The following is a 69099-nucleotide window of genomic DNA, read 5'->3' on the forward strand; positions in this document are numbered from 1 at the left end:
ATCGAATGACTTATGTACTCATTTGATTAATAAATAATTTAACAATAAAACGGCAAATGAAGTACTCAAAATACATGTAGTTCAATACACATGGTACTGGTTTATTTATTTTTGAATAATTAGGTAAAACAATAAAAACAATTACAAAATGATTTTTAACTGAATCATGATATAAATATTAATGTTTGATCAATATCAAACAGTTATTTCATGATTTTTTTCATCTTGTATTGACTTTACAGGAGAATTTTTAAAACAGAAAATATCTGATTGAATATGTTTACTATTTTGTAAATATTTGTAAAATCTGCTTGAGAATATGCAATTACAACGTCAGTATAATTGTCTATACCCGATAAAGTGAATTTTTGGTAAAGTTTATCATTGGTCGTCATATCGGGATGAAAACACGGTTCGAGCCTGTTCTTTAACGTTTCACCTGCGTCCCGTTACGACCGGATAAAAGAAAGCGCATATGGTTTGTTTCTTATTCGCTCAATGTGGACAGAAACGAACGCGCCTAGAAACTCTTTGCTGTGAAAAACAAAATAGTGCTATAACCTTTGACCTACGGTTAGTGACGTCTGCATGTACTAAATCTACACAATTATATACAATACAATCATAACATTAATTGCACAAATTGTACTGCCAGATGATGAAATGATATTACTCTGAACGTTGGATTTAATTGGATATATACATACACCGTAAAGTGTTTTTACACTGAAATATTCAGTACTCATTACTCGAACAATGTGTTTTCATTGAACACATGTGCAACCCTTATTCATTCCCTCTTCTACCAGTAAGTTCAGTCCACCACCTGTCGTATTAAGTATTTACATATTAACTTGTACCTATGCTCTTTGCCTTTGACACACCAAACGTTCAAACAGCTGTCATCAAAATGTCCAGTTCCTAGCGTTCAGCCGGACGAAAGTCGGGCTACTTGACATAACTGTATTTGAACAACTGTATCAACCAAATCACATATTTTAATGCATTTTAAAAATTTGTTCTTATTCATATGATGCAGTTTTTTTATCCTGTTCGAGAGATAAGCAATTGTGAGAATGGATAACAAAGATTTTTATCATCGCCTCCCGAAAGTGGTAAGATTAGTAACAAAATTGTTGGAAAGCTATGAGACATGCAAAAACAATTAGAGACTTTGAAATGCTCGAGACTGGTTATTGTTATTATTATTTTGTAAATGGTTCATTAATATGTTTCTTTTATCAATCCTTGTTTCATACTTGATGTGGACAAGGAAAATGTAACTGCAATATCATGGTTACATGCTGTATGTATATAATTGTGTTAAAATCAGTTTCATGGTTTCTTTATCTGAATGTAGGAACCTGTGACTATTGTTGTTTATTTCCAGTACCAAATTTTACAGTGTTTCTGCTGTGGTTAATGTGTTGATATTAATCTGGTTCTTTTGTGTTTGATGTCTGCTATATTTAGAAACTGTATGATCATAAAAAATATTTATAATCATGTAAGGAATTAACTTGTTTTGAAAACAGGAACTGCATGCTCATATTAATGGCTCAATCAGTGAGGAGACAATAAAAAAATTATTGAAGAGAAAAGGGCGAGAGGAAGAGATATCAAATGTACGATTTGACAAGAAACAGACAGAACCTCTGGAAGAGTAAGTCAGTACTCACCAATATTAAACTTTTTCATTTTATTGATAAATGAACATTTTGAGAAGTAGATGTACATGTAACAGAGGTCATCATATATTTCAATGCCTCCCCTAGGAATCGAACTCGAGACCCCTGGATTACTTGTCTGATGCTCAACCAATCTAGCTAAAGAGAAGTTTTCTCTTGCCGAGTGGTATATTGAGACTAGTTTTTACCAGGGTTACATACTCTCCCTCCAGGAAATAACTTGTCGAGTTTCCAGGGGTTACCGCCATGCTGGTGGGGCATAGCGAAGTTCTATTCCTGGGTCCAATGTAACAGAGGTCATTCTTTATTTAAATGCCGCCACTAGGATTTGAACCCAGGATCTCTGGCTTACTAGTCGGAGGCTCAACCAATCAAGCTGAAGAGTTCTCTCTAGTGATATTTTGTGGTTAGTATTTTACCAGAAGTTCACTCTAGCAGAGTGGTAGATTGTGGCTAGTATTTACCAGGGTTACATACATCTGCATATTTTCAATTCAAATCATTTATGTTCATTTAAAAATTTTATGATAATTGAAAACAATCTGATTCAATATCAAAATGTATTTCTCAATGATATATTTTGTTGAACTTCTGCAATTATTTTCCTATCTTTTCTGGTTATCTGGGTTTTTTATTGTTTTTTTTTCAGTTCTTTCAAAAGATTGAAGTTGATGCAAACATTATCTGATTGTGCAGAAGACATATATATTGTAAGTTTCACAATAAACCAGAGATACATTTGTATATCAGTATCTACTAATTATGTCACTTATGTTTACTGTTCAAATTTTGCTATTTATAGAATAATATAATTAGATACTAAAAGATAAATTTATGATTTAATAATACATGTTAGCTATTGAAATTGCAATGAAGATTGAGTCATAGCAAAATACCTATGAGAAAAAATAGATGTCTTAAATGAAAAGAAAAGACATTCTAGATGATGCATTAGTGAGTGAAGATTGTTCATAGTCTGATTAATGTCTTATAATAAAGGACACAGAAAGGAAACTCTCAGTGAGTATGGAGCCACATTAGATACTTTATGCTTCATAAAGTCATATGGACTGATTGTTACCTGTTTTTGAATCTATATCTTCATACAAAAAAGAATGTCTCAATCTCCCTTACTTCTCCATTCCTCCCTTTCAAGGAAAATAATTACCAGTAAAGAACTAAAAACAATAAGAAACCAGCACTGCTGCAGATCACAATCTTTCATGAAATCAATGCTTTGTTGCAAGTTAGCTGTTTCATAAAAAAGACAACATTTGAATTGGCAGGATAAATGTCAGAGCACTTGATTTTGTGTTTATTTCTGTAGCTGTTGGTTATCTTGTTGAAATGATTGGATGATATAATCTGTTTAGTATCTGGAAACAGTGCATAACAGAAGTTTAAAACAAATTGAATCGCAGCCAAAACAGATGAGTCAGAGACTCTTAAATTTGTTTTCTTTTAATAAATCACTGAAAGCACTTTTAAAAAGTCATTTATTGTAACTGAATGTTAGTCGAGATATAAGTTTTGTGATGGTTTCGATGACATGAATTTGAAAGCCAATTTGCATAATTGACATGTTTAGCCCACCATCTCATGATTGAAAGGAACTGGTTAAATCAGCATTTATTTATTTCTGTCATTAATCCGTCCTTGTTATTTATATTTCATGAGAAATATTGGAAGCACTGGGTTATTTCACGATCTTCAATTGTCAGTACTCCTCTCTCCCTAGTTGTATCCATTTAATTTAGATCAGTGAAAAAAAAGGGTTGACAGGTGGCCATCTTGGATTTTGACTGTTGAAGTTTGTTATCACTAGTTCTTGAGACGAAATGTAAAGATATTTCTCAATCCCTAAGTTCCTAGTTGTGCTTCTTTCATTTTTCGACTGATCAGTGAAACAAAATAAATGACAGGCAGCCATCTTTGATTTCGACAGTTGAAGTTTTTTTTATTGTTATTTATCAGAAAGTTCCTGTTAGATCTTTCTTAGATGTCATGTGTAGGATTCTCTTGTAATCAAATGATTCAGAGGAAAAGGGATAGAAGAGAATCAATCAGTCATGCATACAATCAATATGATCATTCAATGTTGGGTGCCACGATCCCTCTGGTATCATTTGTTACAGATAACATGTGATGTGATTCAAGAATTTGCTGCAGACAATGTAAAATATCTTGAATTGAGGAGTACTCCAAGGGAGATCACTGCTACAGGCCTGTCTCGTGAGCTGTATGTGGAGGCAGTGTTGAAAGCCATTAAGGACACATCTTATCTTGATATTATTGTCCGTTTCCTCCTCTCAATTGACCGGCGACTGGGAGTGGATATTGCACTAACAACTATGAAGCTAGCAGAACGTTATCGAGACATCAGTAATGGAGTGGTGATAGGAATAGATTTCAGTGGAGATCCAAAGGTAAGTTTCCTTATGTCATAAAGTATTCCTTACAATTGAATAGTCAGGAGGATAAGACTCTATTTCAGATCTTGACTTGTAGGATAATGGTGACGTGATAGAGATCACTCAGTGTTGTTAACAGATTTCTGATAAAAGTTATAACTGCTGATAATAGCAGTGATCACAACACTGTAGGGAAAGACTGCTTCATGATCTTACCATATTGTGCAAAAATTCATTCAAATTCCACAGTAATTAACAAGTATATAGGCTGAAAATTTCAGTGTATATGTCTTGTCCTTGTAATTTGTCTACATTTAGAAGACAAAATATTTGCTAGTTATCACAATGATCTACTTGATTTCACTGTTTAATAGAGTATTCTATATATTTAACTCACACATTTGTCTGACAAGGTGTGAGGTGGAAAGATAGGAAGAACACGCTTAATATAGTTTAGGAAAGTAAGAGTTATTTCCCTTATAGTGGATTTCCAACTAGCAGTCGTAAATGTAGCATATGATTGAACACCTTGACTCATATACCTCTCTATATGCTGTGTAACTAAACCATGTAGTAGATGTATGTAACCATTTTATACCTCTGTCTTTTATGTAACTAAACCATAGGATAGATGTATTTAACCTTGTATATATCTCCGTCTCCCATGTAACTTAACCATGTGATACGTGTATATAATTATTTCTTGTTCTCTGTTTTCTGTGTCACTAAACCATATGATAAATGTATATAACCTTGTATATTTCTCTGTCTCCCATGTAACAGAACCCTATGATAAATATATATAACCTTGTTTATTTATCTGTCTCCCATGTAACTAAACCGTATGATAAATGTATATAACCTTGTATATTTCTCTGTCTCCCATGTAACAGAACCCTATGATAAATATATATAACCTTGTTTATCTGTCTCCCATGTAACTAAACCGTATGATAAATGTATATAACCTTGTATATTTCTCTGTCTCCCGTGTAACTAAACCGTATGATAAATGTATGTAACCTTGTATATTTCTCTGTCTCCCATGTAACTAAACCATATGATAAATGTATATAATCACAGCATACCTTTGTCTCCTGTGTAACTAATCCTGGCTCTGATAGATATGTATATTAAAAAAGGGAGATCTCAGCCGAAAGGGAAAATTATTAAGTTGTTGAACATGAGACTTACCAGTAGAAGTATAAAACCATGGTTGATAAGACTAGCAAGTTTCTCTAAAATAGATTAAACAATAGGTGTGATACATAGGTACAAACTTTAATAAACATTATAATGATTGTTTTTGATGATCAGAATATAAATAGGAAATTGCTCATAATTTATAAAAGAAAATGTTATTTTGTTGTTATTGAATAGAAATGTGCCGATGAAATATTTCAACCAGTTAGTTATTATCATACTTATTAAACATAGCTGCATCTGATCATGTATGTGTCTATCACTAATGTTGCTATTGTTGTTGATAGGTTGGTGATGCAAGGGACTATTTGCCTGTATTCAATGAGGCCCACAATAGGGGACTGAAGCTTTCCTTACATTTGGCAGAGGTATAATTCACCTTACTTAACCCTAACGATTCTAGTTCTGATGTTGTGTTTGATTACATGCATGACATTTACTCTCTATGAAGTAGCCACAACTGGGACAAATACAAAAAATAAGTCTTGCAAAAACTAACAGCAAAAAAAAAATTACAGATTAGCAAAAGAACATAACAAGGTACAAAGAAACAGGTTTGAATATTGTTCAGCTCAAGGGCAATGAGAAATATGTATGCAGAATTCTGTGAGAAACATTAGTTAGTACATTGTAATGGGACATCTGATTTTTGTACGTCCTAAGAAATCATACCAGGAAATTAATAGACTGTCTTATGAATAAACTCTTGCATTTTGAGATAATTGTCCTTCCATAATAAATTCAGGTGCCTGCTCCTGAGGAAACAAAACACATACTGCAGGATTTGGGTGCAAGGACAGGACGGATTGGTCACGGTACATGTCTACAACCAGAATGTGGTGGGAATGAGACACTTGTTAATATGGTGCTACAGTACAGAATACCACTAGGTCAGTAACTCAGAATACCAATATTTTAGTTAAACAGGATACCTAGTAACACAGGGTACCACTAGGTCAATAACAGAGGTTACCTCTAGTTTGATAATACAGCATATCACTTTGTGAGTAACTTAGATACCACTACATCAGTAACACAAGATACCACTACGTCAGTAACACAAGATACCACTATGTCAGTAACACAAGATACCACTGTGTCAGTAACACAAGATACCACTACATCAGTAACACAAGATACCACTATGTTAGTAACATAAGATACCACTCTGTCAGTAACACAAGATACCACTATATCAGTAACACAAGATACCACTATGTCAGTAACACAAGATACCACTATGTCAGTAACACAAGATACCACTATGTTAGTAACACAAGATACCACTATGTTAGTAACACAAGATACCACTCTGTCAGTAACACAAGATACCACTATATCAGTAACACAAGATACCACTATGTCAGTAACACAAGATACCACTATGTCAGTAACACAAGATACCACTATGTCAGTAACACAAGATACCACTATGTTAGTAACACAAGATACCACTATGTCAGTAACACAAGATACCACTACATCAGTAACACAAGATACCACTATGTCAGTAACACAAGATACCACTATGTTAGTAACACAAGATACCACTATGTTAGTAACACAAGATATCACTATGTTAGTAACACAAGATACCACTATGTTAGTAACACAAGATACCACTATGTTAGTAACACAAGATACCACTATGTCAGTAACACAAGATACCACTATGTCAGTAACACAAGATACCACTATGTCAGTAACACAAGATACCACTATGTCAGTAATACAAGATACCACTGTGTTAGTAACACAAGATACCACTATGTCAGTAACACAAGATGCCACTATGTTAGTAACACAAGATGCCACTATGTCAGTAACACAAGATACCACTACATCAGTAACACAAGATACCACTATGTCAGTAACACAAGATACCACTATGTTAGTAACACAAGATACCACTATGTTAGTAACACAAGATACCACTATGTCAGTAACACAAGATACCACTATGTTAGTAACACAAGATACCACTATGTTAGTAACACAAGATACCACTGTGTTAGTAACACAAGATACCACTTTGTCAGTAACACAAGATACCACTATGTCAGTAACACAAGATACCACTATGTCAGTAACACAAGATACCACTATGTCAGTAACACAAGATACCACTATGTTAGTAACACAAGATACCACTGTGTTAGTAACACAAGATACCACTTTGTCAGTAACACAAGATACCACTATGTCAGTAACACAAGATACCACTATGTCAGTAACACAAGATACCACTACATCAGTAACACAAGATACCACTATGTCAGTAACACAAGATACCACTATGTCAGTAACACAAGATACCACTATGTCAGTAACACAAGATACCACTACATCAGTAACACAAGATACCACTATGTCAGTAACACAAGATACCACTATGTCAGTAACACAAGATGCCACTATGTTAGTAACACAAGATACACAAGATGCCACTATGTCAGTAACACAAGATACCACTATGTCAGTAACACAAGATACCACTGTGTTAGTAACACAAGATACCACTATGTCAGTAACACAAGATGCCACTATGTCAGTAACACAAGATACCACTATGTCAGTAACACAAGATACCACTATGTCAGTAACACAAGATACCACTATGTTAGTTACACAAGATACCACTATGTTAGTAACACAAGATACCACTATATCAGTAACACAAGATACCACTATGTCAGTAACACAAGATACCACTATGTCAGTAACACAAGATACCACTATGTCAGTAACACAAGATACCACTACATCAGTAACACAAGATACCACTACATCAGTAACACAAGATACCACTACATCAGTAACACAAGATACCACTAGGTAGATAATATTGAATACATTGAGTCCTACTCCTAAATCAAAAAGATAATATTTGATCCATTTGAATATGAAAAAGTTTTGTATGAAAATTGCTTGTACATGCAACATCTATTGTAATAATTAAGATCTGTCACCTGCTTAGCTATTCTGGATGAAAGGTAGAATTAAAATGTCAGAGGTCACACTTGATGCATTTGTAAAGAAGTGAGATAGATTAGTGAAAAGTTATTTTGATCTTATTTAAACAGAACACAGACTTTTTACTTTATTTTTTCCTTTCGTGAGAAATTCTTTCATTTTCTAATGGTCAATCAAAAATTTTATGTCATGATACAAAAACCAAAAATAGCTTGGTGTATTTCATGATTCAGGCAACACAATGTACTTAAAATTATGTTTGTTGACTTCATCAACTGGGAACAGCAAAGATAATTTTGAGTTGTGGTATACTTGAAGCAGCTGGGGTTCATAAAACATTTTATTTTGCAATGAAAAGCTTGGATTCATGAGTGCTGTTTTTTGCCTTTTCTTTTAGAACTGTGTTTAACCTCCAATGTAAAAGGTCAGACAGTTCCAAACTATGATCAACATCAGTTCCAGTTCTGGTACAACAAAAACCATCCTTGCATTATTGGTGTAAGTACTTACAAATTTCAGAAAGCGTTGATTTCATTCATTATTCAGCACTATTGTGTCTATTTAAAAAGATAATGGATAGCAGTAATGAATGGTCAGTTTACTGACATCCACAACCGTCTTACCAAGCTACAATAGATAGCAGTAACGAATGTCAGCTCACTGACATCCACAACCGAGCTACAGTGGATAGCAGTAACAAATGTCAGTTCACTTTCATCCACAAACGAGTTGCAATGGATAGCAGTAACGAATGTCAGTTTACTGACATCCACAATCGAGTTACAGTGGATAGCAGTAACATATGTCAGTTTATTTAGATCCACAACCGAGTTACAATGGATAGCAGTAACGAATGTCAGTTCACTGACATCCACTACCGAGCTACAATGGATAGCAGTAACGAATGTCAGTTCACTGACATCCACAACCGAGATACAAAGGATAGCAGTAACGAATGTCAGTTCACTGACATCCACTACCGAGCTACAATGGATAGCAGTAACGAATGTCAGTTTACTGACATCCACAACCGTCTTACAGAGTCACAATGGATAGCAGTAACTAGTGTAAGTTTACTGACATCCACAACCGAGCTACAGTAGATAGCAGTAACAAATGTCGGCTATTGAGATACACGAGTTACAGTGTACAGAGGTAAGTAATGTTGATTTGCTGAGGTTCACAACCGACTTAGATTGTATAACAGTAACAAATGTCGGCTATTGAGATACACGAGTTACAGTGTACAGATGTAAGTAATGTTGATTTGCTGAGGTTCACAACCGACTTAGATTGTATAACAGTAACAAATGTCGGCTATTGAGATACACGAGTTACAGTGTATAGATGTAAGTAATGTTGATTTGCTGAGGTTCACAACCGAGTTACATTGTATAACAGTAACAAATGTCGGCTATTGAGATAAACGAGTTACTGTGTACAAATGTAAGTAATGTTGATTTGCTGAGGTTCACAACCGAGTTAGATTGTATGATATTGATGATTGTTGTGTAATCTACAACAGGTTAACAATGTATAGCAGTTACGATACAAGTTGTAGATATAGCTGCGACTGAAGAAGATCCACAAGAGAGTTGATAATATCAGAATTTGTATTGGTGTAACAATGGACAATAGATATATGTTCATTGTTCATATCCTAAAGGTATTCCCTAACTAGATAATGTTTAGTTAAGTGCTTACTTACATAGCTTAATGATATATAGAGTGTTTCATGACAATTGCTTTTAAAGCTTGTGCAATGTTTTAGCATCCTGTCAACACTACTGTGAGAAGTGTTTACCACCTCCTTTAAGATCATTGCTCAGAATATGACTTGTTGGCAGCCGCCTTTCATCTCCATCTTAATTCCCTGAATGCCAGTCATTTTTATTGATATACTAAATGAGTTCTTTCCGAGACGATGGCAGCATATCCAGGTTTCAATAATATTGAATCATGTTTTGCTATAAAACACACCTCGGTGTGGGAAATGGACATTCTCTTAGCACATATGTTGCACCGCAGATACCACGTTCATTGCCAATTTCGTCAACTTTATTAGGCACTTCTCTAAATTAAATTTGATAGAAGCTAGCTTAGATTTATCAACATGAAAGACATGATTTATGATGGCAATCAATGTGTGTTGTGTCAGATAGCCTGTTTCCTTGATACAAGATCAACCCAGGCCTTGTCTGTGGTGTCTACGCCTCGTTGTTATGATTATTGCCATCACCAGATAGTCGCTGATGGAGGCGTGATTTGAAGTCTTCCGTCAGCTGATTGTCAGCTTATGCAAATGTCCTTAAAACTACATAAATATTACTCGATAAAGTAAGCATTGAACTGGGTACAAGAAGTAGATGATTTTAATGTCATCATCACGACGAGGTACCGTAAATGTTTGATGTCATTAATATTACAAGGTACCGTAAGTGTTTGATGTCATTAATTTTACAAGGTACCGTTAGTGTTTGATATCATTAATATTACAAGATACCGGAAGTGATTGATATCATTAATAGGGATAAAGCAGAAATCATTTATCGTTGTTTTTTTAAATGCAATTATTAGCCGGCGTCAATATTCATAATTGTACATGTCTTCTGTAAACATATACAAAACTTTAACATAGATTTTCTACAAACATTATCGTATCTATATTAACCTACCTAACGGGGTTATCAACACACTAGGATGTTTGTATAACCATCACAAGGTTTAACATTACCTTTACAGTTATAGAATATTAGTCGTACATGGGACTTTGTAAGATGTGACTTTGACAAATATTTTTAATTGAATCAAAAGGCATTAATGGAAGATGGGATGAATTTTCACACTTAACATTGAATAAATTTACTATTTAGAAACTTCTTTCCTGCAAGTAATATATACCCATAGCGACAATCAATTTGTACAAAGTGCATTCTTGCTCCACGCTTGTATACACAAACCAATGTTCCGCCTCATTGTGCCGACTCGTCAGGAGAATTAATTACGGGTCCGGAATGTCATATAAATTCATAAGTTGCTTTGGTGCGATTTGACCTTAATGGTCTCGCTGTCAGCCATCTCCAATAACCGAGGTCGATGATGGGTTCCATCATCACTCACTACCAGTATTACTGGGGCTCACCAACTCTTGGTGGTATGATAAGGCTATTCATACATAACTCTGCTGATTGTTTCTTGTGTATATCTACCAGCGTAAACCATGTTCTTAGGTTTGCCTCTTTTCTCCAGATGGTGTATTGTTGGTGATGTATTGGTCATTTGCATTGCCGATGGAACTTGTTGAAGCACATTAATTCCCTGAATCGATATGTTCGGTGAAAATCATAACAGTTCGAGGCTTTTCTCTCCTTAGTTTTCAGTGATTTGCTATCGTTTATCATCACATTATTCGCTGACTGTGAATGTAATAAATGCTTTTTCTATCAATAGATGTAGTGTACTAGTATCTCCTTTGACAAACACTTTTGACACACACTTTTAACATACACTTTTAAACGCCCATCATTTTTTGTACGGAATGCATTATGGTATTGTTCCTCCGTCGGTATTTGATTCACACTGACCCGAGTTCACATTGTCTTGAATTCACGTACCGTATGAACTGTCCATATGCAACACACTTCACCCAGATTGCTGTAGATACCATGCGACGGGCTTCCCGCATGATGATCAGTGAGGCAGCCCAGTTTTACAGTGACTCTGGCTGTTCGCGGGGCGATAAACCCAGTACCTCAACAAACATTTGTATTTAATTTATAACACCAAGTAAAACTGATAACTGTATGAATTTGCAAATAAGGGTATCGCCTGACTTTTTTTTAGATAAGATAACTTAGATAACATACTAATTACAGGATGTTATTACTGCTGTACCATATTGCAAAATGTTCATTATCAGATAGATCGGATATGTAAATGATGCCGTGATGTCATTACTGTATTGATTTTGTTTTTGCCTTATATATTTCAGTGTTTTTTTTTTTTTTTTTTGCGAAATTCGGTATTTCTGAATTCCTTCGTGGTGACTCATATCAACATATGGTAAAAATTTTATACAGAATATGTACTGTTTGTTGATGTTTGTTCAAACACTACTAAAAGTATGAATCTTACCTGCATTGTTCCGGTTCTTGCCCACATTGTCCCGGATCTTGCCTCCGTTGTCCCAGATCTTGCCCACGTTGTCCCACACCTTGCCTACGTTGTCCCAGATCTTGCCTACGTGGTCCAGAATCTTGCCTACGTTGTCCCAGATCTTGCCCACGTTATCCTGGATCTTGCCTACATTGTACCGGATCTTGTCTACGTTGTTCCGGATCTTGCCCACGTTATTCCTGATCTTGCCTCCGTTGTCCTGGATCTTGCCTACGTTGTCCCGGATCTTGCCTCCGTTGTCCTGGATCTTGCCTACGTTGTCCACAATCTTGCCTCCGTTGTCCTAGATCATGCTTACATTGTCCTGGATCTTGCCTACGTTGTCCCAGATCTTTCCCAAGTTGTCCCGGATCTTGTCTACGTTGTCCCAAATCTTGCCTCCGTTGTTCAGGATCTTGCCTACATTGTCCCGGATCTTGTCTACGTTGTCCCGGATCTTTCCCACGTTATTCCTGATCTTGCCTCCGTTGTCCTGGATCTTGCCTGCGTTGTCCCGGATCTTGTCTCCATTGCCCCGGATCTTGTCTCCGTTGTCCCGGATATTGCCTCCGTTGTCCTGGATCTTGCCTCCGTTGTCCCGGATCTTTCCCACGTTATTTCTGATCTTGCCTCCGTTGTCCCGGATCTTGTTTCCATTGCCCCGGATCTTGCCTCCGTTGTCCCGGATATTGCCTCCATTGCCCCGAATCTTGCCTCCGTTGTCCCGGATATTGCCTCCGTTGTCCTGGATCTTGCTTCCGGTGTCCCGGATCTTGCCTACGTTTTCCCGGATCTTGCCTCCGTTGTCCTAGATCATGCTTACATTGTCCCGGATCTTGCCTCCGTTGTCCTAGATCATGCTTACATTGTCCCGGATCTTGCCTACGTTATTCCTTATCTTGCCTCCGTTGTCCCGGATCTTGCCTATGTTTTCCCGGATCTTGCCTCCGTTGTCCTAGATCATGCTTACATTGTCCCGGATCTTGCCTACGTTATTCCTGATCTTGCCTTTGTTGTCCTGGATCTTGCCTACGTTGTCCAGGATCTTGGCCCCTGGATCTTGCCTACGTTGTCCCGGATCTTGCCTACGTTGTCCCGGATCTTGCCTACGATATCCCGGATCTTGCCTACGTTGTCCCGGATCTTGTCTCCATTGCCCCAGATCTTGCCTCCGTTGTCCCGGATGTTGCCTCCGTTGTCCTGGATCTTGCCTACGTTGTCCCGGACCTTGTCTCCATTACCCCGGATCTTGTCTCCGTTGTCCCGGATATTGCCTCCATTGCCCCGAATCTTGCCTCCGTTGTCCCGGATATTGCCTCCGTTGTCCTGGTTCTTGCCTCCGTTGTCCCGGATCTTGCCTACGTTGTCCCGGATCTTGCCTCCGTTGTCCTAGATCATGCTTACATTGTCCCGGATCTTGCCTACGTTATTCCTGATCTTGCCTCCGTTGTCCCGGATCTTGCCTATGTTTTCCCGGATCTTGCCTCCGTTGTCCTAGATCATGCTTACATTGTCCCGGATCTTGCCTACGTTATTCCTGATCTTGCCTTTGTTGTCCTGGATCTTGGCCCCTGGATCTTGCCTACGTTGTCCCGGATCTTGCCTACGTTTTCCCGGATCTTGCCTACGATGTCCTGGATCTTGTCAATTTATTACCTAGTTGTTTACTTACAATTGTGATCTTTGAAATCAAATAGAATTTACAATTTAATCAAATGTCTCTAACAAAAATAAATACATGGACATTTGTAAATTTCTGTTTTTAAATTCTTTGATGATACAGTCTATATTTCTATTGGTAATGTATTTTGTCCGATGTTCGTTTTCTAATTATTTTGATATATGTTACAGACAGACGACAAAGGCATGTTTGATACCACGTTTTCTAATGATTTTGATATATGTTACAGACAGACGACAAAGGCATGTTTGATACCACGTTTTCTAATTATTTTGATATATGTTACAGACAGACGACAAAGGCATGTTTGATACCACGTTTTCTAATTATTTTGATATATGTTACAGACAGACGACAAAGGCATGTTTGATACCACGTTTTCTAATTATTTTGATATATGTTACAGACAGACGACAAAGGCATGTTTGATACCACGTTTTCTAATTATTTTGATATATGTTACAGACAGACGACAAAGGCATGTTTGATACCACGTTTTCTAATTATTTTGATATATGTTACAGACAGACGACAAAGGCATGTTTGATACCACGTTTTCTAATTATTTTGATGTATGTTACAGACAGACGACAAAGGCATGTTTGATACCACGTTTTCTAATTATTTTGATATATGTTACAGACAGACGACAAAGGCATGTTTGATACCACGTTTTCTAATTATTTTGATGTATGTTACAGACAGACGACAAAGGCATGTTTGATACCACGTTTTCTAATTATTTTGATATATGTTACAGACAGACGACAAAGGCATGTTTGATACCACGTTTTCTAATTATTTTGATATATGTTACAGACAGACGACAAAGGCATGTTTGATACCACGTTTTCTAATTATTTTGATATATGTTACAGACAGACGACAAAGGCATGTTTGATACCACGTTTTCTAATTATTTTGATATATGTTACAGACAGACGACAAAGGCATGTTTGATACCACGTTTTCTAATTATTTTGATATATGTTACAGACAGACGACAAAGGCATGTTTGATACCACGTTTTCTAATTATTTTGATATATGTTACAGACAGACGACAAAGGCATGTTTGATACCACGTTTTCTAATTATTTTGATATATGTTACAGACAGACGACAAAGGCATGTTTGATACCACGTTTTCTAATTATTTTGATATATGTTACAGACAGACGACAAAGGCATGTTTGATACCACGTTTTCTAATGATTTTGATATATGTTACAGACAGACGACAAAGGCATGTTTGATACCACGTTTTCTAATAATTTTGATATATGTTACAGACAGACGACAAAGGCATGTTTGATACCACGTTGTCAGAGGAGTATGCTATAGCGGCCCGTACATTTAAACTGGACAGACAGTCGGTATGGACGCTGTCTCTTGCTAGCATAGACGCCATTTTTGCTGATGACGTCGTGAAACAAACGCTTAGAAATAAGTGGCATGAACTGAAACCAACATTAAATATAACTTAGATTACAGTACCTGTGGTTTTTGTACTAATGCGATGATTTTAGGTGTTTCTGGGTGTAGAAAGGCACCCTTCTCAGAGACTGACAACAGAAGACGTGTTTTTCCCAGAGACACTGACAACAAACAAGGCTGTCACACAACAAACATGACAGCACTTTCCTTACCATTGAAAACAATTGAGCATCGATGTCGCAGTGTTGGACATCAATAAACCTATTGTACAACGACCAGGAGTGGATAAAAGGGGGACACGGATGCGATGAACACTTATTGTTATAATTGGCCAATAACAGTTTTAAAATAAGACGTTGATATTCATTAATGAATGTTTTTGTGTTTGGTATTTTACAATTATTGGTAATGAACAAAAATGATGTGATTACTAATCCATATATTTACATTTTACATTCAGGTAGTTTTTCCCAATCTTATTTCTTAAAATAAAATGAAAAAAATATATAGCGCGTATACTGTACACCCGTATTAGGATAGCGGTCAGTTGATGGAACATCTACTTTTCACGAGAACACCCGACTGTTATGGGCAACTGAAATACGAAAAGTAAACAAATCATATGTACTTTCACAGGTGGACATGTCTTTTGATTTATACATAATTTCTTAACAGGAGAAATACTGATGTGATACTTGTTAATTACATGTAGTGCAATGGTTGGTTGGATATTAAGTCTCTTGACTGATACGAAGCTATGTTCGATCTATGGAAAAGTAACATAAAAGTTTAACTTGATGAAAAAACGTATAGCAGATGAAATTAATGATAATACCTCCCTTGCATTTGTTATTTTTCAGTCCTAATTACATGTGTTCTACTTCTAGCCACTTCAATGTTTGGAGAGAATTTACATGGGCTTTGCCTGTTATTCAATCCAATTTGACGTTTACATCTTGTCAATAAAATTTGTTGAAATGAAATAATAAAAAATACACACATGGCCACGACGAGACTCGAACTCGCAACTTTCTGATTCGAAGTCGGACGCCTTATCAATGTAGAAATATTTTCAGAATATATTGAAAACGGAGAAAACCTCGACGCGTGGTATTATTCAGTACTTTTTAAAACCTTCATTTCAGTTTTCTATTAGTCTATTTATGTTATGTTTCTGATAAGTTACACTAAGTTGGGCCTGTTGTGATTTTTACATTTGCTGTACATTTTCACTCTCTAAGGATAAACATTTCGAAATATACGGCCGATTACTGAATTGAATATGAACGAAAACTACTGTAACCAAACCGTATTGATGCTCATCAAGATATCGATTGGACGGTGATTGCTTATATTCAAATTATGAAACAGTTTAACTGTTTAGTCGATTTTCTCTCTCATATATATAAAACTAAGGAAATACTGTTGGTGTCCTCATGCAAGATCCATCCATCACTTATCAATCATACAACATAGTATGTGACATGAGTTGTATATATTGAAAGGTTTAGATATAATGTTACAAACTGACAGATATGTATATCATATTGTTTTCATTTTAATATACATTTGATTGTAACAAAAGTCGTATGTCACAGAGATGGTAATGTGGACGCCAACACCCTGCAGCTTGTCCTCTGGACTAGGGTGACATGCCTCATCATTCAATATATGACCTTAGTCATAACGTTCTCCCCTTAAGTCGGATTCAGTGACGGGAAGATTGTTATTTTTATCTAAAAGCCATCATTTTGAGAATATGTTATCTAGTCTGTTGCCATTTCGACAAGCAACATTTTAAATTGTGGGCGTACAGTTCAATAGAGAATCTCGATAACGCCATCGGAGTACAATGTTGTGGTCGATGAGAAGACAGTGTTGCGGCTTATCAAGTTTAACCCGCAACTGGCGCTACCATTGCCTGAATACACCTGCCTTATATATATTTTGGTGTATTCGACAGTAATGGAAAGCAGCTGTACACATTTAAAACCACATTTGAAAAAAATAACTGTTTCAACAAGTGATTTTGGCGTGCGCATGGTAAAAAAAGATTGACAACAATCTGCTGGAAGTTTCGACTCTGAATTTTCAGTAAATGTTGAAATGCCTGACGACTTTTGTTTTTCATCACCCTCACAGCTTAGATTTGAAGGCACTGATAATATACTCTTTGTATACATCAATTAACCAACGTATTGTACATGATGTAACTGTCTTGGTCAACGGCGAAATGATCTTATATAGCTGTAGGTATGTTCGAGTGACGTTCTTCTTTACCCTTTAAGAGGAGATAATTCTATTTAGTATACGAGATACATATGAATCTTATATCGATATATTGAAATCTGAGAGTAAGATCTAACTGAAACGAAGTCGGATGACTTTTTCATTATTAGACAGTACCTAATTATGTTTTATCTGTCACGTGAACATTTAGAGTTTAAGAGAGTTATTTTGCTATCTTCGAAATATTGGTCAGTTTGAATTGATAGACATAAAACCAAACATGTTACTATAAATAACTGATATTACTGACCAGCTGACCAATCCGTCTACTCTTCTAAACCAGTCCAAGGACGGTAATCGGATGGTTCAGTTCCAGTGTTCCGTGTCTAGAAGGCGTATATTATAAAGAAGATAAAACCAACCTATGGACATGTGCAACATTTAACCGATTTGATGAAGTGCGCTGGAACAGTCCGACCATGTAATGTTTTAACAGGATTTTATTTGCTTGCCATCAACTTCTGTGTAAATTTGTAAAAGTACAAACATGCAATATACATACCAACAACATAAGCACTAATTAACCATGGAATTCTACGATCTGGTATTGAGGAATTTTACATTAAAATGGAATTTTGATTAGAAAATGTCTTGGCAAGATAACAACCACAGGATGAGGTTAGAGATTTGTTTGTGCATGTTAGTGATGTCGGAAAACAGCTAATTAAACAAAGCTCATGTTTACGTACTCAATGTCCTCCAATCTTTGTGGCGACATAAAACTATATAACATCAATACACCGGTACAGTTGGTCATGATTACTGTAGATATAACATCAATACACCGGTACAGTTGGCCATGATTACTGTAGATATAACATCAATACACCGGTACAGTTGGTCATGATTACTGTAGATATAACATCAATACACCGGTACAGTTGGCCATGATTACTGTAGATATAACTATATAACATCAATACACCGGTACAGTTGGTCATGATTACTGTAGATATAACATCAATACACCGGTACAGTTGGTCATGATTACTGTAGATATAACATCAATACACCGGTACAGTTGGCCATGATTACTGTAGATATAACATCAATACACCGGTACAGTTGGCCATGATTACTGTAGATATAACATCAATACACCGGTACAGTTGGTCATGATTACTGTAGATATAACATCAATACACCGGTACAGTTGGCCATGATTACTGTAGATATAACTATATAACATCAATACACCGGTACAGTTGGTCATGATTACTGTAGATATAACATCAATACACCGGTACAGTTGGCCATGATTACTGTAGATATAACATCAATACACCGGTACAGTTGGTCATGATTACTGTAGATATAACATCAATACACCGGTACAGTTGGTCATGATTACTGTAGATATAACATCAATACACCGGTACAGTTGGTCATGATTACTGTAGATATAACTATATAACATCAATACACCGGTACAGTTGGCCATGATTACTGTAGATATAACTATATAACATCAATACACCGGTACAGTTGGTCATGATTACTGTAGATATAACATCAATACACCGGTACAGTTGGCCATGATTACTGTAGATATAACATCAATACACCGGTACAGTTGGTCATGATTACTGTAGATATAACATCAATACACCGGTACAGTTGGTCAATACATGGTCATGATTACTGTAGTACACCGGTACAGTTGACCATGATTACTGTAGATATAACATCAATACACCGGTACAGTTGGTCATGATTACTGTAGATATAACATCAATACACCGGTACAGTTGGTCATGATTACTGTAGATATAACTATATAACATCAATACACCGGTACAGTTGGTCATGATTACTGTAGATATAACATCAATACACCGGTACAGTTGGTCATGATTACTGTAGATATAACATCAATACACCGGTACAGTTGGCCATGATTACTGTAGATATAACATCAATACACCGGTACAGTTGGCCATGATTACTGTAGATATAACTATATAACATCAATACACCGGTACAGTTGGCCATGATTACTGTAGATATAACTATATAACATCAATACACCGGTACAGTTGGCCATGATTACTGTAGATATAACTATATAACATCAATACACCGGTACAGTTGGCCATGATTACTGTAGATATAACTATATAACATCAATACACCGGTACAGTTGGTCATGATTACTGTAGATATAACATCAATACACCGGTACAGTTGGCCATGATTACTGTAGATATAACTATATAACATCAATACACCGGTACAGTTGGTCATGATTACTGTAGATATAACATCAATACACCGGTACAGTTGCCATGATTACTGTAGATATAACATCAATACACCGGTACATGATTACTGTAGATATAACATCAATACACCGGTACAGTTGGTCATGATTACTGTAGATATAACATCAATACACCGGTACAGTTGACCATGATTACTGTAGATATAACTATATAACATCAATACACCGGTACAGTTGGTCATGATTACTGTAGATATAACTATATAACATCAATACACCGGTACAGTTGGTCATGATTACTGTAGATATAACATCAATACACCGGTACAGTTGACCATGATTACTGTAGATATAACATCAATACACCGGTACAGTTGACCATGATTACTGTAGATATAACATCAATACACCGGTACAGTTGACCATGATTACTGTAGATATAACATCAATACACCGGTACAGTTGGTCATGATTACTGTAGATATAACATCAATACACCGGTACAGTTGACCATGATTACTGTAGATATAACATCAATACACCGGTACAGTTGGTCATGATTACTGTAGATATAACATCAATACACCGGTACAGTTGGCCATGATTACTGTAGATATAACTATATAACATCAATACACCGGTACAGTTGGCCATGATTACTGTAGATATAACATCAATACACCGGTACAGTTGGCCATGATTACTGTAGATATAACATCAATACACCGGTACAGTTGGTCATGATTACTGTAGATATAACATCAATACACCGGTACAGTTGGCCATGATTACTGTAGATATAACTATATAACATCAATACACCGGTACAGTTGGTCATGATTACTGTAGATATAACATCAATACACCGGTATAGTTGACCATGATTACTGTAGATATAACATCAATACACCGGTACAGTTGGCCATGATTACTGTAGATATAACATCAATACACCGGTACAGTTGGCCATGATTACTGTAGATATAACATCAATACACCGGTACAGTTGGCCATGATTACTGTAGATATAACTATATAACATCAATACACCGGTACAGTTGGCCATGATTACTGTAGATATAACTATATCAATACACCGGTACAGTTGGCCATGATTACTGTAGATATAACTATATAACATATATAACCGGTACAGTTGGCCATGATTACTGTAGATATAACTATATAAATTGATTCAATACACAATACGGTACAGTTGGTCATGATTACTGTAGATATAACATCAATACACCGGTACAGTTGGTCATGAACTGTAGATAAATCAATCGGTACAGTTGGCCATGATTACTGTAGATATAATACTAATTTCACTGTAGATATAACTATATAACATCAATACACCGGTACAGATAGCCATTTTTCCTTTGGTTAAAAGTGTAATATAGGACATCAAAGACGGACAGTTGGAACCAAAAAAGTTTGAAGACAGTTGATCTAGTCTATGTAAAGAACTATCAATACTGGCCTTGTAGTATTGTGAAGCTTGTTTTACATTCAACGTGGCATCAAATTAACAAACTTACAAACATTAAAGACAGCATGGTTTCGTATGTCTGAAAGACCTAAATACTTCATTTGCCCACCACAGTCTCTTTCTTTACTTTATTCTCTTACCATTTCTTACTTTATTCTCTTACCATATTCTTACTTTACTCTGTTACCATTTCTTACTCTGTTACCATTTCTTACTTTATTATCTTACCATGTCTTACTTTACTCTCTTACCATTTCTTACTTTACTCTCTTACCATTTCTTACTTTACTCTCTTACATTTCTTACTTACCATTTCTTACTTTACTCTCTTACCATTTCTTACTTTACTCTCTTACCTTTACTCTCTTACCATTTCTTACTTTACTCTCTTACCATTTCTTACTTTACTCTCTTACCATGTCTTAATTTAACTCTCTTACCATTTCTTACTTTATTCTCTTACCATTTCTTACTTTACTCGCTTACCATGTCTTACTTTACTCTCTTACATTTCTTACCCTCTTACCATGTCTTACTTTACTCTCTTACCATTTCTTACTTTACTCTCTTACCATTTCTTACTTTACTCTCTTACCATTTCTTACTTTACTCTCTTAACATTTCTTACTTTAATCTATTACAATTTCTTAATTTAATCTCTTACCATGTCTTAATTTAACTCTCTTACCATGTCTTACTTTAATCTCTTACCATTTCTTACTTTAATCTCTTACCATTTCTTACTTTACTCTCTTACCATTTCTTACTTTACTCTCTTACCATTTCTTACTTTACTCTCTTACCATGTCTTCTTTACTCTCTTACTCTCTTACTCATGTCTTACTTTACTCTCTTACCATTTCTTACTTTACTCTCTTACCATGTCTTAATTTAACTCTCTTACCATGTCTTACTTTACTCTCTTACCATGTCTTACTTTACTCTCTTACCATTTCTTACTTTACTCTCTTACCATGTCTTACTTTACTCTCTTACCATGTCTTACTTTACTCTCTTACCATTTCTTACTTTACTCTCTTACCATGTCTTACTTTACTCTCTTACCATTTCTTACTTTACTCTCTTACCATTTCTTACTTTACTCTCTTACCATGTCTTACTTTACTCTCTTACCATTTCTTACTTTACTCTCTTACCATGTCTTACTTTACTCTCTTACCATTTCTTACTTTACTCTCTTACCATTTCTTACTTTACTCTCTTACCATTTCTTACTTTATTCTCTTACCATTTCTTACTTTACTCTCTTACCATGTCTTACTTTACTCTCTTACCATTTCTTACTTTAATCTCTTACCATTTCTTACTTTACTCTCTTACCATGTCTTACTTTACTCTCTTACCATTTCTTACTCTCCATTCTCTTACCATTTCTTACTCTCTTACCATGTCTTACTTTACTCTCTTACCATGTCTTACTTTACTCTCTTACCATTTCTTACTTTACTCGCTTACCATGTCTTACTTTACTCTCTTACCATTTCTTACTTTACTCTCTTACCATGTCTTACTTTACTCTCTTACCATGTCTTACTTTACTCTCTTACCATTTCTTACTTTACTCTCTTACCATGTCTTACTTTATTCTCTTACCATGTCTTACTTTACTCTCTTACCATGTCTTACTTTACTCTCTTACCATGTCTTACTTTACTCTCTTACTTTACTCTCTCTCTTACCATTCTCTTTACTTTACTCTCTTACTCTCTTACCATTTCTTACTTTACTCTCTTACCATGTCTTACTTTACTCTCTTACCATGTCTTACTTTACTCTCTTACCATGTCTTACTTTACTCTCTTACCATTTCTTACTTTACTCTCTTTACTCTCTTACCATGTCTTACTTTACTCTCTTACCATCTTCTTACTTTACTTTACTCTCTTACCATTTCTTACTTTACTCTCTTACCATGTCTTACTTTACTCTCTTACCATGTCTTAATTTAACTCTCTTACCATTTCTTAGTTTACTCTCTTACCATGTCTTAATTTAACTCTCTTACCATGTCTTACTTTATTCTCTTACCATTTCTTACTTTACTCTCTTACCATGTCTTACTTTACTCTCTTACCATGTCTTACTTTACTCTCTTACCATGTCTTACTTTACTCTCTTACCATTTCTTTACTCTCTTACCATTTCTCTTTAATCTCTTACCATGTCTTACTTTACTCTCTTACCATGTCTTACTTTACTCTTACTTTACTCTCTTACCTTCTTTACTCTCTTACCATTTCTTACTTTACTCTCTTACCATGTCTTACTTTACTCTCTTACCATTTCTTACTTTACTCTTTATTTCTTACTTTACTCTCTTACCATGTCTTACTTTACTCTCTTACCCATACTCTCTTCTACTTTACTCTCTTACCATGTCTTACTTTACTCTCTTACCTCTTACTTTACTCTCTTACCATGTCTTACTTTACTCTCTTACCATTTCTTCTTTACCTCTCTTACCATGTCTTACTTTACTCTCTTACCATGTCTTACTTTACTCTCTTACTTTACTCTCTTACCATGTCTTACTTTACTCTTTACCATGTCTTACTACTCTCTTACCATGTCTTACTTTACTCTCTTCATTTCTTACTTTACTCTCTTACCATGTCTTACTTTACTCTCTTACCATGTCTTACTTTACTCTCTTACTATTTCTTACTTTACTCTCTTACCATGTCTTACTTTACTCTCTTACCATTTCTTACTTTACTCTCTTACCATGTCTTACTTTACTCTCTTACCATTTCTTACTTTACTCTCTTACCATGTCTTACTTTACTCTCTTACCATTTCTTACTTTACTCTCTTACCATGTCTTACTTTACTCTCTTACCATACTTTACTCTCTTACCTCTTACTTTACTCTCTTACCATGTTTACTTTACTCTCTTACCATGTCTTACTTTACTCTCTTACCATTCTCTTACCATGTCTTACTTTACTCTCTTACCATTTCTTACTTTACTCTCTTACCATGTCTTACTTTACTCTCTTACCATGTCTTACTTTACTCTCTTACCATGTCTTACTTTACTCTCTTACCATGTCTTACTTTACTCTCTTACCATGTCTTACTTTACTCTCTTACCATGTCTTACTTTACTCTCTTACCATGTCTTACTTTACTCTCTTACCATGTCTTACTTTACTCTCTTACCTCTCTTACCATTTCTTACTTTAATCTCTTACAATGTCTTACTTTACTCTCTTACCATTTCTTACTTTATTCTCTTACCATGTCTTACTTTATTCTCTTACCATGTCTTACTTTACTCTCTTACCATGTCTTACTTTACTCTCTTACCATTTCTTACTTTACTCTCTTACCATGTCTTACTTTACTCTCTTACCATTTCTTACTTTATTCTCTTACCATTTCTTACTTTACTCTCTTACCATGTCTTACTTTACTCTCTTACCATTTCTTACTTTACTCTCTTACCATTTCTTACTTTATTATCTTACCATTTCTTACTTTACTCTCTTTTTCTTACTTTACTCTCTTACCATTTCTTACTTTACTCTCTTACCATGTCTTACTTTACTCTCTTACCATTTCTTACTTTACTCTCTTACCATGTCTTACTTTATTCTCTTACCATGTCTTACTTTACTCTCTTACCATGTCTTACTTTATTCTCTTACCATGTCTTACTTTACTCTCTTACCATTCTTCTTTACTCTCTTACTCTCTTACCATGTCTTACTTTACTCTCTTACTCTCTTACTCATTACTCATTCTTACTTTACTCTCTTACCATTTCTTACTTTACTCTTCTTACATTTTATACTCTCTTACCATTCTTACTTTACTCTCTTACCATTCTCTTACTTTACTCTCTTACCTTTTATTCTCTTACCATTCTTACTTTACTCTCTTATCTCTTACATTGTCACTTTATTCTGTCTTACTTTATTCTTTTACTCTCTTACCATGTCTTACTTTACTCTCTTACCATGTCTTACTTTATTCTCTTACCATTTCTTACTTTATTCTCTTACCATTTCTTACTTTACTCTCTTACCATTCTCTTACTTTATTCTCTCTTACTTTTATTCTCTTATTTCTTCGTACTTTATTCTCTTACCATTTCTTACTTTATTCTCTTACTTTATTTTTCTGTTTTACTCTCTTTATTCTCTTACTTTACTCTCTTACCTTTTATTCCCTTATTTACTCTCTTACCTTCTCTTACTTTAACTTACTCTTACTCTTTATTCTTTTACTTCACTCTCGTACTTCATTACTTCATTCTCTTACTTTATTATCTTTCCTTCTTTTACTTTATTCTGTTTTACTCTTTATTCTTTTACTTCGCTCTCGTACTCTATTCCCTTACTCCACTCTCTTACTTCATTCTCTTACTTTATTCTGTCTTACTCTTTATTCTTTTACTTCTCTACTCTATTCCCTTACTCCACTCTCTTACTTCATTCTCTTACTTTATTCTGTTTTACTCTTTTATTCTTTTACTTCGCTCTCGTACTCTATTCCCTTACTCCACTCTCTTACTTTATTCTCTTACTTTATTCTGTTTTACTCTTTTATTCTTTTACTTTATTCTCTTACTTTACTCTTTTATTCTTTACTTCGCTCTCTCTCTCTTTATCTTTATTCTGTTTTACTCTTTATTCTTTTACTTCACTCTCTTACTCTCTATTCAAATTACTCTTCATTCTCTTACTTCATTCTCTTACTTTATTCTGTTTTACTCTTTTATTCTTTTACTTCACTCTCGTACTCTATTCCCTTACTCCACTCTCTTACTTTATTCTCTTACTTTATTCTGTTTTACTCTTTATTCTTTTACTTCGCTCTCGTACTCTATTCCCTTACTCCACTCTCTTACTTTATTCTCTTACTTTATTCTGTTTTACTCTTTATTCTTTTACTTCACTCTCGTACTCTATTCTCTTACTCCTTTCTCTTACTTTATTCTCTTACTTTATTCTGTTTTACTCTTTTATTCTTTTACTTCGCTCTCGTACTCTATTCCCTTACTCCACTCTCTTACTTCATTCTCTTACTTTATTCTGTTTTACTCTTTATTCTTTTACTTCACTCTCGTACTCTATTCCCTTACTCCACTCTCTTACTTCATTCTCTTACTTTATTCTGTTTTACTCTTTATTCTTTTACTTCACTCTCGTACTCTATTCCCTTACTCCACTCTCTTACTTTATTCTCTTATATTCCTGTCTTTGCGAGTCTATTTCTTTACTCTATTTTTCTTTTACTTTACTCTCTTACTTAACAATCTTCCCTTCTCTTACTTTTCACTCTCGCATTCTCCTTTGTTCGGTAGTATCATCTACTACACGCTACAGTACAAACCGTCATATTACTTAAACAAACCCACCCCATTTCATGGTTGATAATTTATCTAGCTAGCTCTCTACGTCATGGCCAAGTATGAAAATTACACTGTTTCTTTCTATTTCTGCCTTTCATTTTACATTCCAGGGATTTGTAAGTACTAGGACTAACAGATCCATATTTTAAGTTCGATAAACCACGCTCTTACCCTTCCGTGTTCTTTGATTGGGAACCTAAAATTTGAGCTAGATTACTGTGAACTTGTACTTTGCTTCAATCTTTGTGATTCGCACTGAATACCGAAAGGCCTACAGAATACCCACACTCATCCTCAAAAGGAACTATGTGCCAGTACATTTAATGGCTGTTCACTCTCCATGTTTAAGAAGTCTATATTAACCGTGGTGTACATGAAAAGTATGAATCATGATCAGTGTCCAGTCCTAACCAGTAAGCAGTCGTGAGAGGTCTAAGTACCATTCTGGGTTTGGTTAGCAGTGGTATCTGTGTTTTGATATGTCAGACACATGTCGTGGACCGTTTGTAGATTTCTTTGTCCCGATTGTAGATGGCATTCTGATTATATGTCGCGTATTTAATCAATATAAAACATGACCTAAGTACAGCTAACGACGATGGAATTCAAACACGCCACTTCTTAGAACAGACGACCTTGGTAAACGAATTGACCTTGACTGGCAGGCTCCACAACGTTAGACAGGTTCCTACGGAGAACCGGGACCTGCCTTAATATCATATTGTTGATTTAATCATAGAGTTTTCTGAGGACGTCACCGCTGAAATTGTTTTATAACTAATGCTCTGGTGGATAACGTTAAAAAGTAGGACTCTAAACCCATTAACAGAAAGCAGAAATGTATTTTATGTTTTGCGTTATTCCTACAGCCATTATTTAATATCAGTTTTACAAATCAAAACAAAAATTCAGTATTCGAACCTACAGAATATTAAATAAAAATTACCTGTCACATGTGTGAACGGGATAGATGTCAATAAACACTATTTTAATTATGTTATCATGTTTTAAATATAGTATTTAATAATACCGTTCACAGTCTCGTCCCTTCCTGACACTGCGTTATTGTCACAACACAACTTATATAACTGAGAAGAGATTGAGACAATTTTTTGTTCGAATTAATACTCTGTCTGAAACATATTGTCATGTGTGTTAGAAAAACATGTAACTCTGACAGCTTCGGTGGTTCTATGTTCGTGCTGTTGTTGATTGATATGTAAGTATTGTAATTATATACATATACGTTTCTGCCATCGTTGCATGTTCTCACTTGTTAAATGTCTGATATCTGTAACTTTTTACAACATGAATAATGACAGTATCTTATTTCCATCTGTCTGAGTCTTACAGCGCGTGGATAGGTAGCATTATTTACAATGGGACAAATTGTTGTTTTCCCGATTCTAACTTCACATTTACTTATATAACTTATTACTTATAACGCAATTAAACATAATTATAACTCGCAATACTATTGGTCACTTAAACATGGTATTGACTAATGAAATATTTGAACTTATTTTGAAAGGAAACAAACAAAATTATCATATTCATGAACTCTCTGAGGCGGTGTCTAGTAGACACAGCCAATATGGCTTCATGATAGGAAAAATATTTGGTATGGTTATTTGAGTTGAATAATTGACTTCGCGTCGTCAAGATGTGTTCATTAATATTTGATAATTATTAACGTTAAACCGAAACGTTTATAATATCAAACGTCTAATTAGTGAAGGTGCCATGAAAATATTACCACCGACCACGACGAGACTCGAACTCGCAATCTTCCGATTCGAAGTCGGACGCCTTATCCATTAGGCCACGCGGTCTACATCTATGAATTTATTTGGTTTGCTTTCAATTTATACCGTGTTCCAATTGAATTAAAATGACTAATGTTCAAAGGCGTCTTTCATCTAACTCGTGCTACCGATCGTGTTTTTATATTTAAGGATGTTTAATGAAGTGATAAAATAATCATGATAACATGTACTTGATGTTTTCCGACATGCTTCCTGCACCTAGAAGTCACAAAGGAGTTCAGGAATTCAACAGTTCTATCTCAAACTTTGTCATCTTTATGAATCATTCCCGGTGTCAATACAGCACATTCCTAAATCAAAATGACAATAAAAAATGTTTCCAACTCTTCTACATCAGCTGCTTATCTCGATCTTTTCCTACAACGAAACATGGACAGCTTTACATCAATCAGTTTAATAAAAGTGAAGATGTTTCCCTATTGTGAATTTTTCATTTCTTGATGGCAATATGCCTGCATCTCCAACCTATGATATTTACATGTCACGGCTGATTCGATATTCAAGGGCATGTTCCCATTACCACGATTTTCGTGAAATGGCAAACAAACTTGTAACACAGGGTTTTAAAAAATGTAGGTTGATGAAAATCAGGGGAAAGCTTTATGGATAATATTGTTGTGTAATCCCTACACGTGTAATCATAATCTACAAGTGTAATCCCCGATCTTCACTTGTTATCCCAATCAATAAGATTAATCCCTAATCTACACGGATAATAGCCAATCTACACTGCTAATCCCCAATCTACACGTGTAATAACCCAGTCTACACGGGTCGTCCCAATTGACACGGGTATTCCCCAATATATACTGGTAATCCCCATTATATACGGGTAATTTCCAATATACAAAGGTCATTCCAATCTACCTGGGTCATCCAAATTTACACGGGTCATCCCAATCTATACCGGTGATCCGTATCTACAAGGGTATTCCCCAATCTACACGGGTCATTCCAATCTACACGGGTATTCCACAATCTACACGTGTAATCCGTATCAACACGGGTGATCCCCAATCTATACGGGTAACCCCCAATATACACTGGTCATTTCAATCTACCCGGGTCACTCCAATTTGCATGGGTATTCCCCAATCTACTTTTTCTTTTTCGTCCATTTTTGGTAAGTACACGTAGAAAACCATGATTTGGCAAATTGTTAATTAAGAGGTAATACACCCTAGTGACAGGTTATTGGTCAATTCACAGCAGGTAGGAATTCGGAGAGATAAATAAATGTAATTTGTCATCAGGTTTAAAATCTTGGTAAAGGGTTATTGGTAGTGCCTTGGCGTTAGATTGATTACCAACAAGTTAGAAACCTAAGAGATAGGTTATTGATTAATGGGTAAAAAATGTTTACTATGTACATAAAGGTTTTGGATCAAAAGCATATACGTGTACATTAGTATATCGGAAATGGTCTAAAGGAAACTCTGGAATAGCGAAAAAACGGTTATAAATACCAGTGTTTATCTTTGTTGGTCTTTTATTTGATTTTATCTTTAATACAATGGTTAATTTTTTTTTTCTTTTTCCCCCCAAATTTATTAGCACATTACATGAGTATCTGCTGATTTTACATGTTAGTCTGCTTCGGAATAGTTTCCGAAATGTTCATTTTCTTTGACAACAATGTCATTTATTTCAGGTTGAGTGAGTTTAGGTTTACACAGGAAGGAACTACTTCATAGTAGGATGTAACGTAAAACATCGTTCGTTTTCAGTCGGGGATTCCTTTGATCAATGTTATCGATTGGTTGAGAACAAAGCAGTTGATTTCAGTCTATGGTGGACTAGATATCAGTATCACTTTATTAACAAAGCAAGCCTCGTAAACCTACTCGCCACATACCACGGACTGTCTCTTGGTTTTTGTTGAATGTACATTAGTAAATTGTAAATTTATGGACATTTTTGTTTAATTAGTTGTAATTGATTACACCTTTACTGATGTCCGAGGTCAAAATCAGTGATTGGAAGACTGGCTTGTGGCTTTCTTGTCTTTTGATGTTGTTGGTGCGTTAGCAGTGAAGTCGTTTTAAGTACACACGTAGTACAGTATCGGGCCCTCACAACAAATTCACGGTTTTCAGTTATTTATGCAGATACGTTTCATATATTAAAATAAATGCGCCATAGGAAAAACATTCTTATCTCAGAAACCAATTTTGACTGATTTCAACACCTGCATGTTTTAGAACTGAAACAGCTTTTACTCTTCTGTAAACTCTGTGTTTGTCATGTAATCGATATGAGACACTTGAACAGATTGATTAAGTTTTGTATAGTTAATATATGCTGGGTTAGTTTAATTACAAGTTATCTGCTAAACGACTATATGAAATTTTGTATTTACCAAAACCTCAAGGGCCTTAATGGTGACCTGAGTTCCCAAAAACTATGGTTCAGCTTACCTTTTTTATTCAGGAAGAATCTTTGTTCATAGAATTAAGATTTTCGACAAAGTACTTTAAAACATCCATCCATGAAAATTATTTAGTTCTTCCATACATAACCTAAAGGTGTATATTTCATTTTTTAATTTTGATTTATCGTTTTTGTCACATTATGTCCGTACGGTCAACTTGTGGCTATATTTGCATACCAATATACTGTCATCCAAATCAGCAATTCTGACTAAACTTCTTGTGAAAAAGTGAATCTAAGAGCTGACATTTTCTTTAACAAAGTGAGTAGATTTTAAAGGAATTCAATATTTAACTTTTCGGGGTCCCATTATTCCACCCCTGGAACAGGAATGCCAAAGTCAATTAAGATACCAAATGAAACCCAGCTTGTTCATAAATGTGAAAGTAATGGACAATTATTTTCATTTCTTATTTAGACTATCAAACTATACATTCAATATAAATATATGTTAATTAGAATTCTTATGATTGTCTATAGTAACGGAGTCTTGAAGAACTTCACGGATAAAACATTAAGGAACTACTTTAAAGGAAAAAGATATATATATATATAATTGATCGTATCGATTTAATTACTTTGTAGGTGTCTGATCAAACGGTATATGATCTATTGGTGAAGGGAAGTGATATAAACATTGAGTACATTTGAACATGATATCGACTATCATGGTACAGAGAAAGTTTTGCCACCAATATGAGCCATACGTAGGTGTGGTAACGATGATCGCGGCGCCACATAAAACTCTACTATACGTGTTGTGTTTGGCAGCAAAGGCTACGTACAGGGGGATGGGAATTGGATTTGAATTATTTTTGTTTTGTAACAAATCGCAAACATGAATCATCTTTAATGTGCAATTAAGGAAACATTATTTACATATAGAACCGTAAAATAAAACAAGTTAAGATTGATTTTCCGTTATATGGTAGACATTGACATAATGTTTACTTTTTATAACCTAATCTGTACGTTACTGTGCATGCCACGTTATGTCTCATTTCAAAAGCGACACGGTTCAGAATTTATGTATATACACACACACACATACTATGGATGGTTTTTTTTTGGAATCATTCAATATTGAATGTTATGGAATTACTCAATTCCAGGCTTATTACACTTCTTCGTCTATATTTTGACATTTACAACCACTAATTTTGATTTTTTTTATTCGCCTTCAAAGTCTTAACTCTTCAGGCAACCTTGATAAGACCTGGTGCGTCATAAAGTGACAAACCACTCTATACACCCCCTCGTCCCTACACGAGCTCCGACGAGTCGCAAGGCGAGCAATTCTGTATGCCCCCTAGATGAGCTCCGACGAGTCACAAGACGAACAACCCTGTATGCCCCTAGATGAGCTCTGACGAGTCACAAGACGAACAACACGGTATGCCCCTAGATGAGCTCCGACGAGTCACAAGACGAACAACAATGTATGCCCCCTAGATGAGCTCCGACGAGTCACAAGACGAACAACACTGTATACCCCTAGATGAGTCCTGACTAGTCACAAGACGAACAACATTGTAAGCCCCCTAGATGAGCTCCGACGAGTCACAAGACGAACAAATCTGTATGCCCCCTAGATGAGTTCCGACAAGTCACAAGACGAACAACGCTGTATGCTCCTAGATGAGTCCTGACTAGTCACAAGACGAACAACACTGTATAACCCTAGATGAGCTCCGACAAGTCACAAGACGAACAACGCTGTATGCTCCTAGATGAGTCCTGACTAGTCACAAGACGAACAACTCTGTATGCCCCCTAGATGAGTTCCGACAAGTCACAAGACGAACAACGCTGTATGCTCCTAGATGAGTCCTGACTAGTCACAAGACGAACAACACTGTATAACCCTAGATGAGCTCCGACAAGTCACAAGACGAACAACGCTGTATGCTCCTAGATGAGTCCTGACTAGTCACAAGACGAACAACACTGTATAACCCTAGATGAGCTCCGACAAGTCACAAGACGAACAACGCTGTATGCTCCTAGATGAGTCCTGACTAGTTACAAGACGAACAACACTGTATAACCCTAGATGAGTCCTGACTAGTCACAAGACGAACAACATTGTAAGACCGGATATGTCAATATAATGATACCGAAAGTGACTGGCGCCATTTTGGTCATTTATCGGACTAAAACTATTAAAACGGCTGGTGTTTGGACTCGCAAAAGACAAACGGTAGTTACAGTATAGATAACTAAATATAAAATTTTGTAGTGATTATTTTTAAACAAAATGGTATTACTAGTTCAATACATTGGTGTACCAACAGTAAAAACACTATCCATCACAGCGTTTATTCCGCTCATCCTACTGTCTAAATATATTCCTTATGTTGACATGAGCAAAGTATTCGGCAACATTGTGAACGACGGCGAAATTCCTGATTTGAAAATATAGAATACAAACTGGCCTTATAGATCGTCTTAAGATTTAAGATTTATTATAAGATATGTTTAAACCAGCTGATGTGTAAACTACTACGCCTTCATATAATCTACCAAACTATAAGAAAACATTCTAGCGCAAAGCCGAAAGGAAGTGATCATTTCTCAGAAGTTGCCTTCTCAGAAATCATCACTAGAGATGGTTGTCAGGAGAGACCGTCACTAGAGATGGTTGTCAGGAGAGACCATCACTAGAGATGGTTGTCACGAGAGACCATACTAAAGATGGTTGTCACGAGAGAACCTCACAAGAGATGGATGTCACGAGAGACTCTCACTAGAATTGGTTGTCACGAGAGACCGTCACTAGAGATGGTTGTCACGAGAGACCATCACTAGAGATGGTTGTCAGGAGAGACCATCACTAGAGATGGTTGTCAGTAGAGACCATCACTAGAAATGGTTGTCACGAGAGACCATCACTAGAGATGGTTGTCAGGAGAGACCGTCACTAGATATGGTTGTCACGAGAGACCGTCACTAGAGATGGTTGTCACGAGAGACCATCACTAGAGATGGTTGTCAGGAGAGACCATCACTAGAGATGGTTGTCAGTAGAGACCATCACTAGAAATGGTTGTCACGAGAGACCATCGCTAGAGATGGTTGTCAGGAGAGACCGTCACTAGAGATGGTTGTCACGAGAGACCATCACTAGATATGGTTGTCACGAGAGACCGTCACTAGAGATGGTTGTCACGAGAGACCGTCACTAGAGATGGTTGTCACGAGAGACCGTCACTAGAGATGGTTGTCAGGAGAGACCGTCACTAGAGATGGTTGTCACGAGAGACCGTCACTAGAGATGGTTGTCACGAGAGACCATCACTAGAGATGGTTGTCAGGAGAGACCGTCACTAGAGATGGTTGTCACGAGAGACCGTCACTAGAGATGGTTGTCACGAGAGACCGTCACTAGAGATGGTTGTCACGAGAGACCGTCACTAGAGATGGTTGTCACGAGAGACCGTCACTAGAGATGGTTGTCACGAGAGACCGAGAGATGGTTGTCACGAGAGTCACTAGAGATGGTTGTCACGAGAGACCGTCACTAGAGATGGTTGTCACGAGAGACCGTCACTAGAGATGGTTGTCACGAAAGACCGTCACTAGAGATGGTTGTCACGAGAGACCGTCACTAGAGATGGTTGTCACGAGAGACCGTCACTAGAGATGGTTGTCACGAGAGACCATCACTAGAGATGGTTGTCACGAGAGACCATCACTAGAGATGGTTGTCACGAGAGACCGTCACTAGAGATGGTTGTCACGAGAGACCATCGCTAGAGATGGTTGTCACGAGAGACCGTCACTAGAGATGGTTGTCACGAGAGACCGTCACTAGAGATGGTTGTCACGAGAGACCGTCACTAGAGATGGTTGTCATGTGAAATCATAAAAAATCTGATAAAAACGACAGACTGTCACACGAGAAATCACTCAGAATGTCTCTCAAGTGAGGTATCGACTGAGATGACTTTTTTTCGAGAAAACGTGACCACAGTTGACTCAAAAGTACATTGTACCTATCCTTGGATTATTGAGTAATGGGGAAAGTGCAACTCCCCGTCTTGATGTTGACATTAGTCTCTATCACTTCAGATTTTCCTCAGTCGCCTCCTAGTCATCAATATTTACAATCTTATCATCACTGACTAGCCCCAGAAGGACAGCTGTATGGCGTGGGTTAATTCATCGTTTGTCTATACTTTACAAGATGTATCTAACTCTAAAGTCTATATTTAAAGGTGTTTATCACTTTAGTATGTTTTTCTGAATTTTCGAGATTGTAGGTGATTGCTGGTGGACTTACACCTCCCCGAGGTTTTTGCTGTATCTGCATACCAGGTTTTAATTCATACACGTGTATTTGACGTTCTTCTAAAATATAATAAGGACGAAAAATGTTTGTTTTGCAGTTTAATTCATAGTTTGGCTCTACTGTTTTAACTCTATATTCGTATCAAAGGTGCTATTGACTTGTGTGTTTTTTGTACAATCTTTGATGGTAGCGCTTCTCGAATTCTTTAAGTGAAACCTTACAGACTGACATGGAGATATTTCTCTAGTTATTGGTGGCGAGCCCAAATTAAATTCATGTTGCTACGAGGGATAGAATATCTAGCGTAACTGAATTACATATAAAGTCATTGTGTGATGTCTGGTAAGGGATACATATCCTCTATTGGCTGCAGCAATGACGCAAGCGTTCATTTCAAACATTTATTTGTTAGGTTTTATTTCATTGTTGATTTGAAGATAAGGTTGAAAACAAGATCGGGTTTCATAAATCAAATCATCATTGTAAAAGATATAAACTTATTAACCTAAAAGTATGAATACAGATAGAAGAACTACTATGAAAGTTATCACTATATTGTCCAATAAATGCCATCAGTCGTGGTGGCCGAGTGGTTAAGGCGTTTGACTCGAAATCAAATGGGCATTGCCCGCACAGGTTCGAATCCTGTCCACGACGATTACCTTTTTATCTATTAGGCAGTTGTGTTAGGTCTTTTGGTGTACTACCTGAGATTTTTGCCAAGATAACAAAGCATATAAGCAGATAAGAACGTTGAGACTAAGGGTGTTTTCCTTTCACACGGTATTATCATTGATTGGTCATCAGTGTACGTCAGGTAAGGCAGTAACAGATGGTAATAAACGTACCCTACATGTATAGCAGATATAATACTCTTATCAACAGCGATAAACTACAAACAGGCGACTCCACTGTATACGTGGGTCAACCTTACTAAAATGAAACTGATCTCCTACATACTGATGCACAACGCTTTACTACTGTCGCGGTGACTGAGGCGTTTGACTACAGTCGCGGTAACCAAGACGTTTTTGCCTGCAGTCGCGGTGACCAAGACGTTTGTCTGCAATCACGGTGGTCGAGCGGTTGACCAGATGCGATAGAGGATTTCATTTGCCTTTCCATTTGTTATGCTCTGATGGCATTTTATTTGTTACCATATTACGATGGTTTCAAAAACATTAACCAACTTCTCCCATAATTCTCTGCCGAAAAGTTGTCTCCATTCTTTGGAATATTATGGTTTTAATAAGTCCTCGTTTGTCGTGACCTTTCATAATGGTGCAGTTTTAACTCACCTGGCCCGAAGGATAGGGATGAATTTTGTCCGAATTGGGTCAGAAGCTGTCTTGGATGAAGGGTAATACGTTTTGTATAAACGATGGTTCTCGCGCCCCCTGGAGCGGGAGGGGCGTGGGAAATAGAACAATTTCTTTTAAATTCTGCTCCTCTTGTAGGAATGATTGGATTTTGCAAAAAAAAAAAAAAAAAAATGGTTTAAAACATTCTTGGGTGAAGTCGAATCAGCTTTGTATAAACGATGGGTCTCGTCTACTTTAGGCGGAAGGGGCGAAGTCCAAAATTGGAAATAGGACAAATTGTGTTGTGTGCTAGAATTCCTTTTCCTTTAGTTGTATTGAAGCAATCTTAGCCACTCAAAGTCATTTGAGCGATACAGACCTTATGGGCCTCTTGTTATTTCCAATTTACTATTATGTTTTTGACGAGAATGAAATTCGCCTTGTATCAAGGAAAGCACGCCCCATGCGCTTTGATTTCCGGTGTCCATTGTGAGACATGGTGGGAAGACAACTCCTGACAGGTCAGGGCGTCTCTACCAGCAGGATATCGGGACTGTGAAATCCGACAGCTTTTTATTTCTCGTGGTAGCAAAGGAAACCTGATCGTGTAATGCGTTTACCAAACCATCTAAGTAGACATGACGAGGACCGAATGACACGTTTCGTAATGCTGTAAGTGCTCCTAACCTGAAGGCTGATCCATCTAAAACCTCGCAAGGATTTTTTTTTATTTTCTGTTAAGTTTGACGTTGAATCTAGAAACTGTAAAAGCAAAATTCACTTGTGTAAAAAGTACTGAACACATTAACACGTACCGAGAAAGACTCCAATCTCCCAGGTGTAAGCATTTCTACCAGTCAGCTTTGTTATGGAATGGAACAGAATTTCTGAAAAGTAGGTTTCAACTTTTGGTGACGGTCGCAAAATTCCCTGCTTCCGTATATTCTGCGCTAAATTCACCACTGGAATGTGTTCGCCCTTTATTCTTTTGGGTCGTTATTTCCTCTCCCTGAGAGAATATTTATTGCTGAATGTAACTGATGTTTGATGTTTTCATACCTCCGTCGAATGACGGGCACAGACGGTGCCTACTCAATAACTTGAGTTGTTTTTTTCAACGCATCAACTTCAACTTCATAGAGCTGTTTATTACCAAAGTAACGCGGACAACTTCTATCGACGAAATTTTCGAACCATAATCTACGGAGTTATGGCCCTTTATTTAATTACATTAACAGCGCCCACTCGATATCGAAAGTAGTTTTTTAAACGGATTAACTTCAAAGTTCAGACAAAGTTCATACATGATAGGTCTCACAAGTTTGCTGACAGCAAATTTTCGGAACTAAATATATTGAGTTATGGCCCTTTATTCACCTATTTCTTTGAAACTTGGCTGACCTTATAACCATCATATGAAATAGTTCTGTATTTAATGGCATAATGATTTTACAAATTTGGGAAGAGTTATCGCCCTTTTGTTTATTCAACACTTTTGTCTTGTTTAGATATATTTTTCTTCGATTTGTAACCAATTTATGAAACTAAGTGATCTGAAATCTATATCTTGAAATTGGTGTTCTCCTGAACAGCATTTTGATTCAACAATATCTTAAAATGTTCATCTTGTCCACAAGATTTTTCAGTTTATCATTAATACATTTAGCACTGCTTTGCCTCCAGACATTTTGACTCATTATTACCATTTCCATATATTTCTTTGGAGAAAAGAGAAAAGAATATAATTGATAGCCCTGGTACGGGGAACAGTATTCTGGCATTAGAGGTAAGTATTGTAGAGTAACTGATGTAACACAGCACTGTTCATTAGTAACACATCACAACCACACAGAGACTAAAGACAAGTATGCATTCGACCCTGACTGAAAAAATGATTCGGTTTCATAATGAAAGGTTTGAAGTAAGTATCTTGTTATTGTCAAAATTTATTGTCGTTCTTCCATTTTTTTGTGTCCTAGTTAGAACTTAGTTTAAAATAAATAAACAATAATAACAAGTAGAGTAACTCGTGGTCTTTTTTTTTACCGTTTCACATGTCAATTTCTAAATATTCTAAAAATTATTATTTGACTTGTTTTACCGTCTCGTCGGTCATTTTATATATACTGTATCTCGCGGCCCGTTTTACCGTCTCACGGGTCATTTTCTATATACTGTATCTCGCGGCCCGTTTTACCGTCTCACGGGTCATTTTCTATATACAGTATCCTTCGTGGTCTGTTTTATCGTCTCGTCAGTTACTTTCTACTTACAGTATCTCGCAGTCTGTTTTACCGTCTCACGGGTCATTTTCTATATACAGTATCTCGCGGCCCGTTTTACCGTCTCACGGGTCATTTTCTATATATTTTACCGTCTCACGGGTCATTTTCTATATACAGTATCTCGCGGCCCGTTTTACCGTCTCACGGGTCATTTTCTATATACAGTATCTCGCGGTCCGTTTTACCGTCTCGCGGTTCATTTTCTATATACTGTATCTCGCGGCCCGTTTTATCGTCTCACGGGTACTTATTCTATTTAACCGTCTTGTCGGTCACTTTCTACATAATTCACGTGATAGTTAAACCGTTTCAGGGGTCACTTTCATCAATTGTGATATAATTCCACGATTTTTACCTTATCACCTTTGACCTTTGGCATTTGCAATACAATCTGCTTTACCGCCTCAACAATCACCGGACTCTTCAGTCTGATTTTAAGTTGCAAAGTTTGCAGCAATATCGGCCACAGTAACTTACGGTAAGTGCCTTAAAAACGCGCAATAGAAACAAATCCAACCAATTAAATGTGGGTTTCCTGTTCAATATCAATATAGTTTTATACGCCCACACTGTTGGATTGTTGGATGGTTAGGTACTGCATCATCATCTAACCGCTGGCAAGGAAACCAACGATAGATAGGGGCCTTAAGGACCTTTACCATTCACAACATCCATCAAGTACACACACTAAGCAGCATGCCGAAATGCTAGGAATGGAGAGACAATGCTTAATAAGACCGACATGACAAGTAATTTCAATAACATATAATATCACAATGTTGATAAATACAAACTGGCTAAACGTTACATAGACTTAAAAGCAAACCCAGTCCACTAAGACGACAGCTTTTAATATTGTAGAAACGCAAGACATTTGCACCAGTTGGCAGCTCTACACTCGGTGTACTGGTCCATGTATTATAAATATACACCACAACGAATTAGGACATTCCGGTTTATGTAAATTATGTTTAAAAATGCCCACCTCAAAATAACGAGGTGATAAAACCAGCGACAAACAAATCTCTCATATTAAATTTTTTTTAGAATCACAAATTGGCGAATCTGCAAATGAAACAAGAAATCTTGATCGTCGTGAAGTAATGCTATAACAATCTAGATCAATCGTTATTTTGACAATAACTTGATCAAAAAAACGGTTCCTAGGTTTTGCAATTTGACTTATTTTGGTAACACGGCCACCACTTCTATACAATCAAGTTGTTGCTTTGTCCCATGTCATATCAACAGACGTTGGATTTCATTTGGTCAGGAAGATAAATCAGTATTGTGTGTAATTACTTAAATCGACACCAGGTAATATTCCTGTGATGACGGAGTCTGATGTTTTGTCTCTACAATCTGTCGGCATAGTGCTGCATCACTGTCGTACACCTTTAAGGAATGGTCTTTTCAAGATGGCGGACCATTCGCTAACAGGTACACGACAGTGTGCATGTCTATTTAGTACCAATCTGGTGAGGCAATGTATGTATATAACTATAGATAGATAGGTATCAGAGTGACCTGATGTTGTTTACATCTGGTATAGTAATTATCGATCCATGAACCTCTCCTGGAAGATATGTGTAGCGAATTTCATCACTTAATCAAATACAATAACTTGCATATCAAATCTTATTATAAACGGGTTTATCCCATCCCCTGTTTTATAATAGAAATTTGTATTAGTAAAACGGGACGCCAGCTCACTTTAGGTTAATATAAATGTGTTATTTCTTGTGTAGTATTTCCAAGTTGGCATATTGTGTATGTATGTACTTTGTAACATAATTGATTTTTGGAAGTCCTTTCAAAATGTTGGAAATTTACTTTCGAAATAATGACTTTTTTCTCTTTCCTGGTGCTTTAACTGCCAATTTTTACAGACATTTTACATGACGTGTATTCTGTTGAAATATTTGTGAAAAGAGCAGTCTATACACCAAATAATAACAACAACAAAATTCATGATCTTCACATTTCAACAGTTTTTGATTAATGCTACTTTAAAAAAGATAATATTCGTCTTTTATTGGACGTTGTACACACTGACATAACACCGATGAAATAGCAAATTAGCTTATTCCATTTTGGCGGGAAAGGTTGTCTGAAGTTTACAGAAGTGTAAACATACATTTTGTTGGTAAAGCCAAACAGAGAATACACACCGGAAATGTAGATATATAACGGTAACAAGCAGTTGTTTGTTAAGTGACTCGGGTACAGCTGTGAAGACGGCTCATGAACGATTTAAGTCCTATAAGTGTTGCTCTTGATGTATTTCTTATAAAACTTATTTTCGTCCTTTACTTTCTGTTCCGTATATGTATATTAATCCGTAAGTTAACAATACCATTCCACACAGAAAAACTCTTCTGAATCAAGTAACAAACAACTCAGAGTGAAAAATATAAAGATATTTGTTTTCTTGTTTGTAAAGACTCGTCAGCCTGTTTTAAATTAGGTATTGTGGTCCCTATATGACGCTTTATCGTTTTACGTCGAAGTAATTCTTATGTGTCGTTTTAACCGGAAATAACCGTACGTCTTTTTTAGACATAACGTTTCCAAATTGTACATACAAGAGTACATTGTATATTGTTGTGTTATTTGACAGCTGCAGTCTGGTTAATTTTGCGGAGTCATTTTACTACTGGAAATGCGAAACGACTTTTTATTACTGTATGAGATATCAGTCTCTTGCAGCTATCAAGACTGTTGTACGATACCATCAATGACTTAATACTCATGTTCTCTCTGCACACAACATACTATCAAGTTATCGCCATCTTCCAGGCATAAATTCAATTGCCATTCTTTTGAAATGAATTAGAGCTGGCCGCCGGCTTAGTTATTTGTCTGTATAAACCAGATCAGCGACGATCAGCAACGTCATCTCACGTGATTTACTTCACTAGTAACCGAATTTAGCGGTTGGTAAGGCGGTTACAATAGACGCACGTTTTCGCGCCGTGTTTTAACACCGAGAGAGTCCGAACGGCAACATGTTGCGGTCTGAGATAGAGTGGGGATCAAAGCGATGTCGGGACGACAATGTCGAACAGTGAAGGACAAGTCAGGCATGATGTGGATTGGTACGTGGTTTGCCTGTAACAAATTGAACTAATGTTACATGTACAATGTCACCCTTACAATCTGTACCCAAGTGTCAGCTCCTGGATATACAAGAAATCAAGCTACATATGTAGAAACAATATGCTCTACGTTATGATGTTGTTCCTACTGTATTTGTTTGTAAGATACTGGACTTTATGTAGATACAAATAAACAAATTAAGTAATTAAACGATTCCTAAGCATAGCCTATGTGGTGAATAAAAACCAATGGGACAATTAACTTTTCATTTTTGTTAATATTTGACTTTCGTTAATAAAAATAAATAATATTATACACTAACTTTGTATTAATATGGATTGTACTAACAGGAATATACAATGACATTACCAACCTGAAAGAAAATTCTCCAAAAATATTAAAATGGACGTATGGGAGGCGAAGATAATGCTAACAGAACATAAAATTAGGTGAGGATAAGTTCCGTGTTTAAAAGTGAGGTGAGAAGGCGGATAAGCTTGGTCACGTGAGATATTCAGTCATCCCATGGAAAGTACAATTATCGATTAAATGGTTTTTAATGAGATACTCATAAAATAAAGGACGATATGACCGTGGTCGATTATCGCGAGAATACGTATCATGGAACAGATGACAAATGACCGAGGGGAGATGATGTGTGGTCATCAGGGAGATGATGAGTGGTCATCAGGGAGATGATGTGTGGTCATCAGGGAGAGGATGTGTGGTCATCAGGGAGATGATGTGTGGTCATCAGGGAGATGATGAGTGGTCATCAGGGAGAGGATGTGTGGTCATCAGGGAGAGGATGAGTGGTCATCAGGAAGATGACGGATAATCAAGGGGAGATAAAGATGACAATCGGATAGATGATATATGATCGTGGGGGATGGAGGAGTGGGGGGGGGAGAATATAGACGATCTCGGGGAGACGATACATTATCGTGATAATCGATGTTCGCAAGGAAATAACCAGTGATCGCGTGATGATCGATGATCTTTTGGAGAAGATCGATGATCTTTTGGAGATGATCGATGGTCGTGGGGAGATGAGCATAGAGGAAATGATCGATAATTATTGCGGAGATAATGGACGATCGTGAAGTGATGATTGATGATCGTGGTAAAGGTGATGTGCACTTAGATGACCGACTCGTTGTTTATGCAAATCAATGTTTGTTCATGTCAGCTGACGGCTTAATAACGTTATTATACCTCAAAAGTAGAAACATCGGAGTACGATAAAGGATTCTCTGTTGACCGACCCATAGCTAACCTCGGATAACGATTAAATCGTTATTGAATCATAGGCTGTGTCGTAAACATCCAGTTATATTCAACGTTAAACATGTTCCCTACCAATCTCTTGAATCCGAAAATACCGTAAATAAAAGTCAATATGCATGTCTAAATAATGTTATTTTCCTGTTATATCGACTGTCATTAAACGCTGAACGTCTGTATATAGCATGTAAATGTAATTTACCGCTACGCTGCCAAAGTTCCGATGTACATAACGTTCACTTACGCGTTACCAGGCCGGAACACGGGCCTGTCGGATTTTTATTCATTCTACCGGAAGTGACCTTGCATGACCTCAATTACACGGTGTCCAGAAATTGCTTGTGTGATTTTGATGCCATTAAAACATAAAATCGATCATTTTATTGTTATCGTTTCAGCTGTCCTCTTGCACTTTACGAAGATTTTCTCCTGTGTTAACCAGATGTGTTAAGAAACCTGGGGTCTTCTTTTATATGCGTGTTTCTCCATTATCTAAGAGAAAGGCCTTATTTATGGCATAAAGTTATACAGTAGAACCTCAGATCTAATGCCTTACCCTCACGTTATAAACATTTGGTATACACTTTGTATAGCTTGTACACAGCTGTCATAAGTAAATGTACCCACATTGAGAACAACGCTTTCAAAAGTGGACGTGAAGTGGATAGGATGTATTCGTTAGGGATAGTTTGTATATATGGAATCGAACGACGCTGATTATCATGATAGCATACCTTATATCTGTAAAACATTGAACATCCTGAATTGTTCAAGCTAAAGAATGTGTAACCGCTATTTATATTATCAAAACAGGAATTATTCAATTGATCGATATTCGGCAAGGCTTCTTTTCGGTCCTGACTGAATGTGTTTCTTTTGAATTCTACATGAATGGGAAAAGCAACTGTTGTATTGCCCTTAGGTGCCAGCTTGTCAGGTTTTGACAAACATCATATCTCTTTGAAAGGTTTTGGTGGTTTTAGATGACTGGAACATGGGCTGGAGGGGTTCTCTACCGCACTGTTTAGAGCACAGAACGTTAACAAAAGTACAACGAATAAGAGCTAATGGAACAAATTAGCAAAACACCCGCCAGTGAAAGTCTGTATCATATGAGAAGTTGCCTGCGACACATGGTAACACGCCCGATAAGACATCAGGAAAGCACATGTAGTATGTAGATTGTGGTATCTGGCAACGTAAATAAGCAGATGATTTAATGATATACAAAATATCTATTTAATTGAAGTAACATATGTTTCAAACGAACTTACGAAGCGGTTCACGCAGAAACCGGATATCATAGAACCTCATTAGATAGGAAACCAGAACGATACTGAAGCAAGAAAAAAATACGAAATTATCTTAGGGAATTTTGGAACCATGTTAGAACGGAAATCATATTAGATCGGATACCGTGTTAGACCGGAAAACCTGTTAGACCGGAAACCACGTTAGAACGGAAACCATGTTAGGTAGGAAACCGTGTTAGATCAGAAACCATGTTAGATCGGGAACCGTGTTAGATCGGGAACCGTGTTAGACCGGAAACCATGTTAGATCGGGAACCGTGTTAGACCGGAAACCATGTCAGACCGGAAACCATGTTAAACCGGAAACCATGTAAGATAGGAAACCATTTTAGATCGTAAACCGTGTTAGAGAGTCAACAGTGGCGTCACTATCTACTAGAAACAGTAGCATCACTTTAGATAAGAAAATTGGAATCTCCATCAGGAAACCTACAAACCACATAACAAAGGGATCGCTCGATCACTGTAAACATGAACTATAGAAACGTGTTGGACTGGTTTCCGGGTAAACATTTACTTAATATTTTGTCATCGTTTAATAAATCTAAATCATGATTTTGCTGCCAAGTCGCTATTTCTTTGTTGTTGTCAGACAATAAGACATTGGTTTGCATTAGATTTATACTGACGAACATTGTCAGATTAAGTAAAAAGCGACATAAATTGTCTGGTAGATCAAAACCTCATAATCCACCATACAGTAAAAATTAATAACCCGGAAAAACGAACATCCCTGTCAGCGGGCAGATTTTGATGAGGTCGAGACACAGTTTAGATTACTTTTGATCATAAAGTATTATCTATCGGAAGGTAATTAGTGAATTTTCAAATGGTGTGATAAATTAGTTTCTACCAGAACATCAACTTAATTGTTAAAACTGCAACATACTTACACGTTACATATGTTTATAGGAAGGAATAAAGAATTCCTTGTTATAGCGACTGATTTCATTTAATCTTATTTTCTGTAAAGATACAATTAGAATCAGTAAGATATCTCTACAAAGGAATGCCATATGTTTTATCAGTGTGCCATTAGGCAGGAATGAGATTTACTGAAGGGAGGAGACGGTGTTGTGAAGGGTTGAATCCTTACGTTTCCTTGGAGAATCTCGTACTGATAATGAGGGGTTTCATTCTGTACAATAGGATTCGCGAATGGATATATTGGTACAACGGAATGCATTATTACACGTGAAGAGGTAGAGCGCGGTACGGCCGTGGGTGAGCGGAAAACCGTGTACAGTCCAGTGCGCGCCGCAGTCAAAGAACATCTAATAAGCATCTATGGGATGACAAGACAAATCGCTAACTGCACGTGAAAGACTGTAAGCAAATACCCTGTTGTAGCTGAGATGTACGGTCGTCTTTCCCGCCGTCAGCACGGAGGCTGGCGTTTTGATTAACAGTTAGAGACAGCTTTTTAGAGACTGTCCTTATCCAATCAAAAACAGGGATTGCTGTGGAGCCGGAGGTGATGACAGGACTTTGATTCCCGTCAACAAGTACTCCTTCTCCTGGTCATACTGGAACTCGGATTAATAATCACAAAGTGGTTAATCAAAAAAAAGGAATTAATTTATAGAACTTTAGAAAGAAGTGAATGCACGGTATGAAGTGAAATATCCTGTTCTGGTTAAATTTTAGTCGAACTGCTTCCCTGGAGACTTTTTCTCGCTGGACTATCCCGGGGGCGAACTTTCTGTTGAGTAGTTGTATTAATTTTCCCGGAACGTGGCCTTTCTGTTGGGCGTGGACTTTCTGGGGAGCGGCAGTACCTAATGACCCTTCCGTAAGTTTATATTTTCTATGTCGTGTTGTTCTACAGACATTTCATGATTTTTATACATTGTGTGTTTGTTTGAAATTCCACGTATAAATAGAAGGTATGACATTTTGGACAGGATAAAGCGAGTATGGGTATGATAAATGAACTTAATATATATTTGTAATTTGCAAATTATCCTTTATAAGAAATTGTAAACAGTAGTGGCGGATAAAGAGTAAAATGTATTATAGAATAAATACAGGGGTATGGTGACTATTACTTCGACATATCTCGATACGTGTACATATTCCTGTAAAGACAGCATTGTCATATAAAGTACACGTGAGCTTCACTAATTAGACCCAGTGGTAAATGTACAGTTTGTACATTGTAAATCAATGTCGTTGATTATGACTAACGTGTAAAACGAGAGTATACATTTATAAACAAGGACAAAACATAGCAGTTCTATGTATGTAGTTATACAATAAGGAGTAAATTTCCATGCCAGGTCATACAAACATATTGTGCAGACGTATGACATGTAAGCATGTGTATAGTCCTCAGATCATATAATGTTAAACATAAGCACGACAAGAATAAGAATGCATGCGAACGTAAAAACAGAATGTCCGTGTGTTGGGATAGGGGCACCAGGTGGTACCCGCTATAACAGAAGATAGAAAGTCCCGAGTTCTCAAGGATATTCCACATTAGTCGCCTCTAAGGATATGACAGCCAAAGTCAGACACAGTCTGGCCTGGCCTCAAATTTAATGGAGGTACACAATTCAAAACCCTGTCGTCGTTGTTTACTTTTGATATCAAATGGTTTATATGAAACTCATCCCATACTGTTTCATACTATTCATTTTATTATGCAACTCAAAATGTCTTTTTTCCCTCTACTTAAATTCCCAAAAATAATTATATTTGCATAAATACATTAACCACTAAAACTGCTTCTACATCATCCATTCCTTCGACGTCCCATATAACGGTTATATAACGGTTATATAAATTGACAGGAATTATTCAGAGTGTAAATACAGATAAGAAAAATGAAGGTCCCCTGGTTTTTCTTTGGACATTTCATATCCCTCTCACATTTTATTCAAAAATTTCAGCAATCATGTGTTGAACATTTTAATATACATTTTAGTGTCATTTCAGCAATCTGTGAACATTTGAATATACTAGTGTAAGATATGTCATTGTCCCTATAACTGAATAACGCTTTTGTGACTCCTTAATTGGTGAAATCCCTGGCGTCAGATGAGATTCAGTCCTAACTCCTGAACTCCTCACAGCAGTTGTAATCATTACAAAGCTGCTTTAATACACCCTAGACAGAAGGTCGGTCTCCATGATAATGTAAATGTAAAATACCATTAACATTGAAACAAAATGATAAGCCACACATTCTAAAACAGGTTAGTGACCACAATAAAATAAACCGTTATCATTATATACCGTGGGATTCTTTTGACTGTGATTATTGTGTGATACGAAGCTGAATAAGACACTGACGAAGATGTAGACCTGGGCAGTTACATTGTAGTCATTCCTGTTACATTTATACATTGAAATCTTATTCAATGTCTCGTACAATAAATGTAAAATGTACAATAAATGTGAAATCCAACGTAAGATGTAACACAAGTCTATATCACAGATGTATAAAAAAGTCAAGAGAATTCCGACGTGGAAATAATACTTCCTTTTTATCAATTTCTTCAAAACGAGGACAAAGGTAAAGATTTGTATGGAGACCTTTTAAAAAGTATTTTTGTACCAGAGGCATACAATCAGGGTTCCCGGAGAAACCTCTGCACGAGATTTTGAAAATTGGGTTATCGGGCCCGTGATATTTATTAAATAGAATAACAATTAGTGTGAAATCCCTTAAATGAAGATACAAACAAAATATTTTTTACCTCTACTAATGAAATGACAACCGTGTAAAACAGGTTGTCGTTCGTTGTTGATACTATGGCCGACGTCACTACCTAAACCCTAGAGAGGTCTCATTTATATCCACGTGAGAGGTATGTAGTATACTGGTTAGTCATATTCAGTGATAGTTTTTAGATAAAAAAATATCTTATGAATAACTTCCAATTTAGTTGATATTGGGTTGGATGTGTAGATGTAATAGAGTTCGAACGTTCCAACAGAAAATAATGTGATGAAACACAGAGCGTTTAGCGATATTCCCTTCGGCCTTTACTCGATTGGTTTAAGCATCCTTTTTATTGAAAAACAAATCTTGCTTTAACATTAAACAAACAATTATTTACTCCTAAAGTGTAATCTAGTATCGAGTTTTCATTATTCTAATTTCGATCGTGATGATTGTATGACAGACCATATTTATTTATATTTTTCAGTATTTTTTATCAGGAAATCTACAGAAATGTTCATAAAATGATTAATTTCTCGGCGTTATCGGGTACTGTAAGTTGTTTGAACACCATGTACATTAATTCGAATTTGAGTGTATAAGACTTGCACTCGTAACAGAAAATTATTATACATTAAACATGTAATAATATGTAAGAAACTACAAAGACATTTGGTAACGATACCAAATAATAACACCGTCTGAAATAAATAAAATTTTACAATAACACGACATGAACATGTGTAGTAACATGAACGGATTTAAGGAATATCTATAAAGATTAAGTGGACAATTCTTCAATAACAATGAGGATTCAATCTCTTTTGAATCGTAACCAGTGATCATTAACAAAGAACCAAAAAGCTAAAAATTTACTCTCAATCATATATGTACAGGTGAAGTAAAATCCCCTGTTTATGTGAAAAATTTTACAGGATATTGGAAAGTTGAATTAAGATAAAAAATTATCAGGCAGGCCATGTTTTGGCCTCTGCCATCTTACAATGTATTAGTATATAATTCTAGTCATGTTGTCCACTTTATAGATTAGAGCGTGTGATCAGTAAAAGAAATCTTGCAAAATCGACACATTCCAGTTCAGTAAATTGTGAGGGATACTATAGGTAATAATAATGTGTTGAATGTTCATAGTCAGCTGAAAATCAGCCAAGGTTGGATTTAAAGTTGTTTTAACTACACTCAGTGTGTTCTTTGCCATGCTCCAACAGAAACAGCAATATATAGTTCTATTTGACAAAGATGTACATGTAGAGTGATGTGGAAGAAAACGACGACGCTCACCCTTCAGAAACACATGAACTCGTTTAATTGTTGACATACCTGTACTCTTTACTGTTTTCACTGCATTTCCACCTCCCTTTATACATTTCATGTAAATGCTTGAAAAGTATTGCTTAGTTTTTTCCTTTTTAGGAATATAGCAAATTGGATATAGTGCCCCAATGTTGCGCAATTGACACTGCAGTAGTCTAATGTCTTTCATCTGTCGAGTGTGTATTCTCTGTTGTGAGGATACTGCCATGGCATTTATGCGATACCAATAAAAGATGTTTCATTACAAAGTGTATATCTACAAAACATGTTTGTTACAATGTATATATCTACAACGTATATATTTACAATGTATATATCTACAAGGTATTTTCGTTACAATGTATATATCTACAATCTATATATTTACAATTTATATATCTACAATGTATTCTTGTTACAATGTATATATCTACAATGTTTTCTCGTTACATTGTACATATCTATAAGGCATTCTCGTTACAATGTATATATCTACAATCTATATATCTACAAGGTATATATCTACAATGTATTCTCGTTACAATTTATATATCTACAATGTATTCTCGTTACAATGTATATATCTACAAGGTATTCTCGTTACAAAGTATATATCTACAATGTATTCTCGTTATAATGTATATATCTACAGGGTATTCTCGTTACAATGTATATATCTACAATGTATATATCTACAATGTTTTCTCGTTACAATGTATATATCTACAAGGTATTCTCGTTATAATGTATATATCTACAAGGTATTCTCGTTATAATGTATATATCTACAAGATATTCTTGTTATAATGTATATATCTACAAGGTGTTGTCGTTACAATGTATCTATATATTGTATCCCCAAAAGCTTGACTGTTACATTTTAATGAACTACGACTGCAAACTCCTTTATACGCGCGTCAGAGCCTTGTTTTAATGAGTCTTGTTCTGATCAAAATACATGCTATGAGGAGTCTTTGAATTGCAAAGAAGTACACGACACGAGAGATATTTTTTGATCAACAAGTATCTGTTGATAAATCTCAGTAAGGGTCGACAGTAACCTCTTTGACTGTTTGTGGTGTTGCCATACCTCTGTCTATATCAAACATGTAATATGCTGGCAAACATTTTAGCATGTGAAGACTTTGATAAATCTGGCTTTGTAGAACATTTCCCACTTAACCGTTCTTATGATGAGACCTACATACTTTAAGTTATTTGGTATATGATATCAAGATTTATATATTTATAACGGTATAATGTTATTTAATTTCTTGCCAAAAAATAAGATAATATTTCAGTGTGCATTGGGAATTTAGTTAACCTGATGTAGTTTTGAGTATGATAAGTGAACGACGAGCAGCCTTTTTATTTCTACATATCTGTTTGGGAAGTAAAAAGAGGAAACTAACAAAAATACAAATGGGAAGCATTCTTTCATCTGTGTGTGATTACGTTTATGAGTTTTACGTATGTGAAGTTTAATCGTATGCACGTGGTAGTTCTCAAACTAATACCGATAGGGCTGTGGAGCAGAAAGCCTACCATGTGTCTACCTGAGTGTGTCTTTCTTGACAAACAGTTTCAATTATAACTATATAACATGACACCTATCCATGTCAGTTTCAAACTTTCCATTTTTTGTAAAAGTCATCGGTTAATGGTTCTCGCAGCATGGATCATTTGAGAATACCAACCAAAATCTATCTAAGACCCTAAAAAAGAATACGAATCTGGCAAATTATGTGATGTTTCGTATACAATCGGGAAACCAGAGTTGGCTGTCCAATATAGAATTTGGAATAAAAGGCAAAAATGTACTTAATTACTCCTGTTAAATATCACACTTGTCCACTGATTGTAAAACCTTACGTGCAGAGTCAGGAGAAATTGGCGAGGAAGGTGCACATAGACACATGTTGTGGGGTAGTGATGCGAGGCAAAAAAGGGATGGGGCGGATGGAATATGGAGGAAAGGGGCCGGAAGAGGGGATGTTCAGACCAGTTGGAGACTTGTCTATATCAAACGCATTAGACAAATCAACATGACTTCTAATTAAAGGGAATTAAATATTCATTTAATGTAGACATTCATCTCTGGCACATGGTTCTAACCATTTTAACCTCTTTTAGCCTGTTTTTATCATTAATCAGTGATAATGTTTTTATCAGTACATATCAGTCGGTAAGATATACACTGTTACATAAGTTATCAAGCCTTACCAATCTTATATCCGAAAAAAACCACAGACTTACGTGGGTGGAATGATCACAAAAACGTTTGGTAAATCAATATACAGGCTGTTGAGAAGGAGGCATACATTAAAATACCTTCCCACACCTGAAGACAAATAAAAACGAAATACTGAAGGACATGTATTGGCACGATCTGATGGTTTAGTTATACTCTTACATGTGCTATTACTTGTTCCTGCTGTGGCATCCATCATTGTTTTAAAATGATCTTCAGAATATCAGAAGAAGGCTTGATCTGTCTCCTTATCTGATGTGTGTTTTCTCAAAATATTACTTACGTCACATACTTTACATACCTACATGAAATTCCTCGCCAACATTATTTCTTTCACAATCTCGCTGCAACAGATACTTGTCAATGGATACTGAGACTGCTAAAGTAATCACGTGAGGTAGAATTATGTTGACCCTGGACAATTCTCGACTCCCCAGTAAAATTATAATGAATGGCTGAATGTATGAATGATTTCATTACGAGCAGAACTCGTCAATGATATAAATCCTATTTGCCTCATGGCCAAGATGTACCACACAAACATAATACAAAGTACCTACATGGTATACAGAAATTCATACAAATCAAAAAGCGTCGTATTTATACAAGGATTTTATTGATAAAAATAAGAATAAAAAAACTACTACTATTACTACTACTACTACATCATCATCGTCGTCGTCGTCGGTCGTTCTTCTGAGTGTCTATGACATATCAAAACTCCTCTAGGTCACTGTTATTAAAATGTGTTTTGTTTCGAGCCATATTTCTACTCCTGCTGGTTTCGACAGAATGTTTTTGTGAAGGTAAAAGATATTGGATAACTATTTAGTTATGTAATAATTCAGAGTATCATTTTCTACCTATCTATAAAGGTCATATTAAATCAAAGGTTTAAATAGATATAGGCTACATAACAAGTTCTTCTATATGGTATTCTTTTCATAAAGTCATTTTCAGAAGTTAAAAGAACATGGGTAAGAGAAATACCATCTATAACAAGTACGGGTGTGTGTACTACAGTATAAAAGATATTCCGATGGTCCTATTCTGTGTCTATGTTTGTTTTGTTTTCGTCATCAGTTGGGACGTGTGACCTTTAGTGAAATGCCTCTAACAAATATGTAAAGCTGACAGTTTCAGATATACAGAAATATAACTAGAAACAAAATATTTTGTTATCTTCAAGAAAGATAGAAATCCAAACCAGAATCATCACGAAAATAAACTGCTCACAATGTGTTCTAATTTCATTGAGTACGTGAAACACTCTTTGGGTCAAAGTTCATCCTGTCAGGCAATCGAAACATGTTTAATTGTTATATCAGATGTGGTAATGTGGTAGAAAGTTACATGTCACCCATATATAGCCGAAAAAAGTCTTAAAAAGATATGTTTTATGAATACTACCATGTTAAGTTTTGCTGAAAACCTGTATACGTCTCTTCAGCTACAAGGAGCAACTTCAGAAATTTATCACAACGTCTGCTACAACGAATAGATTCCATCAGTGACCTCGAGACGGCAGGATCACGACAGTGTTGCCTTGTTGTATGTTTTATGCTTTGATGCTATAGGCTATTGAACAAGGTTTTTATACAGCTGTGTGTTTTTGTTCAGGTCTGACTCAGTTTAAATTAAATAAAGATTAAGAAAATGAAGCATCCCTATAAAGCAATCCTGATTAAGTTAAATTTTGTTTTTGTTTGTTTTTTTAACCAGCAGTGTAACTACGACCAATTATAAATGCATAAATTGCTTTGAAGAGCTAAAAACCGCAGATAGGAAAACGAATTAAGAAGCTACAGGTTAACATAGATACGTTCTCAGAGAACATAACATGCCTTACTAATATTCCTACAGTAATCTAACGCGTCAGCTTGTAATAAATCACTAATCATAAAGATTCATAAAGATAAATGGAAAGGGAAATAGCTTCCGGAGGTTTCGTAATCTCTGAGACAATTTAGTGTATGTAGGATATAAATATTTCAGCAAAAGGAAGATTTTATGTAGAAGTAAGTATTCGTAGATTAGGTTTATTGAATTTTCTGTGGGTTGTAAGACGTTAACTCATAAACCAATAAAGATGTTAGAAAATTAATATTATTTTTTATAAAATAATAATTTATTAGGTTTACTGTAGGAAGGAAAGTGACGTGTGTGTTTCAAATACTTGTAAATACACACCCCCTCCCAAAAATGACATATCTTCCAAAAATAACTCGGTGCTGTACATAGGTTTCAGGAAATAAACAGTCCGACATTAACATATCTGTGATACTAACATGTTTTTATGATAATGGTAACAAAGACATACGTGGGTTTGTATTTTTAAATTGATTCTAAACAAGCAATCAATTAGCATGTTTTGAGTAACATGGCAGCTTGTCAGAAATTATTGGTTCTTGAACAAAACTTGTGGAAATATTAATTGAAGATGGCAAAGATTTCAGCTGTGATATGATTTCAGCACTAGGCGTTTCTTTTGTACATAATCTTATATAACTCAAATCGATTCGTTCTGTATAGAATGTGTTATAGGTTACCGATTTGTTTTAGAAAGTATACATATATCTGGTCATGGACATCCTAAACAGTTTTCCGGGCCAGTTTTGGTGAGCAACAATTTGTCAGACGGATCGACCATCGGCTGGTGAATTGGGCCCTTCAGCGGTCGTTAAGACTTGCTGATACTACTTGAGTACGCACTCTATAAATATCGGGCTAAGTCGGGATGGAACTTGATATCACAATCAGTTTTATGTAACATTATCTATACGTTTTCTTACTCCTATCATCCAAATGTATCAATCATTTTATAGCGGATCAAGTACACTATGTGTTACAGGATGAGATAAAGAACTTCTTTATTTTGAAAATAACGTGATTTTAGATTTTGATGATTCAAAGGAAATACATGTCTGGGAATTATGTGGACCTGTATGTTGCTATAATTATGTAACGTCATGGTTGGAGAGTTACGTATTTTCTCTGTAAGAGATTTTTTTATATAAAAACTAATCACTACCTGAAATGAAGCAAGAAAAAGATCGATAACTTTGATAAAGTGTTTCCTTAACACAACATCTAGTATATCTTTATTTCATATAGGACACAATGATAGAGACTGAATGATATACAGAACAACATACAGAACGTGATACGGGGTGCAATCGATGCTTTATCGAAGGTTTTGTTCTTTTGATCACTTGTTCTGTAATAGATGTCAGCAGATGTGTAAAATTCCTGTAACGAAAAGTTTCGAGAGTTACAGGTTGATGAAGACTATGGGAAATGTTTCAAATACTTTCATGTTTTTTTTTCTGAAAGAAATGATCTATTTTGATATATGATATGAGGTTTCATGTGTTAGATCCTTGGCATATCGAGGACATTGTTGCTATTGATAAGTTTCTACTGGGAGGAAGTAGAATTACTGGAATGGAGGTATATTTAATGGTTTTCCATTCAGAGCTTGTAAATCCGTGTAAATCTACATAACATGCCTTAGTTTTATCAAAGTAAATACGATTTTGTTGAAATGCCGATAATCTCTCATGCTCTTTATCCACAATGTTCATTTAACCATAAAGTCCTTTCTTGGTGTATTTCTACCCAGCATTGCTGGATGTTTTCGAAACTGTTGTAGCTACAGCGATGCTGTTTCTGCTAGAAAGTTGTACAAAAGACACGTAAGTGAATAGCACCTTTTGATATAAGTTAAGCGTTCGACACAGTTGAACCAAACATTGAATTAAACTGCATCATACAACTGTTTCGTCCGTATAGGATTCGTCAGTGGTGCTAAAGGCCAAAATTTTGAAACATAGGAGGCAACTGAGGAAAATCCAAATTGGTTGAAAGAAATTTCAAAATCTAGATGGGGAGGTGCACTAACCCAATAATTCAATAAATACCTCGTACTAAACATATATCTGACATGAACAATAATGATAATTAAATGAATGGACCTTACGAATTATATTTATATGTCGGTGTTTTCACGAGAACCTACCTATAGTTGGGCGATCGTGTCCGTCGGCACCAGAGCCCACGTGGCAACATGCTTGTATAAATTACATTAGAAATGTTTCATTTTTGTTTGAATGTCTTTATAAGATAGTTTCATAGGTGATATATAAATTTATACACTTAATGTCGACTTATCATAATCTTCCTATGCAGCGTTCCCTGAATCAATCATTTGCATGAATTGTCGTGCACTTATACGTATGAGTTTGACATGCTATATTTTGCCAGCTATTCCAAAAGTGTGAAAATACAAATATCACCTTATTTAAGTGCGAGATTATTCGATTGAAAAACTGCTTTCTGTAGATACTAGAAATCTTAAATACTTATTTAACTTTATGAGAGATTGATAGATCAATGAGAATTGCCTACTCTTACTTCAAATGGACCTTTGTTTATAACTTTAAACTAGCGTCTGTTAAAGTTATGACGTAATCAATTAATACATAAGTGACAGAGACATCAGGGTCTGCAGTATGTGTGGACCTCTCATGTTGTGTAGGAGGCCTTGCAGAAAAAGTTGAGATCAATATTGCACTCACCTTACACAAACTGATAACATTTAGATAACATTTCTTTATCTTCAGGGTTTTGAATGGGTAAGATTTCTTGATAAACCTCTGTAAAGTTGTGCGTCTCGTGTAAACAAATGATCTCTATGTGCACGGTTTAGTGCGCGTGTGTGTGTTTACGCTCTCTCGATAGCCAACATCACGTTTACATGTCTTCAGAAAATAGTGTCGTCACGATAAAACTTCGGATAACTTCGTAGTTTTCCGTCGCTTAGTTGCTTCACGAATAAATCGGAATCGAATAAATCTTCTCACTTGAATAATTTTTACGATTGACGTTACCATGTATTCGCGACGTTGTTCATCATGTCATATTTATAGAATATATGAGACTGCTATTGAAACCCACACTAGCATCACTGGTGTATCAAGATATTGTCTATGTTTACTGGATTCTCTCAGAAACATTCTTAAATGTTCGAAAGATAGCTGGCATATTCTCTGTATGCCTTTATATGACACAAATGTGTACACATTAACGTGTTCTTGGCAGTACGTATTCAAAGTACCCACAGATAGAGGGTAGGGACTGATATGTTTCATACAAAATGACCTTTAAGAGCAATGATGAAACATGTTTATCAATAAGAGTACATGTTTGTACCTCACTATGATAAGTGTCTAGAAATTATAGCAGTAGATCGACCTATCTTTTCACGTCATTTTTTTTATCTTGCCGCTTCACGCGTTTTCGTTTTCCAAAAAGTTGCATTCTACATCAATAAAATCGTAATAAACACCGGTTCGATTTAGGGAAAGGTCTAAAACAGGTCTTCAGGATGTCAAATAATTTTTTATGTCATAGCGAAAATGACGTCACAAAAGGCAACAGCATTCATGTCCTTGTAAGAAATTGCCTGTTATCTCAAGTAGTATTATAACATAGCATCTATTGTAAATATTCGGGTCTTTGTGGAAATATTTCTTTAAAAAAACTTATTTAACAGGCACATTGGCACCCATCCAACACTGTACAAAGCACGCCGGTGATTACTGATGGGCCTAAATGATGACGCCAAGGAGGCGAACCAGGAAATGTTACATGGGACGGATGGAGGTGTTTTAACATCAAAACTCAGCAAATTTCATAATTTACAATCAAAAGGAATATTAAGTACATGTGTATATTCTGAACCATGATACTAATTGAATGAATGAACACGTTGCACGGAGATAACGGCAAACCTTACAGACTGAAAGTCCACAAAATGTATCAATATATTGTGCATGTAAAAAAGGCATACAAATGACTTCCATCTTTCAATACAAAAACTAGATATGGTGCCGCTAAATAGTGAATTGAACTGTACCATAAAGCTGTCATATTGACACCAGCATGGGTTAGTGAATCTCATATTATCTTCCCTGCTGATTATTACTGCACCTTAAGCAGGGAATGTCATAAATCGGGAACAGCAACCGAAGCATTTCCTAAAAGTTAAAAGAGTGGTTATGAAGCCTTTTACGGTTCATCCAATCGGAACAAAAGACATACTCCTGAAGTCTCCTGTGTAAGATTAGTTCTTTTTTAACTTCATTTATTTTACAACAAGCACAGTCTTGCGGATGAAATATGTGTATCATGGTTCGCTATATCAGCAACACAACAATAATGATCGGTATGTAACACTAGTCTTCTATATCTGTATTAATGACTAATTCTTACTCAGTGGTTATCTCCCCTTTCCTTACAGATGTATTACGATGTGCAACAGTCTACTGCATACATCCCTCTTCATGGTCATGTACTCTTGATTATCCATTCAAGCGGGATAAGTTATGCAGTGGACTGTGGTAACAAGTGATTTATTTATTACCCACACTTTGTGAGAAGTGTGAAGTATGCAGAAACCATGGTCATTACGGGGCGATACACCAAGATAAATGAGACGAAGACCCGGGGGTCTCTTCAATTGCTTCTAACTTTAGACACTTACTCTTCCGGGACACCTGGTCTTATCTTCCTTGTACTTTTTTTCAAGAATTTTCGTGTCACTCTATTTTTTTTGTTCAAAGTTTGCCCTAGTCTTTGGGTTTAGTTACGACTCTGTTGCTATGTGTAGGATAATCACATCTATTTCGACATACGTCTCGGGGGTATCACGATACTATATAACTAATTGAAATTAAAATTTCCCAAAAGGTACGCTTGCGAAAAGTCATTCAATTTTTATTACAGAGAAGAGAAACTATATCTGTAAAACGACAGAGTAAAGAATAGAAGTGACTGATCTGCGCTAAGTTGACGTCATCAGTGTTCTACTTCTTGGTTAGCAATAAACAGTACACATTACTTCTTCTCTCCTTGATACCAGTCAAATCAATAATGAATTCGTGATTTGTCTACATTAAAGTGTTCCCTTTAAATTACGTTCCTGGTTCACAACTCAGCCGACTGTATCCAGCGAATGTCGATTTCCTCTGATGATTCCACATGTCCTCCCACAGGATTAGTCAGTGCTTGTTTTTCACACACCTGGTCATACAATATAACTCGTACAACTATCACATCAGTACTACAATCTCGTACTAAATACATACGTAAAAGTCATACAGTCTTTAGTCATAGTTCTCTCACGTATTGTACCAGTCGCATAGCCATGTATAACTCACACAGTCATTGATTACCCACACATAGCCATGTATAACTCACACAGTCATTGATTACCCACACATAGCCATGTATAACTCACACAGTCATTGATTACCCACACATAGCCATGTATTACTCACACATAGCCATGTATTACTCACACAAAGCCATGTATTACCCACACAAAGCCATGTATAACTCACACAAAGCCATGTATTACCCACACAAAGCCATGTATAACTCACACAAAGCCATGTATTACCCACACATAGTCATGTATTACTCACACATAGCCTTGTATTACCCACACATAGCCATGTATAACTCACATATAGCCATGTATAACTCACACAAAGCCATGTATTACCCACACATAGCCATGTATTACCCACACATAGCCATGTATAACTCACACATAGCCATGTATTACCCACACAAAGCCATGTATTACCCACACATAGTCATTTATTACCTACACACATCCATGCATTACCCACACATAGCCATGTATTACCCACACATAACCTTGTATTACCCACACATCGCCATGTATTACCCACACATAGCCTTGTATTACCCACCACACTGTCATTCATAACCCAAACACATATCCATTCATTGTGCACACGTGTACTTATCCTTAGTGTTGATGGCCCACTTTAGCGAGACGATTTAAGGATTCTATCGCTTTAAAGAATAAAACTAAGTCTATATAACTAGTATCCTCTGTTTGAACGATCATCTTAATGATTCGCGTTAAGAACTGAATAAACCGTTGTCAATATAAAGTGACCGGGTTGGGTTCAGATTATGACATTCCAGCATGATAGCACTGTAAATCGTCATTGTGTGACTCCATTCACTGACACTGATCAGATTTGATTTTCCCATCCCTACCATAACACTAACATATATTGTGTCAAATTATACTCGACACGTGAAGCCAAAACTGGTAATTGTGTTTACAAGGAATCCTTAGAAATCCATATTGAATCATTACTTTAATCCATATTCCATACATTTCTCAAAACAACATTCTAACGAATTCCCATGAAAAAACATTTAACATACATTGCATTCCAATTGCTGCACTTTAAACCAAATATTTATTCTAGCGGGTCCGAATTTAATTCACGTAAGATTACGATTGCGTTTCTAGTTCCGCCTGATTGTCTGTAGCGGATGTCACTGACAGTCAACTTACAAAAACATCATCAATAAACATAGAAATCCTAAACATCATTCGTTATTACCATAAAACCTATACCAGAAACTGTTCTGCCTAAAGGTCTTTTTCACTCACGACAATGTGTATTTGGGAAAAAAATACATAATTATCAGCATAACAAAAAACCGGATATAACGCAGCCATCAACGTCTGCCTGTGACTGTGGCCGTTCTACTAATATAACTTAGCCATCCACGTCAGCCTGTCACTGTGGCCGTTCTACTAATATAACTTAGCCATCCACGTCAGCCTGTCACTGTGGCCGTTCTACTAACATAACCTAGCCACCCACGTCAGCCTGTCACTGTGGCCGTTCTACTAACATAACCTAGCCACCCACGTCAGCCTGTCACTGTGGCCGTTCTACTAATATAACTTAGCCATCCACGTCAGCCTGTCACTGTGGCCGTTCTACTAATATAACTTAGCCATCCACGTCAGCCTGTCACTGTGGCCGTTCTACTAACATAACCTAGCCACCCACGTCAGCCTGTCACTGTGGCCGTTCTACTAACATAACCTAGCCAACCACGTCAGCCTGTCACTGTGGCCGTTCTACTAACATGACTTGGTCACCCACGTCAGCCTGTGACTGTGGCCGTTCTGCTAACATAATTTAGTCACCCACGTCAGCCTGTCAGTGTGGCCGTTCTACTAACATAACTTAGCCACCCACGTCTGCCTGTGACTGTGGCTGTTCTGCTAATATAACTTAGCCACCCATGTCTGCCTGTCACTGTGGCCGTTCTACTAACAGGACTTAGCCAACACGTCAGCAAGTCACTGTGGCTGTTCTACTAACATAACTTAGCCACCCACGTCAATCTGTGACTGTGGCCGTTCTACTAACATAACTAAGCCACCTACGTCAGCAAGTCACTGTGGCCGTTCTACTAACATAACTTAGCCACCCACGTCAACCTGTGACTGTGGCCGTTCTACTAACAAAACTTAGTCACCCACGTCAACCTGTGACTGTGGCCGTTCTACTGACATAACTTAGCCATCCACGTCAACCTGTGACTGTAGCCGTTCTACTAACATAACTTAGTCACCCACGTCAACCTGTTACTGTGGCCGTTCTACTGACATAACTTAGCCACCCACGTCAACCTGTCACTGTTGCCGTTCTGCTAACTTCACTTAGTCACACACGTCAGCCGGTGACTGTGGCCATAGCCGTTCTACTAACATAACTTAGTCACATACGTTAACATGTCACTGTTGCCGTTCTACTGACATGAATTAGTCACACACGTCATCCTGTCACTAGTCGTTCTACTTACATAACTTAGCCACACACGTCTGCCTGTCACTGTGGCCATAGCCGGTCTACTGACATAACTTATCAGTCACGTTAGCTTGTCACTGTATCTAATCTTCTGGCATAACGTTGCCACCAACGTCAGCTTGTCACTGTGGCCAGTCTTCTGACATAACGTTGCCACCTACGTCAGCTTGTTAATGTGGCCAGTCTTCTGACATAACGTTGCCACCCACGTCAGCTTGTTAATGTGGCCAGTCTTCTGACATAACGTTGCCACCCACGTCAGCTTGTTAATGTGGCCAGTCTTCTGACATAACGTTGCCACCCACGTCAGCTTGTTAATGTGGCCACTTAATTGATAGTGTCCTGATCTTGATACTTACGGACAAGGTTTTCCTGATTCAAGGTTCCGACTGACTTGTCTACATAGAAATCAACATCTAGCATACAAAACTATGTTTTATTAAGAAAATATATCTTGCTATATAAACATAACACAAGATTGTGTCTAGGAAGAATACCTTTAAAATAGTATTTCTTTGTGGCATGATTTTAGTTTCATTCGGTTATTCATCAAATGAAATCATTTTATCTATCACATTGTATCAAATACTAATTATTTAGGTAAAAACTGTATGTTGTAATGCAGTTATTTTAAAACAAACATATCACCTGTAATGACAAATAATGTAAGGTTTGAACATCGACTTTTCCAACAATGCTACCTTGACCACTGGCGACACGTGCCCGATTGCTAGCACGTGCTACCAACATGTTTCTATGCTAATGATGACGCAGTATAACACTTAAACAACGTGCTATAGTTAGTCTCGTCTCTGTTAACACTTCAATCAATCTTCACGTCCTCTTCCGGCAGAATTGTCGGAAGACTGGAAAGAATTTTCTGCTCAGTTGGCAATTTATCGGGTAACTAACTGTTTGGGAATTCGGTGTCCACCATGACCACCGACTTGACCGATCGATGTAAGTCCAAGCACTGCATTATCCTACGTATTAATAACGATATGGAGAGGTGATCATGGACAAAATGCCATCGGTATTAATTGTACTACAATGATAAACATCGCATGCTACTTTTGAAATATCCTGCTTCATTCTCTCATTAGCTGTTAAGTTACAGCGAATTAATGCGTTCCATTTTGTTCCCGTGATATATACCATTTGGAGTTGAGAGTACAGGTCGCTTATATATTTGCCTATCTACAAGTATTTGACATAATGTTCCGTTTTTACTTTAACGTTTTATCTAGCAAATTGGTAATTTCGTTTGATCTTTTTAACTTCTTAAAAATGTTTCTGACGTGCATGTACGCTATATTTTTCACACCCATCTGTTATTATGTCAGAACTATTTTATTAACAGATGAGAGAAAAACAAACAAAATAAAAAAAAATGGTGCAGTTATTTATTTTTAAAAGTATACTAAAGTGTCAAGCGGAGACTTTGAAGTTTGTAGTCGTATTGAATTCATAAAGTGAATCATTCATTTCCGAATTAGGTTCAGTAGCGCCAAATATAACCATTCAACGATTCGTCAGTGATGCTAAGGACCTCAGTTTTGAAACCCCGGAGACCACACTGAAAACAAATCAAAATGGAAATCTTAATGGGAAGTTCGCTTAGCCCAATGATTCAATAAAAGTTAAAATTTCACATAACTGATAATTTCTGAAGGACCGCAGTTACATGTGTATTCTGAACCGTTTCACTTGGGATCTAAATATCCATTAACATTGTCCAAGATTACATTAATGCTGAGAATGACGTAAGAAAGTCTTTTGGGTAATCCCTCTGAAAACAATACCCCATTGACACAGGTGTCACATTTGCTCCTTCATATTTCGTGGAAACATTTGTCTCAAATGTCAAATTTGTGAGAAGCAGGAAATAGTATATAGCTATTGACTCATTAGAAATGCAACATACAACTCAAAATTTTATAGGAAAAAGATTTTCAGTGTGAGCCCTATTTGGAAGAATGTAAAGAAAGCCAAAAGTGGCCAATCTTATTATGCCATTGTTGTCTTCTCCCTCGATCCAAAATATACGATTGTTCCAAACCTTCGTACTAAAGGCATGGAACAGCGTTTATAACTTGAATTATTCCAAGTATTCAGGTATATACCATTTATGCTTAGAAATTGGTACTCTTTTCTGTCCGGACGTAATTTACATGTAAATCATGGCGTAGACAATCGCAATCAGATAGGCGCTTCATCATGATCGTTTGTTCACGTTCGGATCAACCAGTTGACTTTTGAACTAAGAGTTATGATGTTTAAGCATTTGTCCCGGAAAGCAGTCGAGCTGCTTTCACATAAACAGCGCAGTTACAGCATAAATGATTTTAAAATTGAAATCATGTTAGATTTATTCTGCAATATGTTCTGAAAATCATCACCACCGAAACTTCAACATTTTGTGTTAAAACTGTTTTACTTGATGTTAACATTAAGTGTTCAATTAGGCAATATATAATAATAATGAAAATAAAATAATAGATAATCGCTGCTCGTGGAAATATATTTGGGATCTTTGACGGACACAATAACAGTTTTATTGCTTTTTCTAACTCAGCTTCGTTTTTCAACGCAATAAACAGAATCTAGATTATCTGGTAATTTCAGTCCTGGACGTCCAGATCGAAGTCCCTTGTGTCAAATTTTGTTGAATTAAAGAAAACAATTGTATTAATTCCCTTCTGATTATTGAATGTGATACGTTATGGAATCGATGTGGTCACATTTCACGATGTCTGTCGTTGATCTAAGTGATAAGATGCACACTATACCCCCAGATCGGAGGCTGTCTCTGAACCGCTTATCTCGGCCTAAGCTGTGTTAAAACCCCCTGACAATAACGCTCAGACAATATTACAGATGCCCATACAGTACAAAAACACATATTGGTATACGGAATCACTTTCAGTAGCGTTATTAACATTAGAAGTAGTATGTTAAGATGGGAAATGCTAGCTTATGAGTTTCTCTAAGGCATCACTGATAGAGCTTATCATGTTTTCCCACATGTAGTGATAGCAGTTCCAGTTCGGACAGATGTAATAGTATTGACTTAAAAACAAGGTTATCAAACATTTCTTTTATATAGGTCACCATGAACTGTCATTATTTCGTTCAAACTTGCGCCGATTGTTCAAAACGGAATATCACTTCTTCTGCAAAATGTTTCTTTTTTTTTTAAGTTGCATAATGAACTCTTTAAATTTTATTGTTTACACTAAAACATGTACTACTGAACGATTGGATAAGTTGATAAACAGTGTCAACCTGAATACAAAATTCCTAATGTATTCACGTATCTGCTAGGCGTCTATCGAAGCTAATAGTCGCGGGGAAACGATTGCTATGTCGTTTTGACTTTGATTTTTAAACATATCAATATTTACGTTGCTTGTTTTTCTGATGCAACCATTTCAAGATGTCCCAGTTTTTATGTAACGTTAAACGCGTAACAACTTCTATCGTTAACAATGGTGTTTGTTCCTTATTTCTGAGAAGAGATTTGTACAGTAATCAGTCTGTCCGTGAGCGTGATTACATGGTATCATTGGTCAATATTAACTGGTCAGTGGTCACATTTTTGAAGTACAAAATGTAACAGACAGCTGAGCATGTTTCATTTCTGGATGTACTATACATTGTAGCAATATATTCGACACTTATCAGTAGTAATTAGTGCAGCTAATTGTCCGATTTGACAACTTTTGGGTATTGTAAAGAAATATAACGTTTGTTGGATCAGTGTAATAACGTCATGCGAAGCACGTGCGCACAACACGAAAAAAACGACACTAATAAATCGCACGCGCACAAGTGACGAAAATATGTTTTTACTATCTTGGTCAATTTCGAAATCACTTGTGGAATAATTGTGCTTACGTCCGGACCAAAAAAGAGAGCATGATACTGTATAAGTCAGGATCCACACTTTGTATATCCGGAGTGTGGAGTTATTTGTTGTTTATGATTTTGTTGTAATTTCAATTATAAAGCGAAATGAGAAGTGCCCTAATTAGCACTCACTGTTGGAGACGAATATCTACCTTCTTTTATACATAAACACAGACAAGTTCAATACACACTCCGTAAACAAACTCATTAATTACTAATTAATTGATTAAGTGATCAGTTACTGTTATCGTAAACAATATATTAACCCGTATGAATACCTCTTTCTATCTCGCTACTGATCTCAAATCTAATTAATAGCTTTTATCTAAAATTATAATTTATCTGATTAGGGGACCCGACCACTACGTTTTTCATCAAAGTAACTCATTCATGTCATTTTATTTGAAGGATTTATAAAGGCTAGTTTGTATGGTAAAGATGACATGAAACAGAGGGCCACGGAATGATGTCAACGAACACCGTGCTCTGGTTAGATAAACGAGTACACATCACAAAGATCGACCTCGGTGGCCGACCTTGCCTGCTCCTGTTAACCAGTGAAAACAGGGTACAGAGTAATCAGGTTTGGGCACTGATTGTGTAGGTATAACAAAGTTAAACCGTTTTATTACTGATTGTAATTAAATTTCCGCTGGAAACCATATTTCAGATGTCACAAGGCATACTGCCAACGTCAGTTGATTGCCATGCACTACTGAAATAGATCTAAACCCTGCTGTTGTTGTTGCTGCTGCTGATGATGGTGAGGAACCTCTACCTCTTCCTTACTCCTTATCGAAATAGCCATGAACACAAATAAGAATTCCCCTCCTCCCCGAAGTGTCATTATTGTTCAAACGCTTTTTATCAAATCTCGTTTGTAATTTGACGTTATTTAAACAGTGTAGAAAACTTGAAATATTGACTATTATTTTTCTACCTCGTATTAAGTCAACTTCTGCCTCCATTTTAATGCGTCTAGTGACACAGACAAAGTAGGTAAACAAACTTTCACATGTGGCGGAGGTAAATAGTTTTTCAGGTAATCAATAATTCGGGCGTGATGACATAGTTTAGATTCAATGTTTGATACGACGAATTCCGGCAGACATGTATCACTTAACACGATCAATAGACACAAAGTTTATTTAATTTTAAGTCACCGATATGTGAAAGTAAGGGCAGAATATTGCCTTAATAATATATCTGATGTAATGTTAAAGAAGCTGTTATGAAGAAGTTCCAGATCTCGTTAGGAATTACTGGTTTTAAAAGTGTACTCTGTATTTCAGTAGGTTAAGGTCGTTCAAACTATCTAGCATTTCTCTTGACAAGCTAAACCTACGATAAAGAAGTGACGAATTATGTTAATGATTTCTGATTTATTTTTCCACAAAAATATTGTAGTGTTAATTAAACTTGCACGTTTTGTGTTCTTCAATCTTGAAAACTGAGCTTTGTTTTGTCCATGCCTTCTTTCTGGGTATTTATCAGGTACGAATCCTACAATACTAACGGTGATATCACGGGGATACCAAGAGGAATGCCTTCAATACAGACTTAACGAGAGATGAAGCAAAATGCTTAGAATGCAATTATATGAGGGAATTTAAAATTATTGATGTAAACCATGGCTTTACCCACTCTTTGTACCTGGATCGACAAAGATTTACCTGGCGGTTGGCATCAATGAAAAAGATGATAATTACCTTTCCAGAAAATCTTTCTTTCAATCATTGTTACTCTTGGTTTATCGACTTTTAGTTTGTAACATCTCGGTATTTTCTTGTTTTTGATCTATCCTGCTCCCTTCATCCTCGGTATCAGTTAGTCTGTGTGTACGTTATATTAGCTGTAATGATAAAATAGACCTCGGAATAAAACAATTCGGAGAAAACAATTAGATTTATAATCAAATTCCTAGCATGATTAAACTCATGCCAGGAAATATCAAAAATAGAATCTTTATGTTATATAGAATACATTTGTTTGTCTCGGATGAGTCTCTCTTTAAACGATCGCTAATTAACTATAATTACATATTCTAGTAAGAGGTTGAGAGGTGCCCTGTTACCTATATCCTTAAGCTGTGGTATTTTGGTTCTAATGATCTTCTTATAGACTCTCCTTCGATTAAAACTTGTTATAAGTAATGTTTTAGAGACACGGTGTCCATGTAATGATATGTAATGGTTTATTGGAAAGTGACAGTCACGTTCCTCAACAGACTTATAGGAGTACTTGTCCGTCGCGGTGTCTGCTGCTGTCTCACCACTAAGTAAACCCACCACATCTCAGACTATCATCTCCGGACGCATTAGGCCACAGGGAGTGTCGCTAAGGACCAAGTCCGACATCAGATATTTACCGTCATTGTAACATGGCACGTGCAATATCTTGGAATTTTAGCGTGTACCATTGTTGAAAAGATACACATATTGACCCAAATTGCCAGGCTATTGAGACAACGTCAAGGATTGGTTCGTGTAGTCCCTTTTCAGTTTCCTGTTTAGATACTTTTTGTTACTTATCTCAAAACGAATATTATTTCTTCCAGTTCCGCCACGTGCTGATTTTAATCATGGACAGTCATTACCTCTGAAGATAGGAATTCATGTCGAGTATCTTGAAAATAGACATATCGTTACATCTTTGTTTATAGCTTATGTTAAAACAGACCACGATAATTTGAATCTTAACAAAACTCTCATTTCAACTCTGTTTAAAACTGTTAATCTAAAGCAGAGTGCGAGCCCAGAGCAGTTTTATATCGAGAAGATTGCAAAATGGCATGGGAATTTAGTCTAATAGCTTGAAGAATTACCGTCCTTTGAATAAAAGAGCAATTTTTGTCTGATAACCCCAGTGTGGGAATCAAGAATGAGCCTTGTTTGTACATGTACATTGGAATGGTTTGCAACAAACATTGTAAATATGCTAATGAAGTGGATTGTTACCGAAGTCATCGCCTTTTTTTCGAAATGTCACAAAACGTAAAAATCTTCCATGTCAACAGATTCTTTATTCAAACTCAAATTCGATTAAATCGGAAAAATATGAACAGAAGAAAAATAGACCCGAACACTTGTAGAAAGGTATAATATGACGAAGTATTCCGGAAGAGTAAGCGTCTTCTGTTTAAAAGATTGCACAGGCAATGAAAACTTTGGCCAATCCAAGTAAGTGATGTCATGTTCCTTAAAAAAGAATAATGTAAACAACAACGTATGAAAGCATGCCTATCATTTTACAGTACCTGGTTGCAAGAGGCAGAGCCCAAATCATTACACACACACTATTACTTTGGACCACTCTAATCGTCACATTTTTCTTTGTTGATTTCAATTACTCTAAAGAGATACAAAGTATACATTATACGTTTGAATGTTTCCATATGGGCAAGCTTAATATGTTTTCTAATAGGTTGCATAGAGTCTTTCATATGACTATACCAGAGTGTTAAGTACGCACACT

The 69099-nt window shown here is 36.3% G+C and overlaps 1 protein-coding gene and 2 non-coding genes across 3 annotated transcripts; 2 read left to right on the forward strand and 1 right to left on the reverse strand.

Moving 5' to 3' along the window:
* Nucleotides 1-614: 614 nt before the first annotated feature.
* Nucleotides 615-16382, forward strand: LOC132551985 (adenosine deaminase-like protein). Its single transcript, XM_060216130.1, has 9 exons — nt 615-808; nt 1040-1115; nt 1536-1663; nt 2338-2398; nt 3824-4114; nt 5590-5670; nt 6048-6192; nt 8673-8773; nt 15403-16382. The coding sequence occupies exons 2-9, from the start codon at nt 1077-1079 to the stop codon at nt 15595-15597; spliced, it is 1041 nt and encodes a 346-aa protein (XP_060072113.1). The 5' UTR covers nt 615-808; nt 1040-1076; the 3' UTR covers nt 15598-16382.
* Nucleotides 16383-28692: 12310 nt separating this feature from the next.
* Nucleotides 28693-28765, reverse strand: Trnar-ucg (transfer RNA arginine (anticodon UCG)). Its single transcript has one exon. It is a non-coding gene; the product is annotated as a tRNA-Arg (tRNA).
* Nucleotides 28766-36055: 7290 nt separating this feature from the next.
* Trnas-cga (transfer RNA serine (anticodon CGA)) lies at nt 36056-36137 on the forward strand. Its single transcript has one exon. It is a non-coding gene; the product is annotated as a tRNA-Ser (tRNA).
* Nucleotides 36138-69099: the final 32962 nt, after the last annotated feature.

This window comes from Ylistrum balloti, unplaced genomic scaffold (genome assembly GCF_031769215.1).
Source record: "Ylistrum balloti isolate Yb309-2 unplaced genomic scaffold, AGI_CSIRO_Ybal_v1 Utg370230, whole genome shotgun sequence".
Lineage (NCBI taxonomy): Eukaryota > Metazoa > Mollusca > Bivalvia > Pectinida > Pectinidae > Ylistrum > Ylistrum balloti.

Bases quoted from the DNA above. Each gene is read 5' to 3' on its own strand.
- LOC132551985 (XM_060216130.1), top strand. From the start codon at position 1,077: ATGGATAACAAAGATTTTTATCATCGCCTCCCGAAAGTG. The intron at 1,116-1,535 runs GTAAGATTAGTA...TTTTGAAAACAG, and splicing joins ATCATCGCCTCCCGAAAGTG to GAACTGCATGCTCATATTAA. The intron at 5,671-6,047 runs GTATAATTCACC...TAATAAATTCAG, and splicing joins TTTCCTTACATTTGGCAGAG to GTGCCTGCTCCTGAGGAAAC.